Raw genomic sequence first — 72089 nt, 5'->3', positions numbered from 1 at the left:
TTAAGATTTATGGAATTAAAGTTTATGTAAGGTCCTAATTTTTATTTTATTTTTAATTTAATTTTATTATTTTTTTTTTAAAGGATTTATGCAAGGGAGAAAGTAGAAGTATGCAAATACGACCTACTCATACAATACTAGATGCAGTAGCATGTGAAGATACTCTACTCATACATATAGCAATACAAATAGGCAAGGTTGTATCATCAATAAATACTTCGATACGTACAGGCAAATACACATCAGTAATACGTACATGTAGGCAAATAGGTAGATATATATTTTGTATACGTATATCTACACTAACAGGCAAATTGTAATCACTCATATGTATCTAGATACATTAGCATGCGAAGATACTATACGGACGCGGATAAATACGACTATACAAAAACGTAAACTAAACATGCAACGTATTATACCTAAACTAAAATACGACTCTTGTATTGCATAATAATTCGATTTCCTCAATACTCATTGAGATTGCGAGTCTCATATAGAGAGCAGCTTCACCCCGTGGGTTTATAAACAACTTACCCAACTCAAATTTTAACCCTCGTTGGAATATTCTCCTCTTTCTTGACAAAATCGACTTATTAAACAAGGCCGTGTACTTATACGTAGAGAAATACTAAACATGCAACAATAGACACTTATATGTATAGATAGAGATAACCATGCAAAACAGTACCATTTGTATGTATATATACATTAATATGCAATTCATACCCAGTTAATCACATATATATATTTACAGTCGTATTAACATGATTCATGCATATTTCTAGCCTACTACATAAATAATAATCCATAAACTAGTACATAGTAACTATATACATGGTATTCATGCCAAAACAGTATAAAATTTGGAACCTGTAACGCCCCGCAAGTCCGCCACAGAAATGAAACAGACGTTTCAACCCGTCGACGTCCTTAATCCCAGAAGATATTTGAAGTATTTGTTACAGTTCCAGAGAGTTAGGCCTGGTAATGGAACAAGATTTCACAGTGGATGCTGGAGATGAAACAGGAGTACCAACAAAGAGTAAACACTGCGGCACGCTGAAGTTCAAACCATGGACCGGTGTCGTCCAAAGATCGCCAAGACGCGACGGTAGTCTTTCGCAGTCAGCCCAAATTTTCACAACAATCTTATATTAGTGTATAGATTCTGTTCTAGGTCCTAACTTTTTGTTCCTGTAAATGCAACCAAAAATTCAAACTCGGATCAGTAGCGAAACGCGGGAATTTTTTTTTTTTTTTTTAAATGATGAAAACGAAAAAAAATGATGGATAGGAATGAGAGTGGGGGTTTACCCTTGGAGCAATTCCAGCTTGTAATGGAATGTCTTTTGGTCCTTAGGATGGCAGCAGCACCATTTTGGTGTTCACCTTTTGCGTATGTTAGAGATTTGATTCTCTAATTTGACAAAGTGCGAATAAAAAGATTTTTCATTACTCACAATATTCGTGTGTATAGCTTTGACTAGGGATTTCGAACCATCCTAAGTCTAAGACAACTTACAATTTGTTTTTGCTCTTTTAGGAAACTAGTGAGTAAGTTTTAAGCTATGGTTTAATTGATACTAACTACTTGGTTTCTTTTAATGCAAAAACTAAAAACTTTAAGTTACGTAAACATGCAACTAAACAAAGATAAAAATTGACTTCTAGATAGGTGTAGAGAGTTAGTTCTCCTTATGTGAAGATAACCTCTATTGTATGATTTTAGGTTCTTGCATCTTAACCTTCCTAGAACTCATAGACAAGTCCTAAATAAAATTAACTTGATCCCTAACACTATGACTCATCTCTAAGCTCATATTGCTAGCATATAGAACCAAAGCAATGACTTATCTCTAAGATCATCACCTTAATTCCTAACTAGACTCTACACCAACTACCATTTTGGGATAGGATGTAAGTCTAGTTGTTCTTCCTAAAGAACTTACTAAAATCACATCACAATGGTTATCCCTCACATGAACATCATTAACCCCACAAAGGGAAGGTTTTAGCTCATGATCCTAGGGATATAAATGAAAGAAGCAAATAGATATGTAAAATGAGAAAGAAGAAGAATAATAATAATAAAGTAACTCACTTGCATTAAGAAGTTTATATTTTTATTTAGAACAAGAGCACAAAAAGTTCTACCATTAAAACTATTACAACCTTTTTCATAAAAACTCCAAAACTAAACTAAACTAAGAAGTTCTACTACTCCTACTCCTACTACTACTAAGGAACTAAAAAAAATAATGCATGATAAAGGAAAAGAAGTCAAGCGAGTAAATGGAGTGCATCCCCCCTTGTTTTGTTTTTTTTCCTTCCTTTTAGAATTCTCCCCCTCATCCCACGTGAAAACACACACACACATTTAATTCACTTTTATCCACCACATTAAAACAAAGTGACACCTTGCTTTTTTTCACTATTAATACCTAATATTATTAATTACATGCAAGGTGTCAACTTTGCACCAATAATTTGGCACTTTTATCTTGACATGCTCCATGATTGATGACTCATCTCTTCTTGTGAGCCCGAAAGGTGGGTCCATGTGCTATCTCCATTGGTGGGTTCGGACGTCGATTTCTGTAATTTTTGGCCTAAAGTAACGCTAGTCGTGCTAATCATCAGGGCAGCTTACTTGCCGAAATCGGAGTCTAGGTTAACGAGATATGAGCTCCGAAAGTTAACGCTTTTCTTTACATAGTCCCGTTCTTACTCGATTCTATCATGTTTGAGTCCCCGGCTTTGATCCGTCTTTGTTTAGCTTCACATGGCTGATTTGGAATAATTCATATATACATCGTTCCCCGTGCTTTAACGCAGATTTAACCAATATTTTCATGTTTACTGCGAAGACCTGCAAAAGTATAAAAATGTACTTATTTCATGATTATTAAACACATAATTAACCAAATTTACATATCTCAATGGGGTTTAATATTACAGTTTTGGGTGCTTATCAGTATGCTCCAGTTCAAACCTTCCTCCACAGCTTTAGTTCGGGTTGTGGATGCCACCATTTTCGACGGAATCACTGCCTCTATGTTGTAAGCTAGTGAGAAAGGGGTTTGTCGGGTGGATGTCCACGGTGTACTATGGTATGCCTAGAGGAGATGATTCAGCTCATCTACGCACACCCCTTTCATGTCTTCTAGCTTTCTCTTGACATTGTTCATTATGGTCTTGTTAGATGACACAACCTCTCAGTTGCCCTCTAGATTGTATGGGGCGGAGAATCCTTGTATGCCTACAAGAAAGCTTTCACTTTTGATCCTGTGAAATGCATTCCATTGTCGAATTGTCCACTATGATAGAATGAGGCAGCCCAAATCTGCATATGATATTTTCCCACAAGAATTTAATCACTTGCTTCTCCTTCACCTACTGCAATGACACGGCTTCTATTAACTTGGTGAAATAATCGGTGGCCGCTAACATGAATCTCCTCTTGCCACTTCCCACAGGCAGCGGACCTACTATATCCATGGCCCACATGGCAAAAGCCCATTGACTTGACATGTTATGCAACGGCTCGAGCGCGAATATCAATTGGGAGAACCTCTGACATTTTTCGCATTTCTTAGCAAACTCCACCGCATCCCTTTTCATATGAGGCCAAAAGTACCCCTGAATCAAAAGTTAGTGTGTGGTGGTTCTTCCTGCTGAATGGTTCCCGCAGTCTCCCTCATATAGTTCTACCAATACCTCTTGTGCCAACTTCGGCCCGAGGCACTTAAGTAATGGCCCATTGAAATTCTTTGGGTATAACTCTCCACCTAGCAAGGTGTATCTCTGGGAAGTTTATTCCAACCTTCGCTTCTCTTTTTTATCAGCCACCTCTCTCCCGGATAAAAAGTGCTTGATAGGGTCTATCCACCCCCCTTCTCTCTCCACAGTTTGGAATACCTGTAACACCCGTATTTTTAAATACGTATTTTTCTATTTATTAATTATTTATTTATTTATTTTCAAAATTCGTCGGATTGGACTCGGGATACGTGGGCCTGATTTTTGGGCCCGAGTCGGTGTTGGGCTTGGGTTTCGGACCCAAGTATATAAACACTTTTTTCTAGAAAATAGGGTTCATAAAAAGAATAAAATAATGAAAATGGAGGCAGAGTTTAAAGCTGGATTTCTGGAGGGTGGAGCGCGACGGCTCGGACTCGGAGAAATTCGTAGGAGCTGTTCATACAGGTGAGTAGCTATTTTGCTATTTCACCTGAATACCGAAACCGTTTTATTGTCCTATGATTTCACTAATTTTACTGTTCATTATACTGTTGTGTTGGACTTGGTGTCTTTTTGTTTTATTAAACCTTGTTATAGTTCGGATTGTAATTAAACTGTTGGAAGCTTTGAACAATGTGTTAATGGCGGCCAGTACTGTTTATGTTAACTGTTGTGCGTGAGTAGTTTATTTTCCTGTTTTTCCCGTATACAAACACACAGTTAACTGTACTTCCCAAAACTAAGTTCTGTTCATCGTCCATTTTCTGTTTGTTTTCTCTTCAAAGACTATCATTACTTGTGAATGTTTAAAACCTTAGTAGATTGTTAGTACTGTCTACACCAGTAGGTGGTGGTGAAGGGAGGCGCGAGCCCCTAACCTCCTCCTCTGTCAAAAAACGCCATTTCGGCCATTACTGCGTTACTGAGAAATTTTTGGTTGTGAATTTATTTGTGCGGGTTTGAGCTGTTTTTGTATGGTGGGTTGGTCTATGGATGGGTGTGGATGTTGGAGTTGGGGAGTCAGTGGGAGGTGGTTGGCGCCATCAATGCATGCACGCTTGGCGATCCTCGATAAATCGATTTTTAATGTTTTTGATTGTTTTGTTGATTGTTTTGGTTGGTTGAGTGATGATGGATTGAAGGGGGTGTGTTTGAGTGCGTGGGGGCTATCGAGTGGAGGTGGAATAACCATTAATGGTGGCCGAAATGATTTTTAGATCTAGAATTGATGAAGTTAGGATTGTATGAATTAGAGTTTTGGTTTTATTAAAGTGGTGGGGGTTTGTACCCTCTCCATTTTCGGTTTGTTGGAATTGGTGGTTGTGTGGAGGTGTGTGGTGGCTGGTTTTGGTGGAGGAGAGAAGGGAAGAAGATGAACAGTGATTTCGGTTTGGGCCTTGGGCCAAAACCTGTTGGTTTTGTTTGGGCCTAGCTTGTTTAGTTGGTTGGGCCGGAATTTAATTTGTTTCTATGGGCCGATTTTTATTAGTTGATGGGGCGGCCACTTTAGTTTTGATTGGGCGGTTTTCAGTTTAATTTTCGGGCCGAACTCAGTTGTGTTTTGGGCCAGTTCAGTATTCGTTTTTGGGGCCCGTTTCTAGTCTTGCTTGGGGCCAGTCCATAGGACTTAAAATAGATCCAATTGGGTCAGGTAGAATAAATAAGTGGACTTTTAGACTTTCGGGTTCTAAGGTTTGGGCTAGGCCAGTTGGGTCCGAACCATGACCTTAGCCATGAGCCCATGAACCATGAACCTTTGACCTTAGCCATGAACTATAGCTATGACCCTGAACCTGTCGAACACAGAAACAACAGTTTGACTTTGACCATCGACCGTTGACTTTGACGGTTGACTTTGACCTTTGACCATGGCGGTTGACTTTGACCAGGACATGTTGACTTTGACTTTGACCATGACATGTTGAGTTTGACCTTGACCATGATGTGTTGACCTTTGACCGTTGACCTTGACTGTTGACCTTTGACCGTTGACTTTGACTGTGGAATGTTGACTTTTCTAGTTTTTCACATATTTGATTATATAAAATATTGTCGATATTATATAACTTGGTTGGTCATTATCTAATTTAGATTTGACGTGAGTAGTGTGTAAAGCATATATATATTGGGCTTTGATTGTGGATTGGATTTGTTTATTTGTGCTCACGTTTTATATGTATATTATATGGACACATATAGTAATAAAATCTTTGTGGAAGCTTGTATAATTTGGTGGTCATTATCTAAGAAAGATTTGACCTTGATGTTGTGTATTTTTGACGTGGCGATATTGAGATATTATGAGATATTATATTCCTAATACGTTATAATAAAATGTATGTGATACGTTGAAGCATTGTGACATGAGATAATATCTTTGGGATATTTATATTAATGCAATATCTTGGAGAAATGTATATACACTCCATTATTTTATATGTGAGATGCTAATATAGTATTGGTGAATATTTGCCCACGGGAGTGTGGTGTAATGCAATAAATATATTGGCACGTGAAAGAATGAAAGTGACTATGAGATATAATTGAGATGTTTCTAGATATTATGGCTTAGTGCAATAAGGTAATTGACCACGCGTGATATAGTAGAAATGTTTATGAGTCATTAATGTATGACACTGAATAAATTACGTAACGAAAATCCTAGAACGACTACCACAACTCATGTGATTGGCCCTCCCGGCATTTGAGTTAATCTGAATGGCCTTCGGTGCCCTTCCGGCGTTCATAAAAAAGTGAATGGCCCTCCTAAGCGAATAATAGTGGGTTTGATTATTCCGTTCGCAAAAATAGAACGATGATGCGCGCAATATTTTTATGCCGAATAGTGGCGATTATTTACATAATTGCTTCCGTGTGAGGATTTACGGTGTCGCGGCATCCGCATCCCGCCGTGGTGGTTACGCACGGAGTGGTTCATTATGTAAGGGAGGCATGTGGATGTACATGTTGGTTGGGTAGCGATTGTGGTAGCCGGAAACTAGGTAAGACATAGATCTGACGTGATTTTAGGGACACGCAAAGAAAGTCTGAAATAATCTAATTATGGTAATGTGTTGGGTAATGATGTATCTTTAGATAGATGATGGTAATATACTTGGTTGGTTATTTGTTTAGTTAGAACCTAAGGCGCCTCGATGGAGGAACTACATGCCTTATTTATGATGCGTATAGTTTGTGGTGGGGTTAGTGGGAAGTTAAGGCGCCTCAGTGGAGGAACTACCTGCCTAGATTATTGTACTTAAGGATGTTGTATTAGTCGTTAAAAGTTAAGGCGCCTCGGTGGAGGAACTAACTGCCGTATGGAGTATGTATATATTTGTATAAGTATATGTTATTTTTAGAGCTACTCACACCAGCATTTTTATAATGCTGACCCGATTTGCATGTTTGCTTATCGGGTGTGTTCATTCAATGAACATAGTTGATAAGTTTTGACAGGTTTAGTGTTGAAGAAAAGTTGGGTCTGCTTGTGGTTTTGCGTTATCGTTGCATCTCGGGGATTTGTTTTGTTTTCCCTTGAGGTGATATAGAATTTCAGTCTAGACAATGTTTTTGTATTTTCATTTGTAAATTTTATTAAAGAGTTATTGAAAGGAGAGTTGTAACCTAATTTTATTTGTGAATCTTTGTCATGAAGAAGACTTTTGTTTAAGTTAAAATTTTTATTGGTTTTTATTATCCGCATATTTAAACTGTTTATGGGTTTTTGGGAGTTGAGAGTGCGTCACACCTCGGAGATCGAAGAGTCGGGGACAAATAATGTTTTTCCGAATTCTGTCGAAATTCGGGGTGTGACAATACCCCTTTCGACTCCTCGGTGCTTGGTTTTTCCAACCTCCCTACTTTTATTATTCTTTCCTCGGATCCTGGGATCACTGCCGCTACATAAGCCAAGGCATCTGCGTGTCGGTTTTCTTCACGACCCAAGTGTATGAACTTGATCTTTACAAACTTCACAGCCTTTTTATGCAAAACCTCCAAATATTTCGCCATCCGCAGGCATTGATACGTAAAACCTCCGTTTGCTTGGCACACGACTAAGTTTGAGTCGGAGTATACCGTCAACTCCTCTATTCCCAAATCCTCTGCCATTCTCAATTCTATTATCATAGCCTTATATTCTGATTCATTATTCAATGGCGCGAACCCCAGCTTCATCGTTTGTTCCATTCTTGCATTATCAGGGGTGACCAACACGACCCCTATTCCACTGCATGCATCCATTGCAAATCCATTCGTGAACACTCTCCATCTGTTCCTCTTATCCCATGGGTTTAGAAGATCCTGATCAGTATCATGCTTGGGCTTCATGACCATCTCTCCCCCCCCCCCCTTCACGTGGGATCCTCAGTCGGGAATTCCGCCAAAAACTCCACCATATATAGCTTGGGCCTTTTCTGCTGTCCTGATCTGATATTGGATTTCATAAGAACTGAGCATCACGACCCATTTTAGCATTCTCCTAGACTTCTCCACCTTCAGTGCTTGTTTGAGAGGCAAATTCGTTACAACCACTACCGAATTGATTGTGATTCAAAGTATGGTTTCAGCTTTAGTGCAGAGAATATCAGCGCTAAAGCGTACTTCTTAATTCTACTGTATCGGGTCTCTACATCCAGCAAGGTTTTACTTTGAAAATACACTGGCTTTTCTATTATGTCGACAACTTGGACAAGGATTGAGCTAACCGTGTACTCTATGACCCCCAAATACAAATACAACTTCTCCCCCTGCTCCAGTCGTGACAATAAATGAGCCTTTCCTAAATAACTCTTCAGTTCTTGAAACGCACTCTCACATTCCACGGTCTATAGGAAATCTGGTGTACTCCTCAGCAATCGATATATACTGCACGGTCTGCACTTGTATGAAGACTTCGAAATGAATCTGTTCAATGTCGCGACTCTTCCTACTAAACGGTATACCTCTTAGGTATTTTGAGGGGATGGCATCTCTACCAAGGATCTTATTTGTTTGGGATTCCCTTCTATTCCGCAATGAGTAACAATGTAACCCAGAAACTTCTTTGTGGTCACCCCGAATGTGCACTTCTCCGGATTGAACTTTAGATTATGGGTTCGCAGTATGCTAAATGTCTCAGACCTTCTAGGTGTTCTTCCTCAGGCATGCTCTTTTCCACCATGTCGTCAATGTAGATTTTGATTCATTTTCAAATCTAGCCCTCAAACATCTTTTCTCCCAATCACTGGAAGGTGGCCCTAGCGTTCTTTAAGCCAAAAGGCATCCTCGTGTAACAGTACGTACCGCTTTCCACCACAAAGGTTGTCTTCTCCTGATCCGGTCCGTACATCCCATAGATGCGTCCATGAAAGAAAATATTTTGAAACCGGCAGTTATATCCACTAACTTGTCTACTTGCAGCATGGGATAACTGTCTTTACGACACTCTAGGTTGACATCTGTGAAATCGACAAACATGCGAACCTTGCTGTTTTTCTTTGGCACTGCGATAGCATTGGACAACCAGTTTGTGAATTCCACCTCCCTTATTATTCCCGCCCTTTTAGTCTTACCACCTCTTCATGAATCCCGTCCGCATACTTCGGCCTAATGCTTCTCATCTTTTGCCTCATAGGCTTTGCATCATCATTCATGTGTAGGTGGTGACATGCAAAACCTAGATCTAAACCTGTGACATCCTCAATTACCCATGCAAAGACATCTTTATTTTCTAACAAAAATTGTACCAGCTTGCTCTTCCATTCATCCGGTAAGTTGGACCCTACTAATGTAAATTTCTCTTCCTCCTCCTTCCCCAAGTTCACTATTTCGATCTCATTGAGGGTCTTCGGCCCCATTGAAGGCTCCTCCTCCTCCTCTATGGCGGCACTCTGTAATTGCTATGCGGACCTCTTCCCGGTGTCTAAAGCATCTCATTGTGTGTCGCGGACCATACATTTCACCATCCCTTGATGGCTATTCTTAGTCGCCACTTGGTCACCGCGGACTTCGTACATTCCCATTGCTGTGGGGAATCGAATCACTTGATAATACGTCGACGCGGTACTGCTTTCATCCCATGTGTCCAACACCTCGATCCCCATAATTGCATTGTACTGTGACTTTGAATCCACCACCATGAACCGGGTGAATACAATCACCGGTCCCATTGCCACGGGTAGCAAAAGCTCTCCCATAAGCTCAATCATACTTCCGTTGAATCCATACAAGTTGGTTTGTGAAGGTTTTAGTTGTTTTGCATCAATCTTCATTTCCTCCATGGCCCCTCTAAATAACAATTCTACTACACTACCGCAATCAATTAACACCTTCTTGACCATGTAATTGCCTATCGCTACTGTAATGACCAACACGTCTTTGATAAGAGCCCAAAACTGTAGTTTTAACCCCTTTAACAATATTGCTTTAGACCAATTATGTGATTAATAAGTAAGAGTTAGTACTGTTATCGTGTTTTTGTGTATTTCAGGCATTGGAGTCGAATATGTGCAGAAATGTGTCCCTTTTGCGAAATAAAGGAGCAAGGGTTGGTTGCTAAGAAGTTCTATGATAAAAGGCCAAGATTCAAGGAGAAAAAGCCTTTTTAAAGCCCGGTCAAAGTTGAAAAGTCAAAGTCAACACAGGTAGAAACAGCGCATAAAAGTCAGCAGAACTTCCGAAAGCCGTATCTTTGGACCCATACCTCGGGCCTATCTTATGTCAAAACGACCGTCTTGGAAAGAGCTTTCCAATGGTCAAAGCCTTGACCCAATCAGAGGAGCAAAAGTGGGTGGAAAGTCTGTGGAAGTCAAATCCAACTAAAAAGGCCTCTGTGGACTAAAGAAATTGGGTTTTGGGCTCGATTTTCCGGCCCAAAACATGGCTCCTCATCCCATACATGAAAAAGTGGATATGGTCTCCTCCATTTGTATGGAGAAGACTTAACTCTTAAGATAACCTGGATCTAGATTAGAAAAGGAGGTTAGACTCCATTAATTAGTTAGAATAGCTTGTTTTAGATCTAGTTTTTACCTTCAATTAATTAGTGTTAGAACAAAGTAGATTATTATTTTAGAATCACAATTATTTTTAGAATTCAAGTAATTAGTTATATTACCTTGTTTTAATTTAGATTTAGCTTTGTAGCCTCCATTAGAACCATTTAATAAAAGCTTAATTATTATTCAATTCAATTGCTTCTCTTTCTATTATGTATTATTTTCATTATTTTGTTCATGATAGTCCCATGAATCAAAGCTAAAGTTCCATTAAAGGGAGTTGAATGAAGCTTTGAGAGGACTTGATTTGTTAGTATAGATTTGTTGTTTAGGATTTTATGTTTATGTTTTTCTTGACTTAGAGATAAGAAGAGTTTAACCTAAACTAGATAATAGTGAGTTTGCCATGAGAATGGGAACAAGCTTTCTCTCATGCTAATTATTTTATGACTAGAGATAGTATAAAGTAATTAGGGATCATTAAATGTCTAGTCTTTATATTTTAATCTTGTGTGAGAATATCTAGACTAGGGTTTTCTATACAAATCTATGCTAACATGTTAAGAACTTAAAAAGTGGATTTCAATCTCTCTCTAGCTTTCTCCATATTTGATTCATCTATATTTTTATTAGTTTAGTTAATTTAGAGTTATTTGAATCCATTGTATAATCGTAGAATAGAAATTTCATATCACATATTACTCTCACCATTGTTCTTTGTATTTGATTAATTGAATTCGTTTAAGTCTAGAGAGTTAGGAGTAGAACGATTCCGTACTCTATATATTGAATGAATATATATGTGAGAGTAGGAAATAAATAATTGATACTGTAAGAATTAAGTTAGAGTAATCTAGTTTAGTTTTTACGGGTTGTCAGGCTTCATGGGGGGATCAACAGCTTTGAGATCCGCGTTGGTGAATACAATCTGATCCCTTCCCTTTGCCGACCGTGAACTTGGCAGTGAGGATCCTGTTACCTCATTGACCTGCTGAATACTCGCGGTTCACCTTATTTTCTCTCTATGGGCATTGTGACTCAAAACCTCTCTGCTGAAAATCACATTAATTGTTCCCAGTATCCTACCCTAAGCCGGTACCTGCTAATCTTTCCGCGCTTTCCGTTATAAACTCTCTCAACATTCCCTTCTCTCTCAGCCTCTGAATCAACCATTTCAATGAGTATCAATCATTAGTCTCATGATTCCGTATCTGGTGATATGCATAATATGGCTTACTCGACATCTCCATTGGTGTGCTTCGCGATCCCTCATTTCCCTGAAGACTTTTGATCAAAGGCAAGATCTCACTCAATGGCCTATTCAGTGGTGTCTGTTCCAATTTGCGGTATGACTTTCTCTCCCTATTCTCCCTCTTGACTCCCTCTCTACTTTTTTCGGGCCGCGATGAGTACCCGCGATGCCCACTATTCCCCCTATCTGATGTCTCAGTTTTCCGGTGATCTTCGCTTTTCTCTAAGGATAGTATTGCCTTCCCCGACCTTCTGGATTCCTTCTGCATTATATCCCCATACCTTATGTACTTTTCCACACCGGGATACTAATCATGCAAGGTCGCGATCTCATTCTTAGCCACAGACTGATGTACTCCCGTTCCTGGTCTTAGACATCTTTCAAACGCTATTACTGCGGTCATTTCATCCATGTTCTCCACCTTCAATGTCTCGACCTTGAATCGGCACAAGAAATCCCTCACTAATTCCGCGGATCTTTGCCTAACGTTGAACAAAGCGGCGATGTCAACCACCCGCCTTTTCTGATGTATGAAATGGTCTACGAATGCCTGCTCTAACTGAAAACTATTTATGCTCCTTGACGGCAACCGGTAGTACCAGTCTGGCGCCCTTCCCGCCGGCGGGAACATCATGCACTGCAACCCATCATATTGAGCTTCCTGCCACAAAGGCATCTGTTGCCGAAAATGGTGAATGTGATCCGTGGGATCTCCTTTTCCATTGTATCTTTTGAATCGTGGTTAATTGAAACGCTTCGGAACCTCTGAAGCCCAGATGGTGTCTGCCAACGGGTTATAGTTCAGTGCGGCCACCACCTGGCTAGTCACTCCTACTTGAACCCTCGTCTGCTGAAGGTTCGCCTCACAGTCGTTGGTTATCATCTCCTAAACTTGTTGTGAGGCCAATCACCAGATTTTCGACCAGATCTGGCCTTTCTTCCTCATTATCAGACCCCTCGCTTGAGTCCTTTCTCGCTTCCTCCTCCTTTATTTCTCTTTCTCTTCTGAGTGCGTCATTTTCCTCTCTCAATCTCATGATCACTTCTTGCATAAGTCGTGTCTCCTCTGATGCCGAACCCGCGACTGTTTCCTCTACTCGATCTCCCTCTTCATCACTCACCAACTCCTCGTCTAACTTCTGCACTACTACCTTTTTGGTCTACCTCTTCCTCTTTTTACTACTGTTTCCATCTCTCCGGTCCCTTCTTATTTCTCGGTCCCCACAAACGGCGCCAAATGTTGTATCCCTTTCCCTTCTCTTAGTCTTCTAGGTTTTTCTTCTTCTCTCCCTCTGTTTCTGCCTCCCTCCTTCCTCCTATTATATTCTTTCCTTTTCTCTTTTCTCTTTATACCCTCGCCCCCTCTCCCATCCATACACCTGTCCTTTCATCCATGGTCTCCTTTTCTCCACATACGTATTCCACGTCCGCGGTTTAGGTATCCGCAGCCATGCTACCCTACTCTTTGACTTCCTTTGTTGTCTTGCTTCCAGTACAACTCACCGCTGACCTATTCCACTTCTCCATATTGGGCCACTACAAAGTACACGTCTTATTTCAAATGGTAAGTGAAACAACTTTGTTACTGAATTACAACCTGAAGGAAAGCTAAGGAGTTCAATTATGGCTACTGATGAGATCAACACATACATGTCGGGAGATAAGATTAGGTACATGGACTCCATAAAAAATTGGTTGTTTCTCAACTAAAATCTACATATGAAGCACTGAGGATTGGAAGAACACTACAACATAAAATAGCTCACTACTGCACAAAAGATAATAGATAGCGCTCAACAATGCTATCAAATATTCTCACCACTGTAGATTTGCCATTTTTCAACAAGAAGAAAAACATATGACACTCACCACTGCTATGGTAGCACAACCTGAAGCACTATCGGTTGTAGTCATGGTGAGCAAGTCCTATATGAAGCAACTGCTTTGGAAGAGGGAAACATTGAAGATGATCTCTCTGAACCTGAAAATGAACTCTTTGACGATGAGCATAACCAACAGGATAGCCCTCCAAATCCTCTGCCTTTGCAAGTGATTACTAGGTCCCAGTCTAAGCAGCAACATCATCACAACTCCAATAAAGCAAGATATTTGAATAAGTTTAGAAAAGAGAATAATTTATGTCTTTTTAGTATGTTGGAGACTAAAGTAAGGATTGATAAATTTCAACTCATCAGCAATATCTGCTGCCCTTCATGACCTTTTGTTAATAACTACAGCAGTAATCACAGTGGTCGAGTATAGTTAGCATGGGACCCTGGAGTTATCTCTCTTGTCAAACTCAAGGAAACAGATCAATTTATTCGCTGTCAAATTGAGCTCCTTCCTATATCGAAATCCTTTTGCTTAACGGTGGTTTATGCAAGTAACTCAAGTGCTTCTAGGCTCAGTCTATGGAATGATATATATAATATTCACAATGGCATACAAGGGGAGTGGTGTGTAGTAGGGGACTTTAACAATGTCTTATATTCCTTTGAACAAATTGGAGGAGAAACAGTGCATCTTAGGGAGGCTACTCCTTTCTCTGACTGTCTTGTTACATCTGAACTTTATGATCTTTAAGCTATTGGAGCTTTCTTTACGTGGACCAACTTTGTGAGAAGATGGTCTAAAATTGATTGAGGCTTAGTCAATTGCCATTGGAGCTCTACATTCTCTTATTCATTTTTTGAATTTATGCCTTTTGGTACTTCTGATCACTCTCCCCTTGTCATTACTATTTTGAATAAAGTTGTTGTTAGTCCCCCTTTCAGGTTCTGTAACTTCTGGATTCTCCACCCTGATTTCTTGGCAACTTTCATTTCCTGCTGGAATGTGCAAGTATATGGCAGTTCTATGTTCATCTTGACTCAGAAGCTAAAACTTTTAAAGAACAAACTGAGAAGTTAGGCAAATTCTTTTGTTCAGACTTAACTAACACTACACCATAATAGGATATTTGCAACACGCACCTTTTTTGTTTTGCAACGGTTTTTTACCGTTAGAAAATTGCCAACGCTATATAAGCGTTGGTAATGTTGTTAAGTGTTACTTTAATTCGGATGAATTTCTGGAATTAATTTCTACCGCTTAAAAACCGTTTGAGAAGTGTTACAAATACAAAATTTGAAAATTTTTGAAATAAGCGAAACCAAAATATCAGCTCTATTATTTCGGTCTAAATATAAAACATAACCTTAACTTTATTCTCTCTCCTCTCTCTCTCACCGCTATATTCTTAGGGTCTCCTCCCCTCTCTCTCACTTCGGTACTTTAACTTCTCTTTGGTAGAAGATATCTTCATGAGTAATTGTTATTGGGACAATAAGCGATTGCTTTTACTATATCTGCTCGAATCTTAAAGTGTTGTTAAACGCTTGGTCGATACTAAGCCCGCACATGAAATCGGATTTTTGCTGCCACCCTTCATCATATTAGTTATATCAGTGATAATCCACCTCATCTTAGTTTAGAGACCCTTTCATCTTTGTTTCATGCGGAGTTTAGATTCGGAGCTCCTCCTACTTCAGAAACACTACTCTCAGATGCTTTTACTTACCGCCTAACTAAGATTTTGATGGGGTTGATTTATGTTGCTCGACTGAGGTTGGGGGTTTCCTATATCGAGGTATGATTCTGTATTCATTTCCTACCATTTGACAATTCTTGTTGGTTTTGTATTTATCTTCGTATACTAATTAAGATCTGTTCTCGGTTTGACCCGGGGTTCTTGATTTCTCTGCGTGTCGGCCTACTTCATTTGTTTGTCTCTCTCACTCACTTGAGTTAATACTATTTAAATTTTGCACGGATTGATCTGCTCCAAATTTTCTTGCTTCAAAGGTCACGATTTTTATTTTTGCCGATGTGTTGGAGCAAGCATTTATAAGTTATACAATGCACTAATTGGTAGTGCGTAATTATAATTCATGAAAAACTTGTCCCTTCAAGTGCTCTGTTAGAAAAAATTAAGCTCCCCACTGCACTAATTTTGATTGTTTACCTGTTATAATCATTTACTACGTGCGGGACCTTAATTCTATTAATCTCAATATACAAATGTATTTGTCATGTAATGTTTTTACGTTAAACTATTAAGAAATTTTTATGACCATACCAAACTTTCAAGCTCAAAAAGTGCTATCTTGAACTTCATGCATATAATGTTGGCGATGATATTATTATTTGTCAGATGGAATCCGTGCATGACAAGTATGGGGTGTCCATTTATCTTTTGCTAGAAAAATATTTTTTTTTTTTGTTTTCTTGAAGAAAACCTTATATACTGCTAAGGTAAAATTGGAGATAAGGATATAACGCGTCATCAAGATATTTTCTTGTATTGAGGGTTATTGCAAAGATCTTGGAGAGAGGTAGAGAGCTCTTGATGATGTATCACACAAGCTGCCTTCGGAACATTAAACATTTAAGTGAGTGGAAAACACATGAAGAGTCTTACTTTGTTGGAGATTACGATTAAGAACTTTTCCTTGGGAAAGTAGATCAATTCCCCATCACATTCCTCCTCAACAAAGTGAGATGTAAAATTAGGTACAATCAAATGGTTTCCACGGAGGAGAATAGGTCACACATGTGGTTGTAATCCGGTTGTAGACATTCTTATTCAATTTTCTTCAAACCAAATTAAATATATCTCACCTTACATTGGGTTGATAATGAATTGGTACTAGTCGGATTGCTTGATTTTATTTACTTTTAATATGCTCTTCTGCGGACCATTAAATATATCTCACCTTACATTGGGTTGATAGTGGATTGGTACTAGTCACTTAGTCGACCGCTTGATGTTATTTACCTTTAATATGCTCTGCGAGAAAATGATACTAAAACTTTTTGGCATATGATTAGTGTTAGTGTTTTAGAATAGGAAACTAATCGATACCTTTCTTCACTCTATGTCCTATCTTTTACCTTTTAATGAAGTTGTGCATGCTTAAGTGTTAACGAATCATGTTGTTTTTGAAGCTAGTTTCTACAGCTGACTCCATTGTCTCTTTGCAGCAGTTTATTGTGCCCGAGAGGTGGTTAATTTTCTTTGCTCATTGTGTTCTTTGAGTTCATAAAAGGGCGAGAGAAAATGCCAATTTTGAGTTTGATTGGTTTGGATATGTGAATCCTCTCACAAAGCTTGGATGGCTCCGATGGATTGAATGCGCCATATGCATCGGGGTTGGATTCATCGGCCACGGTTTGCCATGCGATTCTTGTAGGTTTCGCATCCTGTTATTATCATATTCTTCAGTGGTCTGATTTCCTTGGCCTGCATATTTAATTAGATTACCATTATTATTTTTACTTATTATTATTATTATTATTGGGTCAATCGCCATAGCGGCAGTATCTTGCCCATGAATATTGGGTAGGCTATCTTTTGTTATAAGAAAAGAAAGCATGCCCGCATTTTTTATTATATGTTTTAACTTTTAAGGTCACGTGTATATGATTCGTTGAAGGAGACACTCATGGAGCCCGTATGGAGATTAGTCGAGACCAAGGTTAAGTTGTAACTATTGTGAAGACTGTTTCCTCACCAAGCAGGTCTTCCTCAGAAAAATGTTAACCTTATTTTTAGCACATAAGATGTGAATTTAAGTTATAAATAAAATAATAGTTACTATTTTTCGTCTCTTGACATGTCTAGAAGACTAGAACTATCAAAAACTCAAAAACAAACTCATTTTTCTTTGGCTATTGATTTCACTACTGATGATGTCATTTTCACTAAATGGATCTTTCTCTTCCTTGGGTTTGAATTGACTCATTGAGTTGTTATTCACATCGTTATCAAAAAAAGAGTTATTATTCGATGCATGTGGGAGTGAAAAATGCTCTTTTGGCTCAATGGGGTTTCTTTATTGCGTTTGAAGTGGCTTCTTGAAATGATTGAGAACATATGTGGATGAGTAAGACTCCTTGTCTATGTTGACTTATTCATTCTTATTAAGCTTGAAATACAAGGGGTATGCAAATGAAGATGGCTTTATAAATCAGGAAGGCCAATTTGGTTGTTAAGTGTTTTAGAAAGGGACCGGTATTATCATTTGTCGAATGAAAGAGTTAGGCAAACATACTATATTACTATCTGGCTTTTTGCTTCAAGTTTTATTTAGTGTGGCGTGAGGTAACAGTTTCCCTTGCCTTGTTATATCTCAAGTAGTTTGAGCCTATCGCGGAATCTTTGAAATGAAGTTATTGATGACCTAATTATTATGTGGTTTTTTTTTTTATTAAATTACGAGCGATCTCTTTGTCTTATTGGTATCATTGTCTCACTTTCTTATTATTTCTTGCTTTCCTTTCAAAAATGGTTGTATGTACGGTTGTTTCTTTTTCTCGAAATTTATAGCATACGACATAAAATTTGGATTTGTTGAGCGATTATGTTTATGTTTCAAAGCGAGGAGTTGTTCGTCATTTTGTTTTTTGCAGTTAAGAGTTGCATTTTAACTTCAATAGTCATTTCAAGAATTTCTATCTTCTTGAGCGAGGGTTATTTTGCGGGAACACAAAGAACAAACTGATGGGTATGTAATTCCTCATGGCGACTGGTTCGAAATTGTTTCATGTCCACACTACTTGGCCGAGATTGTAAGACACTCTCTTTCTCTCTCCAAACACCTATTAAAGTTTTACTTACAGACTTGGAAAGTACAAGTTACGAAATTATTCCCTAACATGTACTTTGAGAGTAACAGTGTTCGTTTTATTTGTGCTACTGTTAAATTAAAAGTTTATGGACAAGTGTTGTGGATGCTAGGGTTTAAGTAGGTTGCAGCAGTAAGGTGCATGATGAAACCAAAAGACTTTGCGCCAATAAGTAGAAGATCCATGTTGGGCTAGAATACATCACATAAGGCAACTTTAATTTTGGATTGACAAGGTGAGAGCTTCTATTGTGACATCTCAAACTTCTTTCAAACTGGAAACACATGAGAAACTGCTCCATTCTGTGGGTTCCCCTGAAAAATGGATATTGTTTGTTTGTCCAAATCAATCACCGTTGTACACAGTGTGTAGAGTATTGGACCTGAAATTTTTTTGGCATGTAGAAGAGTTTGTAAGAAGCTTACTCTTAAGTGCTTATGTGGAGAAAGGGTCTTTAGAAAATGATAATCTATGATTAGAGTTAGATTAGAAAGTTAATTTGTTTCATAAATGCACCCATAGCTAGTGGGAAACATTTTACCAGCCATTGTGAGAGTAAAATGTTACCTTCCATGTAGATGGGATATTGCTTGTCGTTTGTATCTCCAAGCAGTGAAAGAAAATTGGCTTCAGATTTTTTTAGGTAGCTGGGCTGCTCTTCTTTGCATGTTCATAGAGTTCTTGTCTTGTGTCTTTCAGGAAACAATACTCGTGGTTAAAATAAAAATTCAATTCTATGTTTGTCCATGATTAATTTTCTACGTATACATGAAAAATATTGCTTACCTGCTGCACTTGAAGGTGGAGATACATGTTTGCATGGTAGTAAGGCCAGATCCTTACTACTAGAGATTGAACTAACTTTACTGTAGAGTCCATTCATTTCGATGGAGGGTTTATATTAAGTAGAGATGTTGATTGTCTAATTACACCAATTTGAAGAAACTTCTAGTTGTTGGTGCCGTTTATAATTGGGTTCTTAGACTCATTAAGCACACGTTAACGTATCAATATTTGAACTGATTTCTATACAAATTGTAGAACGACATATCCTACAAGAGTGACAACAATATACTTTTATGTTTAAGTGTATATTTGTCTTAAAGATTAAAAGCTGAATGCAGATGTCTTTGCATTGTTATAGAAAACCAAGTGAAAAGCACATGCGGAATGCCCATTCATCATGTGCAAACCATAAAACTCCATTTTTCCCGCACCTTCGGACATACATATAGCTCCGTGATACTCTTTATTTTGAATTATCTTTCTGCAGTTTACAGGTTGAAAGGGGATTGCAGTGGGAGGAGAGAGGGAAAGGATGTCAAATCTTTGGAAACACACATTGGTGTTACACAGTGCGGCCCTATCCGACTTTGTGGTCGGGACCACAGAATGCCCATATTGCGGTGGAGGATTTGTGCAAGAACTCAATGAGGTCGAGGGTAATGGAAGCTTTTCTCAGCTTTGATGAGGCAGCGGATGGTAGGGAGAAGCCGTGACCATGATGTAAGAGGGAGATCTGGTGTGGCGGGGAGCACTAGTGCTCCGAAAGTAATCGAAGTTCTAGCAGGAGCACTAGGACTAGCGGTGCAAGTAGTAACACCGGTGCAAGAGTCTCCGGTTGCCTTTACGGATTCACTTCTTCTCGAGAGGTAAAAAAGGGGGTTTTGTTTTTGTTTTGGAGAACGAGTTTTTGAAATTTTGTTAAATGGATTGTTTTTTTTTTTGCAAGTTTTTGAGCTTTTTGTTAAGGGGAGCTGGAGTTTCAAATTTGTGATTCTTATTCTTTGCCATTGCTTATTATAGTTCATTTACAAGAAAAGGTACTACTAAATCTTGTCTCATTGTCAATTCAAAACTAATCTTCCTAGAACATTTTATATCATTTAGTAAAATAAAAGACTAAAAGTAGAAGGGAAGTTTGCAGCGTGTGTTTATATATTTGATACCTAAGGCATTGGGATTTGCTTGATTTTTGTTGGGGGTTTTCGGGTTTCAAGTTGAAGTTAAATGGCCCATTGAATGTCTTCAACTATTTTGAAACGAAATGATTCGGTTGATGATCAAAGTGGAAGCATTGAGTCGAAAGCACCTCTATTGAGTCGACTCAGTTACGCTCGAAGAAAAAGTTGAAATTAGTGCTTCAGGTATACAAACTTTTCAGCACCTCACTTTGAAGAGCTTAAACCGATGTGGCCTTATTTAGCTTCCTCTTATGGCTCTCAACCAAGGTTTGTTCAAGGTTAGAAGAGATAGGACAGCAAAGAATAGATTAGATCGAGCTATCTCTTGTCCTGTCGTTATGGTAGCTAGTCGAATGTAGGATAGAATCTCTTTCTTGCTTTGTAGATGTATCTTGACTTCCTTACTTTACTATTAGTGGTATAAGGACTCCCGGCTTTCTTCTTTGTAGTTGGATGTAGCTATGGTAGGTAGGTTCGGGATCAATTCTTGACTTCCTTCTCTTGAGATTAAGATAAGTGGGTTCAAGCTTGATTTCCGGTTTGATAAAGGGATAAATAACCGGCTCAACCCGGAAGGTGGCAAATTCAATCACGGATTTCATTACATTCAAAGCATTCTAACTTCGACCGGTCTCGCGAGACTTTCTCCAATTGAAACCCTTAACTTACCAAACATCAAACGGGGAACATCACGCCAGAAGTTGCCTTGACAGCCGGAGTTAGCCTAGTTGCTCCTACTTGAGCTTGCTTGACTACATGGAATTCAAGCCCGGCTTGATCGACCCACCCTTCAAACTTCGAGGAACGGATGACAAAGCACTCACGGTGCCGTCTCTATAAAGGCTGCTCCAACTCGACACTTATTCGAGTCTACTTTCTCGGTGGTACATTCGATTATCCTTCCTTGCGAAGAAATCCCCCTTCGGAGGGTTCCTTCCGTACCATTCTTTCCCTACACTAGGGTTTACAGGTGCAGCTTAGCTTCCTTAATTCCCGAAGTTGGGTAGGGCTGGCCAAGTGAAATAGATCGAATCGCGAGAAAAGAAAGTAGTACGAATGTTGAAAGAAAGTGGTCAAACCACATTCCCTGCGGATCGCAGAAAAACCGGCCTCAAAAGGCTGAAATCTATAACCGACCTTCTTATCAATCGGTGTGAAATCTCGCTATTTCGACCCGGTGATATAAAAGCGTAAAGTGTGCTCCTTCCATTTATCGATAGGGGGCCAGAACATGCTTCTTGTGTGGTTCCGAACTAGCCTTTTGTAGTCCCCTTGCTTGTTGAGTGTAGTTACGTCCATCTTATATAGGTGCAATTTGATGAAACAAGGTTTTCACTCAACAAGAAAACGGATGCGCTAACACTATACGGCTTTCGCGGTAGCTCAGTAGTTGCTTTTATGGTCGATTCCGTCCTTTCCTTTGCTCCTTTCTTCTATTGATTGATAGCGAGGAATCCCACCAAGCCCCAAGCAAGGCAAGCGAAGATTGATATAGTTCCTGTGCTCTTTCTTGCTACTTGCCTGTAGGGTCCGGCCGAGAGTGAGCTTCCGATAGTCTCTTCCTTCCTAGAAATAGAACTATAACTATAAAACCCATCCCGTCTCCTTTTTCGAGATATCGAGATAGCTCGTCAACTAATAACTTATATATATGTCAGCAATACTTTTCTCCCAAAAAAAAAAAAAATTTACAATAATAAGTTAATAACACGTTTTCTTTTTCTTTCCAAAACCTTTGCATTATTGTCTCTCTCTCAAGTCTCACCAGCTTTAAAGGCTACACATTCCCGCTCTCTTTGAGCAAAGCAAGCATCATAGGTATGCTACTTTACTAGTCTTTCCACATGCATGTTTCTTTCTTTATAGTTTTAGTTTAGTGAGTTTTTAGTATGTTTTTTTTCAGTGAACTTAGTGCATAATATCGCTTGTAGTATGTTTTCATTCAAGAAAATTTCATTTCTATCTTAAAATCAGTTCGGGGGTGCTAGATTTTAGCTCTTTATTAGCAAGAATGGATCAAAATGAGTTCTTTTTTTGGCTTCTCCAATTACAGTGACTGAGAAGTGACTAGTCCCTGTAAGTTGGAACATCTTTGCTATGCAATTTGAAAACTTTAGAGAGTGGTGGAGGTGGGGCGGTGGCCTCGCAAGTCTCTCTAATTCTCGGTTCTTGAAAGAACTCAGTTTTCCAAAGGATTGGTTAGTGCCGACTCACGGATGACATGGTGATGATGATTAACTAATTAGCCCCTGCTTCAAAATTTTGGACTGGGGGAAATGAAAGACAAAGTGTACTTTGATGGTTTTGTTGCGTTGGCCAAAAGACATAAAATGAACTCTTGTTTGATAATTGGTGTTAAGCAAAGCAACTTTTGGTTTTGTCCAACATTTGGTATTTGAGGGGATTAGGGTGTTGTCATGTCTTTGTATAGGTGTTACAGCGTTAGCTGTTAGCCCAAATTGATTGCTTGAAGGCCAAGTTTGAATGAGTCTTTGTAGCCTGGTAGTCACAATAAAGTTCTCATGGCATCTCCGTTATCTTCAGTGGTGATTTGATAGTAGTCAAAACAATGTTCCCGGCAAACTTTTGCTTTATTCTAGTTATCCATTAGATTAATCATGAATATTGTCTCCACCATCACTTTTCTGCATGACTCGATTTTATTTAGAAGACAATTTAGAGTTTATTAGTTTCATGTGTATCTATATTTATTGACATATTTGAATGAATTGCATTTATTTGCACACAGAAAATCGTTGTTAGCGATGGAACTTCTCTTCTCTGTTATCTTTGAATCTTATCCGTTCGATGCTCAAAACTGGAATTTTTCTTGAGAAAAGCCTACATACAAGTCAATCTAAGTTACGTCTCACAAGTAGTGCTCAAGTTATGTTTGAAGGTAAAAAGTGGTATGTTCTAAATATACAATGAGTCGTTGATATAGGAATCTATTTGCTTTTGTGTCCTTCTCTCTTGATTTGTTTATAAAGTGGCTTGAGAACTAGGGTGTTTTTGATTGTATGAATTTAATTAGTATGATTGTTTTTCTAAGTTCATTATTTGTTTTGTGATTTTTTGGAATTAGATGGGCTTTGTGGAGCGGCACTAGGATTTATATTGAGTGAAGTCATTGTCACTAATGCTTGTTATTGCATTTTGAAGATTTGGAATTGCTTGGAAAATCGTATAGAAATTTGTAACTCTTAGTAAATCTGAATTTGTAACCCTCAAAACTCTTTTGAAGTTATATATATGATTCAATGAATATTATATGTTTTTTCAGGCGTTTGCTTGTGTTTATTTTACTTGTCAAATGGTATGAAAAAGCATTGGTATTTTTCTTTGTTTCTATATGAAACCAGGAGGTGCAGGTTTAGGGCAAGAAAAAAATAAAAATAATTTTTTTTACAATATCAACACATTAGTAACGGTTTTAAACCGTTGCAAAGCAAAAAATAAATATTTTAATCGTTACAAATCAAACTATGCAACGCTTTTTAACTGTTAGTAATAGTCACTCTGCAACGGTTAATAACCGTTGGAAAATTTCTTTTGCAACGCTTTTTAACCGTTAGTAATAGTCACTCTGCAACGGTTAATAACCGTTGGAAAATTTCTTTTGCAACGCTTTTTTACCGTTAGTAATTGGCACTCTGCAACGGTTAATAACCGTTGCAAAATTTCATTTGCAACGCTTTTTAACCGTTGCAAATATTTCCAACACTTTACCGACGCCCTATTTGCAACGCTTAAAAAGCGTTGCGAAAATTATTCGCAACGGTTTTTTGCCGTTGCAAATAGCCTGTTTTGGTGTAGTGTAAGCAGACAGAGGTTGCAAGGAAAGAGCTTAAATATATTCAGAAAGAATAGCAGAGTAACCCAATGGATGTTCTCCTATGCCACAGAGAAAAGAAAGCTAGGAATACCCTTTGTCAGCTTATTATTATGGAAGGTGAGGACCTCAAACATAGAACCAGATGTGATTGGATGAAGTATGGGGACAAATGCAATGAATTCTTCCATAAGATGATCAAAGAGAGAAAGAGCAGAAATCTTTTTTGGGCTTTGAATGACTCTGCTGGTGTTAGAAGGGAAGGTCAAGAAGAAGTCTCAGAAGCTTTTGTTAATTACTACAAAGACCTATTGGGGCAACCTTCTTTAGCTTACTGTGACCCTATTTTTCTTGAGAGTCTTCACTTCCCGAGGGTTCTTACTGCATCTGAAGCTGATTATATGGTTCAAGACTTTAATGAGGCAAAGATTCAACAAGCATTGTTCCATATGGAAGATAGTAGTGCTCCAGGCCCTGATGGTTACAATGCCTTCTTCTTCAAAAAGAATTGACAATGGGTTAAAGATGAGTTTGTACAAGTTATTCTTTCGGTTTTCTCTCTGAATTAAGTGCATCGAGGAGTTAATTCTACTCACCTGTGTCTCATCCCCAAATGTGCAACCCCATCAAAGGTCGAAGAGTTCAGGCCCATTACATGCTACAATGTTATCTATAAGTATGTTTCCAAACTACTCACTAATAGAATGAAACCCTTCATGCCTGAACTTATTTCTATGCAACAATCAGCATTCATTCCAGGCAGATCCATACCGGATAATCTCCTTCTTGCACATGAACTGGTGAGGGGCTATTCTAGAACTCATGGTATTAAAAGATGTTCCATCAAAATAGATATCACCAAAGCTTTTGATATGGTTAGCTGGCAATCTATTGAGATGGTAATGGCAAGGTTCAGATTCCCGGATAAGTTCATTAAGTGGACCAAAATGTGCTATACTACACCTTTCTTCTCCATTTTAGTCAATGGCACGCCTCAAGGTTATTTTGCTAGTCAAAGATGGCTTTGACAAGGTGACCCTATTTCTCCCTATCTTTTTGTCTTAGTCATGGAGATACTAGGAGGCATGTTGAATTGAAATGTGTCAACAAAGGACTTTTCTTATCATTCCAAATGCAATAAGCTGAATATTACTCACCTAAGCTTTGCTGATGACATTTTGTTGTTCTGTAAAGGTGATGCTATGACTATTCAAACTGTTAGGAACACTCTAATGGAGTTCTCTGTCTATACGGGTCTAAAGTTGAATAGTCAGAAAACTACTTTGCTTGGTGGAAGTATGAGTCGACATGAAGCACAAGACCTAGCTGATATCATGGAAGTTAAGCTTATGCAGCCTCTTGTTACTTACTTAGGCCTCCCGCTTTCAGCTACAAGGATGGGTATCAAAGAATGCTTACCTTTGATAGAAATGATCACCATAAGGATATCAAATTGGAAGAACAAGTCCCTCACTTATGCTGGCCATCTTCAGTTAATTCAATCTATCTTATCCTCTTTCCATGTTTATTGGGCTAGAACCTTTATTCTACCCAAAAGAACTTTGAATGACATAGCAAAGATCTGCAATAGATTCCTTTGGTCTGGACCAGATATGATTCCAAAAATGCATCATGCAAGTCACTCCACTTTAAGACTTGGCAAGGATCAAGGTGGTTTGGGCATTGTTGACCCCAAGACATGGAACAAGGCTGCCTACTATGACCTTGTATTCAAGATTGCAAGCTATGAAGACTCTCTATGTGTTAAGTGGTCAATTGAGCATCATGTACGAAATCAACATTTTTGGACCATGAAAGCCCCTACCGACGTTCATGGGTTTGGAGGAATGTCTTAAAGCATCGAAATGTCGCACAAAGATTTGTAAGGCATCAGATAGCTAAGGGAGAGCAAACATATATATGGCATGATCCTTGGTGCCATGACACTCCACTACTCCAATAGCCTGAAGCAGTACAACTTTTATAAATCCCAGTTGATGCCCTGGTAAGTGATCTCATCCTTGATAGGAAATGGAAGTCATGGAACCACTCTATTTCTTCTTTGCCTGAAAGTGAGCTCAAAAGAAAGATTATGGATGCAAAGTTGAACCCTCTTCTACCGCAAGACCAAGTCATTTGGACTCAAACTGTCTCGGGAAGAGTCACTGCAAAATCAGCTTACATGGCATTCAAACAGATACGCAACAAGGACAAATGGTACAAGCTTATCTGGGGTAAGTTTGTTTTACCTAAGCATTCCTTTACAAGCTGGGAATTATTTGCAAATTGTCTTTCCACTCAAGATAGATTAGTGAAAAAGGTGTTACATCATTCAAGTTGCTGCTTATGAAACTCTCCAAGGGAGTTTTCGAAACATCTTTTCTTTGATTGTCCTTACACAAAAAAAATCTGGTCTAATGTGAAGGGATGGATGGGTCTGCGTATTTGTGTTCGACCTTCTACTCCATAATGGTACAACATAATGAGATTATGCAGTTGGAAGCTGAAATTATGAAAGCCACAGTTTGCGCAACTGTTTATGCCATATGGACAGAAAGAAACTCGAGGAGGTTCCAACAAAAACTACACTCTGAGGACCATGTACCATGTATGCAGTAAGCTCATGAAGGAGATGAAAACGTACCTGCAAACAGTGCTAAGAGAAGTACCCGAGACTGTGGCAGCTAAAGTACTTATCGAAAGGAATGATATTCAAGTTTCTTTCACTTGCAAAGTCCCAAACTGGTGTACTTGGCTCAAACCTCAACCAGGTGAGTTCATAGTAAATACTGATGGTTCTGTAACAGAAGACACTAATGGTTTCCGAGGTGTAACAAAAGACACTAATGGCGATTGAAGCTGGGATGAAAGGTGCATTAAGCATTGGCGCTAAAAGATATACGATTGGGTCGGATTCTATGTGTGCTGTTGGTGTATCAATGGCAAAGTGGAGCCCCCTTGGTACTGCCTCAACACTATTGCTTCCATAAACTCCTTAAAACAACAATTTGAATTTGTTGCATTCAAATATGTTTATAGGAAAACCAATCAAGTAGCTGATTACTTGTCTAGATTGTGTAACTCTCTAGAAGATTCTATAATGTACTTCTTGCCTCCAGTTGATGCAACCCTCGCTAAAATTATAAAGGAGGATGCACAAGGAAAAATGTATTTGAGAGCTTAATTTTCTTAATACAAGTTGAGGTCTGCCTAACCTCTAGTTGCTTCAAAAAACAAAAAAAAAATATTTAATAGCATTTTCGCAAACGCTATCTATGACCATCCTATGCTTTTCAAGATAGCGTTTGTGTCAAAAACGTTATTAAAATGATAGTGTTTGAGTCTGAAAACGCTATGAAAATGATAGCATTTGTTAAAACTGCAGTAGATTTCATAGCGTTTCTGCCACAAAACGATCACATTTATTTCATGCTATTAAACTTCTATATTTCATACTATTAAACTTCAATAGCATTAAGAAAATGCCATTGTTTTTGTTAATACAAAATCAGAACATTCAAATGTATATGAAATTTATTAAATACTGAATGAAAAAAAAATTAGATCCAGATTGATTCGAACCATCAACCTCTCAATTATTTAAGCATTCATCCATTTTGAGCTTATGGATCCATTGTGTCACACAATCTCATTAACAAATTAAGGAAGTGGGGGAATGCATAAAATAAATGTACAAGCGGCAAAAATCCTATATATGTGAACTTTAAGGTACCACTAAGTCAATATCTGCCATGTTACTCGTCTTTAAACATACCCATTTCAAAACAATTAAGTATAAAATTTTTAAGAAAAAGAATACTTGAGTTCCTATTTAACTAAACAAAATTCAAAAGGTATAGCCACCATGAAAGTTTATTCTTCATTAGGGAACCCTTTTGCAAATACAGCACAAGTCGGACAAGATCAGGCCAACCATATACTTTTCCCTGGAAATAAAACAAACATATATAACAAACTAAGACTCTTGATAAATATATTTTGCTCAAAAAATAATTTCCGAAGTGAAGATAGAGTTATAAAATTAGAAGTTCAACTACTGAACATCAACCCTTTTAGTCATAGTATAATGTAAAGTGAAACCAAGAGCTGATAGGAGAGCTCAGTTAGGAAGTGTTCTTGACCATCCATTACCATCAACAATCATTTTCAAACAAACTAACCAGTTGAGGTCAATAATATATATGAAAAAATATACCCGAGTCTTTTGGAACATCATCATAAATTCTGTAGAACACCAAACCACGTAAGCTTATCCTTTCTCTGCCCCTTTCACAAATTCCGCAGAAAACCAGTACTAAAAGCGATATAAAATAGTAAATTTCTCCCAAAAATATAACATACATAAATTTCGATACAATATTTTTGCTAAAAAAACAACCACCAATCCAGTCTAACTCCATATTCGTACAATGATTTAATCTTGTACAAATTCGTACCGGTCTAATTACAGATTCGTATAAAAGACTTGTTGAGTATATTGTACATTAATGATTTTCAAATAAAACAAATCACTAGTGATTAATCATGCATTTAGTTAACAAACCGAATAATTGAAAAAATTCAAAGTATTAGGAAAGGAAAAAATAGCACAATAACACTACAAAAAAAAAATGAAAATTGACTACTCTGATTATTTTAATATGGTTGAAATTGCTAGTAGTAGAGATTTATCCAATTCTTAAGTAGGTACTAACCTCTCTTCCATTAACATGAAACCAAATGTTCACACTTACATGAAAAGTTCAAATGGGATGTCTTTCTTCAAATATCACTACTGTAACACAAACAAACTTCCATTATTAAGAGTAACATTCAAGTGGGAGTGCATCCAAACACTTAATCTGAAATGCTAGCTCGCTAGACAATATGTTCCACAACACCATTCAAAAACATGTATATTCAGCAACCCAAGCATTACCTTTCTACTTACTATGATCAAATTCCAAAAGGGGTTAGAGGCACACACAAATCCAAAAAAAATGGTGAGAAGAAATGATCCCCCTGTTGCTTGACAAGATTAAACTATTATATAGATAAACTCATCAACATAATAAAAGTTATAACAAATGCATACATGATGCTTAGAGAGGTGTTATTACCTAAGGACCTAGGCAATGGACAACTCCACTACGTATCTGAAATCATATTAAGCTAACAAAATCTGAATAAGATCAATATACAATGAAATAAACATAAGCAAAAAAAGTGTTACTTACGCAATTTTATGAGGGTCTCCGCGCTACTCTATGCTAGCACATAATTCCCAACTCCCCTTTACCAGATTGCAAGCTTAACTTCCATGTAGCAATAACCTACGAATAATTCAAAAGAGAACCAACTAATACTAATAAATTTTTCATAAATAAAATCTAAGGATTACTTTTGGAATGACAAAGAATAACCTTAACTTTCTTGGTAATATATTGTAAAACAGGTTGTAGCAACTTACAAGTGGAGTGTCTTGAACAATTAATCTATCACATCCTAACAACTTCACATCAAAAAGTAAACAGGGAACGCATTGAAACCTTACTAAAGAATCAAACAAGAAAGATATAATGTGTAAGTGAAAGTTTTTTTCCTTATACAGGGAAAGCTACCCATCCAAATTACAAGAATTTTTTTGAGATTCAAAGAGTTCAAATCACTGACATGCGATGGGTACTAAACATTTGAACAGAGAACAACCATGTACTTTGTGCTCGTACATAGATCCTTTGTACACGAGTTTCGCTACTAGAAAATAACCTATAAGCATCTAAATTTCAACATAAAAAAAAAATCCATAATTTCTGATCGGATTTCTCTTCACCTAATTTTCAGAAAACGGGATCTGGAATTTAAAAGTCAAAATGGAAGATTAGGCGTACTTCAATTTGAAGGAAGATCATAAACATATAATAGATGAACGAATAAAGAGAAAGAGATGAATATTTGAAGATTTTTGACACACAATTTTAACAAATCTGAAATAGACAGAGAAACTTACTTTTATTTTTGCAGCTTCGATGAATCTTGCAAACAATCGAACTGAATCGATTCAATGGTTCTCCATTCTCATATTTTGTTTCTAGGGTTTTTTTTATCAGGGACTAACTCTCAAGGACAAAAATGCCGAAAAAGTAACTCTCAAGGACCGGGTAGATGAAAGGTCAAGTATACCCTTGACGCAAAATAAAAAACGGACCGGGTAGATGAAATGTCAAGTATACCCCTGACGCGAAATAATTAACGGCTCGGCCCAGACGAAACGACCTGGTATATTTAGTATGAACATTGAATGTTCACAGTCATTGGGTATGAATATTGATTGGGTATGAACATTCAATGTTCATAGTCTTTTTGGTATGAACATTCGATGTTCATAGTCCTTGGATATGAACATTCAATGTTCATAGTCCTTTGGGTATGAATATTCAATGTTCACAGTCCTTGGGTATGAATATTGATTGGGTATGAACATTCAATGTTCATAGTCTTTTAGGTATGAACATTCGATGTTCATAGTCCTTGGATATGAACATTCAATGTTCATAGTCCTTGGGTATGAACATTGATTGAGTTCAATCAATGTTCATAGTTCTTTAGGTATGAACATTCAATGTTCACTATGAACATTCAATGTTCATACATCAATATATTGTATAAGGTACATTAACCTATTTGGATATGAACAATCATTGTTCATACACCAGCAGAAAGTATGAACACTCATTGTTCATAGTAAAATGACAGAAAGGGTAAAATTAGAAAATATTTATTTTAAATCCGGACTATTTGTCCTTGAGGGTTATTTTCACGAAAGGGTATAACTGGCATTTAAAAAAAACGGCCAGGCCAACTTATTTTGTCCTTGAGGGTTACTAAATTTGAAATCGTGGGTCCGTGAGTTACTAATTGCTAGAATTTGTCCTTGTGAGTTACTCACCAAAAACTGTGTCCTCTAGACTTCATTTTCTCCAAAATTGGGTGTTAGGCCCAATTTCTTGTTTTTTTATTTTTGGTCTTACCTTTTTAAGTAAATACGTCTTATCTTCAGCTGATTCCCACGCATGTGAGAATTTTAGGTGCCCGCTTTACACACGTGTGAAATTAAGAAAGCGTTTATTATGATTTGGGACAGCGTTGCACTCTCTAAAGGAAATTGAATAGAAAAACGTACTAGTAAAGGATAGCACTAATTTTAGCAAACGCAATACCTATTTTTAGGATAGCGCTTTTTTTTACAAGTGCAATTAAACAAGTGCTATCTATGTACTTTTTTGTAGTAGTGAATTTAAGCCTCTGATAATACCAGACTCACCAGCTAAGCATTTTATCAAATGTCTATGGCCCACAAAACAGAATCCCCATGTGTTGCATTAATTTTAAACAACTACATAAAATCAACCACTTTAGAGAGATATAAAAATCATTTTACATATGCACTATGGAACAACCCACTTTAGTTTCAATAAAAATACAAAATTTTCGATCAAAACGTCCAAATTAAGGATAACTAGATTTGGATTTAAAAACTGGAAAGCTTAATTCACGGGAAGTGAAGAGAGACGATGATACCTGACCGTCAATTGCAAGGTGCTCATGAATTGAAATGAATCGGTGTCGATGTTGCAAGTGCGTTCGAAGTAGAGAAGTTCATCAATCCTTGCTGCTCCATCGTTCAAATTTCGTATCACATAATCGAACCTTCAATGACAGATTTCCTTAAATCAAAAACTAAGAAAAAGATTACTTAAAAATAAATATAATAAAAGAATACAGAGAGAAGAAAATATGGGGAGAATATGGAGATATAGGAGTTATTTTGTCTCTACGAAATTAATTGCTCTGAAGTAATTGCAAGATTACTACTTCCCTTCTCCATTTGCAATAACTCTAGTTGTCAATTGAAAAAATTCAAAAGAAAGATATTTTCTTTTTGTTAAAAATAAAGACAAAATTGTAACAGTTAAAGATGTGGTTTGTTAAGAAGGAGAAGATGAGTACAAATAGGAGTTTTTGTTTTGAGATGAGAGGAAGGAATTTTTTATGGAGCGGTGATTGGAGGTGGTGGAAAGAGGGTAAATCGTGGTGGTGAGGTGATTGGAGGTGGCGGTGGTTTTGGTTAGGATGAGAGAAAATATCAGACGTGGTGGTGAAGAGAGTTTTCTTAAAAAATTTAAAGGGCCAAAAAAAGAAGGGCCTACTTAAAAAGAGTGAATTTGTGGACAGGCTTCTTCTCCGCAACACAAACAGGCAGGGCTTATTAACAGCAGGGTTGGTCCAAACCATTTTGGGGAACATAAACAGCATTTTCGGGCAGAATAAACAGTTTTTTCGGCACCAATTAGTACGTGTTGTCTTGTGGACAGCAAATCTACTATCTATATACTAAAACAGAGACGTTTAAAGGAGGATTTTCTCTTTCCTATGTGGCACTCTAATATGAGAGTTAGATTTTTCTCTATCCTATGTGGCACTATAATATGAAATATAGTATTTTTAATAAAATTTCACAATCCTACCTACATTGAACCTCTTTGGAGAGTTTGAGTGTATTTCTAATTCTTATATTTTGAGTTCTTTGGAGAGTTTGAGTGTATTTCTAATTCTTATATTTGGAGAGTTTGAGTGTATTGTCAATTCTTATATATTTAATAAAATAAAAAAAAAAATTGCTAAAAAATATGTGATTTGTAGAATGTAATTTCATATTACGAATCAAACACTTTTATTGTTCTAATTTTTATATATTTGATCAAATAAAAAAATTGCTAAAAAATAAGTGATTTGTAGAAACTAATTCCATATTACAAATCATACAATTTTAGTGTCTATGAGACTATGATAAAACACCGACTTATTTCGAATATATCTTTAACACGTAACAATTATACTAAAAATAACATCACAAAATATATAATAAAAAAAAAAAAAAAAATAACAACGACAAAGCAATAATGACAAATATTTTAAAATATGTATAATATTGTATGAAACTAACGAAAAAAAAAAAACAATTAATGGGGAACCAAAAACTGGATGCAAATGTATCGAACTAACCTCAAATAATATTTAACGGAAAATCGGAAACTGGATGCAAATACAAGCATTAAACTAATCTTAAAAATTAATTAATAGAAAATCGGAATATGGATACAACTACATTAAACTAACCTCAAAGAATAATTAACAAAAAATCAAAACTTGGATGCAAATACATCAAACTAACATTAAAAAATAATTGTCATAAAATCGGAAACTGGATGCAAATACATTGAGCTAACCCTCAAAGATTAAATTAACAAGAAATCGGAAATTGAATACAACTGCATTGAACTAACCTCAAAGAAAAATTAATTAGAAATTAGAAACATAATGCAAATGCGTGGAACTAATCTTAAAAAATAATTAACGGGAAATCGGAAACTATATGCAAATGCAACTTTATCAAATAATAAACGAGAAATCAGAAACTGGATGCAAATACATTAAATTAATCTCACAGAATAATTAACGGGAAATCAAAAACTGGATGCAAATGCATCGAATCGACCTTAAAGAACAATTAATGTGAAATTGGAAATTGGATGCAAATGTATTAAACTAACCAAAAAATAATTAACGATAAATCAAACTGGATGCAACGGCATTGAATTGATCTCAAAAATAAATAACGAGAATTGGAAATTGGATGCAACCGCATTAAACTAACCTCAAAATATAAATAACGGAAAATCGTAAACCGGATGCAAATGCATTGAACTAACCTCAAAACATAGTTGGGTTATATGTTGTGGGAATGTCTCGATAAATATAGTTTTGTATTTAAAATGGTGTTTATCTTATCTCTTTTCAGATTCAAGTAGCTTCAATATATATGAACTTCGTTTTATTAGGCAATCTCACAAAACATTAATCAAACTTCTATTATTAAACAACAAAATGAAGTTGAAGGATTTTATCAAATGCAAGTTTTTTTTTAATGGAGAGTGAGTTTTTTCACGTTATAAGAAATTTAGTTTAGTGATAAATATAATATTAATATACAATAGTTCCAAGATATTTACAAATATTTCAGAGAATAATTAATATAACAACACCCGTTCGTAGATAATCTTTGAAGATCGATTCCATATAGTGAGTCATGCATAATTTAAAGAATAATTAATTGGAAATCGAAAACTGAATAATCTTCAATGATCCCACATAGTAAATTAAGCATAATTTACTTTTTATGTCATGTTTGCAATGACACTACAGATGGATCAGTAGAACTTGGTATTACACACCACATTAGATAATTATAAGGAAATCGAAAACTGGATTCAAATACATAACTGAGCTCAAAGAGTAATTAACAGGAAATTAGAAACTTTATACAAATTGCATTAAACTAACGACAGAGAATAATTAATGGGAAATTAGAAATAATCTCAAAGACTAATTAACGAAACATTGAAAAATAGATGAAACCGCACTGAACTAACCTTAATGAATAATTAACGGGAAATTATAAATTTGATGTAACTGCATTGAACTAACCTCAAAAAATAATTAATGGGAAATCGGAAACTTGATGCAAATGCATTGAACTAATCTAAAAAAATAATTAACATAAAATCGGAAATCGGATGCAACTGCATTGAACTAACCTCAAAGAATAATTAACGGAAAACCAAAAACTGGATGCAATTGCATTAAACTAAAATCAGAGATTAACTAACATAAAATAAAAAATTGGATGCAAATGCATTGAAATAACCTCAAAAAATAGTTAACTAGAAATCGGAAGTCGGATGTAACTGCATCGCACTGACCTCAAAGCATAAATGTCAACTTTTTTAGCCTTCTCACATGAATAATTACGAGTAATTAGGAACCCAAAACGAAAGTGAATTTATAAAAACAGACCCTTACATATATGTAAAATGTATAGAAATTGTAAACTATCGAACTAACCTAGAAAAACAATTAATAGGAAATCAGAAACTGGATACAGATGTATTAAACTAACCTCAAAGAGTAATTAACGGGAGATTGGAACATGGATGCAAATACAATGAACTAATCTCAAAGACTAATTAACGAAACATCAAAAATTGGATGCAACTGTACTGAATTAACCTTAATGAATAACTAATTGGAAATCATAAAGTGAATACAATTGCACTGAACTAACCTCAAATAATAATTAATGAAAATTGAAAACTTGATGCAACCTGCATTGAACTAGCCTTAAAAAAGAATAATTAATGAAAAATTAGAAACTGGATGCAACGCACTACATTAAACTAATCTCAAAGAATATATAATTAATGAAAAATCAAAAACTTGATGCAAATGCATTGAACTAATAACCCTAAAACATATTTGTATTATATGTAGAGAGAATAAATGTCTCGACAAATATAGTTTTGCATTTTAAATAGTATTTATTATAATTTTTTTATTGTGATTGGGAATGTCTTGCTATTCAAAGAAGCTTCAATATTATTTTGGCCACATTGGACATTCTCACAAAACTTTAATCAAACTTATATTATTAAACCTAACAATAAAAAGAAGTCGATGAGTTTTATCAAAGTTTGGTGCTTCCTTTTTATAGAGAATGGTGCAAGAAATTTAAATGAGTAATTAATATAATTTTTATTTTTTTATAGTTATGCATAGTTGCTAATATTTTTTAGAATAATTTAATATAATGACACCCGTTCATAGGACACGTTCATGTGATAAATCTTTTCAAATGAGAGTAGTGTATTTTTTGATGATATGAAAATAATCAATCTGTTTTAGTGATTTGTACACATTAGTACATAAGCTGAATGGTGATGATTTACAGATAAATCACCATAAATCTAATAAAACTATTATACAAGCTAGATTAAGTTTAAGATAATTCTATTTGAAAATTATGGATTAATATTCTAAACCATAAAGTGAAAAGGTTATCTCAATTTAATTCCTTAGTTTCCAAGTACTTATACACCATAATCGCTGCTCATTAACATATTTCGGTTTATTTTCAATAAAAATATATTCTGATTCGAAAATTTGCCGCAAAATCACTATAAATCTAAGAAAACTATTATACAAGCTAGACCGAGTTTAAGATAATTCTATTTAAAAATTACGGATTAATATCCTAAACCACAAAGTGAATATGCTATCTCAATTTGATCCATTATTTTGATTTATTTTTAATAAAAATATATTCTGATTCGAAAATTTGTGTGAGACATTTTGTAAAGCTTTTTCAGCACACAAAATATTTAATAGATCTCGGGCGTATGCCCGGGTCCAAAATCTAGTAGTAGCCTATTTACAAAGTTATTCTGCACTTAAAATTCGGACTTTTGCTTGAGCGGGCCTAAAATTGGGTGTTGAAGTTGCGGGCAATAGCAGTAACCCAAAAACGCAATCAATTTTATTGCGGCTTTTCATATAAACGCCAATAGTAAGTTGCAAATGTATTAAACTAACCAAAAAAAATAATTAACGATAAATCAGAAACTGGATGCAACAGCATTGAATTGATCTCAAAAAATAAATAACGAGAATTGGAAATTGGATGCAACTGCATTAAACTAACCTCAAAATATAAATAACGGAAAATCAGAAACTGGATGCAAATGCATTGAACTAACCTCAAATCATAGTTGGGTTATATGTTGTGGGAATGTCTCGATAAATATAGTTTTGTATTTAAAATGGTGTTTATCTTATCTCTTTTCGTATTCAAGTAGCTTCAATATATATGAACTTCGTTTTATTAGGCAATCTCACAAAACATCAATCAAACTTCTATTATTAAACAACAAAATGAAGTTGAAGGATTTTATCAAATGCAAGTTTTTTTTTTTAATGGAGAGTGAGGTTTTCACGTTATAAGAAATTTGGTTTAGTGATAAATATAATATTAATATACAATAGTTCTGCATATTTGCAAATATTTTTCAGAATAATTAATATAACAACACCCGTTCGTAGATAATCTTTGAATATCGATTCCATATAGTGAGTCATGCATAATTTAAAGAATAATTAATTGGAAATCGAAAACTGAATAATCTTCAATGATCCCACATAGTAAATTAAGCATAATTTACTTTTTATGTCATGTTTGCAATGACACTACAGATGGATCAGTAGAACTTGGTATTACACACCACATTAGATAATTATAAGGAAATCGAAAACTGGATTCAAATACATAACTGAGCTCAAAGAGTAATTAACGGGAAATTAGAAACTTTATACAAATTGCATTAAACTAACGACAGAGAATAATTAATGGGAAATTAGAAATAATCTCAAAGACTAATTAATGAAACATTGAAAAATAGATGAAACCGCACTGAACTAACCTTAATGAATAATTAACGGGAAATTATAAATTTGATGTAACTGCATTGAACTAACCTCAAAAAATAATTAATGGGAAATCGGAAACTTGATGCAAATGCATTGAACTAATCTCAAAAAATAATTAACATAAAATCGGAAATCGGATGCAACTGCATTGAACTAACCTCAAAGAATAATTAACGGAAAACCAAAAACTAGATGCAATTGCATTAAACTAAAATCAGAGATTAACTAACGGAAAATAAAAAATTGGATGCAAATGCATTGAAATAACCTCAAAAAATAGTTAACTAGAAATCGAAGTCGGATGTAATCAAGATCGCGATCGACCTCAAAGCATAAATGTCAACTTTTTAGCCTTCTCACATGAATAATTACGAAAGTAATTAGGAACCCAAAACGAAAGTGAATTTATAAAACAGACCCTTTACATATATGTAAAATGTATAGAAATTGTAAACTATCGAACTAACCTAGAAAAACAATTAATAGGAAATCAGAAACTGGATACAGATGTATTAAACTAACCTCAAAGAGTAATTAACGGGAGATTGGAACATGGATGCAAATACAATGAACTAATCTCAAAGACTAATTAACGAAACATCGAAAATTGGATGCAACTGTACTGAATTAACCTTAATGAATAACTAACTGGAAATCATAAAGTGAATACAATTGCACTGAACTAACCTCAAATAATAATTAACAAAAAATTGAAAACTTGATGCAACTGCATTGAACTAGCCTTAAAGAATAATTAATGAAAAATTAAAAACTGGATGCAACGTACTACATTAAACTAATCTCAAAGAATATATAATTAATGAAAAATCAAAAACTTGATGCAAATGCATTGAACTAATAACCCTAAAACATATTTGTATTATATGTAGAGAGAATAAATGTCTCGACAAATATAGTTTTGCATTTTAAATAGTATTTATTATAATTTTTTTTATTGTGATTGGGAATGTCTTGCTATTCAAGCAGCTTCAATATTATTTTGGCCACATTGGACATTCTCACAAAACTTTAATCAAACTTATATTATTAAACCTAACAATAAAAAGAAGTCGATGAGTTTTATCAAAGTTTGGTGCTTCCTTTTTATAGAGAATGGTGCAAGAAATTTAAATGAGTAATTAATATAATTTTTATTTTTTTATAGTTATGCATAGTTGCTAATATTTTTTAGAATAATTTAATATAATGACACCCGTTCATAGGACACGTTCATGTGATAAATCTTTTCAAATGAGAGTAGTATATTTTTGATGATATGAAAATAATCAATCTGTTTTAGTGATTTGTACACATTAGTACATAAAGTTTGAATGGTGATGATTTACGATAAATCACCATAAATCTAATAAAACTATTATACAAGCTAGATTAAGTTTAAGATAATTCTATTTGAAAATTATGGATTAATATTCTAAACCATAAAGTGAAAAGGTTATCTCAATTTAATTCCTTAGTTTCCAAGTACTTATACACCATAATCATTTGCTTCATTAACATATTTCGGTTTATTTTCAATAAAAATATATTCGATTCAAAATTTGCATAAAAAATCACTATAAATCTAAGAAAACTATTATACAAGCTAGACCGAGTTTAAGATAATTCTATTTAAAAATTACGGATTAATATCCTAAACCACAAAGTGAATATGCTATCTCAATTTGATCCATTATTTTGATTTATTTTTAATAAAAATATATTCTGATTCGAAAATTTGTGTGAGACATTTTGTAAAGCTTTTTCAGCACAAAAATACTCATAAAACCATATCTCTAAGAGAATGACAAACCCTCCAACTCATGCAATTCAAGATTTTCTGGTGCCTCCTAAAGACCCGGCTATCATATATGGTGCTACGCATCAGTGTTTTTTCAAATCTTTAAACCTGTCGCTCTAACATCTCTCTGATAGTATGATTTTTTGAATTCTAGTTATAATCTAAAAAATAATATAAAAACATTAGGAGGGGTTGAATATAATTTGAGTGACGTGAATGAGATTTTCTAAATTATTTTAAATAATATGAAGCTAATTCTAATTTCAAAAAAATGAGAGAGTTTTTGGTAAATTGTTTAAAAAGGAGGGAGCTGATTAGAATAATTAAGGGAGGTAGTTCTAAAATCATAAAATAGAGAGATTACAAATACACAGTTCGGTTGAGAAATTTTCCTCCTAAAGATCCGGCTATTATATATTGTATATATATATATATATATATATATATATATATATATATATATATATATATATATATATATATCCATTCAATATTGGATATGGGTTATCCGGTTATGCATATCCAATATATGACCATGATACTGATATTTTGGGTCCCATTGTCGATAACTCAATATAGTAGGAACCGATATTTCGGTTTCATGTTGTTATTTGGGTTGGTCCATATGGTCCAAAGTAGGTCCGTGTAGCACTACTCGTTTTCTAATGTTCAAGGCAACGAGTATCATGGAAAATAAAGTTGGCAGTTTCAGTATATACTAGATTTTGGACCCGGGCATACGCTCGGGATCTATTAAATATTTTGTGTGCTGAAAAGGCTTTACAAAATGTCTCACACAAATTTTTGAATCAAAATATATTTCTATTGAAAATAAATCGAAATACGTTAATGAGCAACGATTATGGTGCATAAGTATTTGGAAACTAAGGGATCAAATTGAAATAGCCTTTTCACTTTGTGGTTTAGGATATTAATCCATAATTTTCAAATGAAATTATCTTAAACTCGATCTAGCTTGTATAAAAGTTTTCTTAGATTTATGGTTATTTAGCGGTAAATCATCACTGCTCGACTTACGTACTAACGTGTACAAATCACTAAAATATATATCAAATCACTAAAATAGATTGATTGTTTTCATATCCTCAAAGAATACACTACTCTCACTTAAAAAGATTTATCACATGAACGTGTTCTACGATGAATTGATGAATACAAAAAAAAAAATCTCTTTCAAAAAAATGCGTTCACCTACTTAGAATACTCCTCCTTTTGTCTTTTTCTAGGTGATTGTTTGTATACATGCAAAATATACTTATTCAATTCCAACATGAATAACAGAGCAGATCATGTCGATCTATGTCTTTCGTCAATGTGAACATGTCAAAGTGTTAACGTAAAATTGGGTGGGTAAAATAAGTAATGACCATTAATTTTCAGATTTGAATAATCTAATAATCAAATGGATGGAAGAAGAGTATGTCTTTCAAATAACATTCTCTTTCCAAACTTGAAGCTTCTAACACACTTTGAACTTTACAATAAAATGCTCAAATATTCCATCTTATTCCACCTTTTTCCTTATTTATTATAGTAGATTTATCTATTATCAATGTTTCTGCAAGCACATTGCAAAACAAAGTTCAGAAGAAGAAATAGTACGACAAAGTTCTTCCAATATTGCACTAATGTTGAAAGGGTTAAGTTTGATGGTATCAATAAAGTGCCACAAAAATAAGTATAATAATAATTCACACAAACACTCTTCACTCTTTTGGACCAAAGAATTATCATCCATCAATTATCAAGAGAACACTTCAGATGCATTTTTTTAAGCTTCGATATATTTTACTCCAAAATTATGAAAATTTCTACAACCAAAAAAATGTTTATGTAGCTCTTTTTTGCAACCAAAGTTTGCTGCGTATCGAATAAAGATTGTTGAGCTATTCCAAGTTCAATTGTAGTTCCATCGCTTTGAAATGCTCATCATAATGCAAATTCAATAATAGTTTTCTTATGCAATACCAAGAGTACCTCATATAGGACATCATATTATTATACAACTTGGCAAGATCATACTCCATGATGATATAGACATCCTATAAGCATCCACACCCATTTATGAAGTTAGAGAGGTGAAACATACTTGGCGGGGATCCTACTCCATGATATGGACATTCTATAAGCATCTTGATCCATATCTTTTAGCAATATCACATCTTCCTACACTCATAATGAGCAGAAATTTTGAAAATTTATTTTTAGCAATATCCTATCTTCCTGTATTTGGGGAAAAAAAACAAAACTTAGGAAACCAAAGACAGCCACCTCATTCAGTTAATTTAATCCTCGCTCCTGAATGAAGTGATTTCACTCACCGTATCTTGTATTTGTTATAAAAGTCAGTTCCAATTTCTATTCCAGGAGCTGAAATAAAATGTAAGAAGGTTGTATATATTTAGTTCAAAGAAAGCCAATGTATTGTTTATAAATGAAATTAGCTAAGTACATATACTTTAAGGTTTTGCTTACCATTTGGGCCTTAAAGAAAACCGTCCCAAGTGCCAAATACAATTTTGCTTTGAGTTCATTTGTGTTTTCCGATGATACCCGAATACAAAATCTAGAGAAAGTGTTATGAATTGAGCTATCGCAACACTTTAGAAATGCTACAAAGCTGTTTTTGTGGATTACCAAATGGACGTGATCTTACTACATAAATTAGTAAAGAAAAATCTAAAATATAATTAATCATCTTGGAGAATGAACTGTAAAAACATAAAAACAAAAACAAAATCAGAAATTGAGGATGTCATTAACCATCTTGGAGTTTTAGCAAGTATCATTTTAGTCTATTACACATACTGAGTCGATTACAAAATCCCTAAATATAATGTAAAGCAACAAGCAAAGTAGCGACATTGCAATGTTGATTAATCCAACAGGATCAACACTATTCTCTATAAGATGAGCCACAATGCTCAAGTGCCCCTCCAACACATAGAAACCAAAGAAATTTACACATCGGACTACGCAGTATAGTGGATTAAATAGATCAGGACATTCAACTATATATCTGCCAAGGTCTCTTCTTCCGCGTACCACCCAATGCTGAAGTCAAAGTTAATGCACGTTAGCTCACCACCATATATTTCATTATGAGTAAAAGATTAGATGTTTAAGAAAACATATCCACACGCTTACATAGTTTTAACTAATCTAGACTTCATGGCTAGACTTCATTTCTAATGGAGAAATGTTAATAGATAATCTGAGATACTAAACATCCGAGAAAGAATGTCATAGAATGTCACTAACATAAGCGCACCTTCATATACCCGAGTAGCTGTCAAATATTTGCAGAATACGGTATATGTGTAATATGGCTAGTAGTCATGCTTTCACATATCCTGGTATTATTGGATAGCAAACAGTTGTACTTCACAAATAATGGACACAGGTTCACATACGGAATTTGGGGAAAATGTAACAAGTCCAAAGGTTCAAACAAACCAACTAAGAAAAATCAATGACCAATTAAAAAAATCTACATATATAAAGTGAACTAAATTAACAATTTGACAAAATTCAACAAGGTAGAGTTCAAAATCAAGAAAAAACAGAGGCTAACAAATCGATTTGAGAAGAATCAACTTGAGTAGAATAAAAAACAAAAAAAACTTATTGTCAAGTCCACCAAGCTGGGTAACAGCATCAACAAATTGTTCATGAAGTTGTTACACCACTGTCTTGTTGGTATGTTGCGAACTTTTTTTTTTTTTTTTTTTGAAAAGTTAAGTTGGCCTGGGGTTAAGGCTGACCCCCACCTATTTTATTGATAATCAACTTATTACATATGGAGTTCCTAAGGGATCATCCTCATACATACCTTCCCTAAGAGTATAGTCATTAGAAGGAGGTTCGACAAAAACGCAAGTTCTAAGGCCTCAAGCCTAACACCAAATCTATTCAAAGTACACTATTACTAGAAGTACCTCATTCCACCTAACTTTCCTTTCGAGAATTGTTTTGCCAAGGCTGGGTGATCTTTCGAAACATGCTTTTGGGCCTTATCAAACTCTCAGAAGAAGGTTCCACAATGGATGCAAGCAAATGTCTTACCCATTCACTCATCCAAAATCTCGTTAATATAACCATCAAGATGCTTCACCTTTTTCCTAGCCAAAGAGGAAACTTTCTTAATCATGGCGAGAGTGGGATCATTGATTTCATCAAGAGATTGTTGAACGTGCTTCTTAGTTTTCTTTTTCTTCTCAATAGTTCTCCATTCATCTCCATTAATCAGAGGTGTTCCTACCAAAATTTAAGAAGTAACCTCAACAAAATCTTAAGGATGAGTGCCTTCAACTTGGTTTGTAACAAGAATAATGTGGTCATTGAAGAACTCATTCTCTTTCTCTCTACTAACCTCACCATCGATAGTATTTGAGCATTCATCCTCACTTGTATTCACAAATCACAAGAGCTTCATACATTTGGTGGTGCTTGTCTTGGAGAAAATGTAAACTATCTTGTTGAGTTTCTATGCCAATAGCACATTCTCTTATTGTAGTAGCTTGAACAATATCAGAGATAGCAACTAGTGTTCTATCATTTGCAAGGGCAGCAAATTTGTTACCTGCATTCAAATTTCTCACTGATGGATTGCCTATGGTGGCTTCGATGATCGGCTCATCTATGACCTTCTCATGTCTATGTTCGTTTTTTTTCCATGCCCCTTGAGTGCTTTTTACATTCCCATCGTTCTCTCGTGTCTATATTGCGAACTCTTTATCCTTGACTACTTCCAATAGATGCTCTCTGTTTCGACCAAATATGATCAAATCACTAAGTGGTGACGAAAGAGATGAATAACGTAGAAAATTAGTTATAAAAGTGATGGTGATCGGGAGAATGATGAGACTGTACCTTTCGGTTGCCTACGTACGTACCCAAATTATCGATGAGATCAAGTCTCAAGAACGTAGTTCTATATAAAAAATAGTTTGGTATTTATATAGGTAGAGTAGAGACTCATTGTAGCTTAAGTATTCTTGTAGCTTAAGTAATTGTAATTGAATATAACTCTCAATTGATAATTATCTCTTTGATAAGAAACGAATCTGGACATAAATTAATGTACGTTAGTGGCAAGACATGTGGCTAAAGTTCAGCCTTAGACACATGAGTTAATGGGCCTGTACATTGATCCATGGCATTGCAAATTGGGTTTTAGCCCTGTCGATTAAACGAATAAAAATAGAAACCCCTACTAATGGACGTTCACTACGTAGGTGGGGGTCGAAACACCGCCCCCTCTTTAGCATACGAAGAAAGTTCATATGGCAAAAAAGAGAAGAAAATCAACGTGAAAAATTAATGAGAAAAGAGTAAGCGGAATGAATAACCATAAGTGGTATGAATTTAAACGAATAGTTTATATGTGAAAATATAATGTCGATAAATATAATATACGTAAATCAATCTGAACGAAATAATTGGGAGGCCTATTATTATGAATGCAAACAACATAAAATTGTAAAACTTCCACGTAAAACATGTAAACTAGAAATAGAAAAAGGGATTGGAAAAATGGGTGGGTCAATGATTTAGCGTAGTTTGAAGCATGGTCAGACAAAAGATCCAGTGGGCGGCTAAAAGTATCTAGTGACCTAGGTTGGTAATCGAAATAAGACAAAAGAATAAAAAGAGTTAAAGTGGGGAAGTATACGGAATTGGAGTTTAATAATAGAATCAACCTTGACCATACTTGAAGTCTTGAACATGAAAACAACTCAAATTAGAAACAGACAAAGATCTGCGCTGCGTTTCCAAATCCGGTCTGTAGAAAGCACACTACACACCCGGCCCCTATAACCCTGCCCTCCATCTCGTATCAATAAAAACCATCTGTTCTTTTTTTGTTTTAAAGAAGTTTCCATGGCTGTCTCATTAGAAATATATCGTGGTTGTATTCCTTATATGTTTTTAAAGAGGTATGCTGACGAAGATTTCAATCATGGCGCCTCAAAGTGAAAGAAAAGTTATCGAATTAGAGGAAGGATGGGAATTAATGCAGAAGGGGGTCACAAAGCTGAAAAATATTCTTGTAGGGGTTCTTGAATCACAATTCAACTCGGGAGATTATATGACGCTTTACACAACTATCTACAACATGTGCATACAGAGACCTCCTCATGATTACTCTGAGCAACTGCACGACCGGTACAAAACGGTGTTTGAGGACTATATTGCTGAGACAGTTTTACAATCTATACAAGAAAAGCACGATGAATACATGTTGAAAGAACTCGTGCAAAGGTGGAATAATCATAAAGTTATGGTAAGGTGGCTTCGCGTTTTCCATTATCTCGATCGTTTTTTTTTATTACTAGGAGATCGTTACCTTCACTTAAAGATGTTGGCTTTATTTGCTTCCGTGATCTGGTCTTTGACGAAATCAAAGTAAATGCTAAAGATATTGTAATCTCTTTTATTAATCGGGAGAGAGAGGGCGAGCATATTGATCGAGGACTGTTGAAACACAATCTACGTTAACACAGAAGAAAAAAAAAAAAAAAGAATTGGTGGTGGGGCGCGCTATTTAATTGCAAGAAGTTAACAAGGCATTCAATGACGGAACAACTAGAAAAGCAAAGTGAAGTTAATTGAATCCGGAGGAAAAACATAAAGTCTAAAGAATTGGAGCTGACTGTATTGCTATTGATTGATATTGATATATGGCAGGAAAAGAATAATTGGAATGAGGACAAAACAATGATGCTTGCAAAAGATAATGTGGCGAAAAGTATGCGAAAAAAAATTTGAACGCAAAGGTCTCAATGCGTAGAAAAAATGACCAAGTTGTCGGAAAGTTTCAATTTGCTCGAAAAGATTCACTTAAAAAAAACGGCTCAATGCCGTAGAAAAAATAATGAAACTGTTGGAAATGTTCAATTCGCTCGGAAATATTCGCTCAGAAAAATCGGCTCAATGCCTTAGAAAAAATAACGAAACTGTCGAAATTTTTTGCTAGAAAAATTTCTCGTAGAAAGATCGGCACAATGCCTTGGAAAAAATAACGAAATTGTCGAAAATTTTCGCTCGGAAAATTTCTCGTAGAAAGATTGGCACAATGCCTTAGAAAAAATAACGAAACTGTCGAAAATTTTCGCTCTGAAAATTTCTCAGAGAAAGATCGACACAATGTCTTATAAAAAGTAACGAAACTGTCGAAAATTTTCACTCGGAAAATTTCTCGTTGAAAAATCTGCACAATGCCTTAGAAAAAATAACGAAACTGGCAGATATTTTCACTTGAAACGGAAAGAGTTGTACGAGTTGTATAAGCAAAAAACTAATAAGAAACCATTGGATTTTCCCAAACCAATGATTATGTGATTGTGTGAACGTAATACCATAGAGCTAAAAATTCTTGTGATGAAAATAAAAATAAAGTATGGGTTTGCTATTGAATATTGTTGTTGTGTCAGAGAACGTACCTGCGGAAAACTGACAGTGTTGTTGATTTACATAGTTGAAATAGAATAGAACGAGATGCCCCCATGTAGAGAAAAACGCCCCCAATGTTAAGTGAATTTGGCAAAGATTTTATCGTAGCGATAGTAACGAACTAAGCGAGCGTAAAAACGTTCAAACTTAGATTGACGAAGCTAAACGTGGTAATGTCGTCAGATTTTGTCGTAGCGATAGTAACAAACTAAGCGAGCGTAAAAACGTTCAAACTTAGACTGACGAAGCTAAACGTGGTAACTTCGTTAGATTTTTTCGTAGCGATAGTAAAGTACTAAATAAGCGTAAAAGCGTTCAAACTTAGACTGACGAAGCTAAACGTGGTAACTTCGTCAGATATTTTCGTAGCGATAATAACTAACGAACTAAGCAAGCGTAAAAACGTTCAAACTTAGACTGACGAAGCTAAACATGGTAACTTCGTTAGATTTGTCGTAGCAATACTAACGAACTAAGCGAGCGTAAAAGCGTTCAAACTTAGACTGACGAAGCTAAACATGGTAACTTCTTTAGATTTGTCGTAGCAATACTAACGAACTAAGCGAGCGTAAAAGCGTTCAAACTTAGACTGACGAAGCTAAACATGGTAACTTCGTTAGATTTGTCGTAGCAATACTAACGAACTAAGCGAGCGTCAAAGCATTCAATACTTAGACTAACGAAGCTAAACGTGGTAACTTTGCCAGATTCTATTGTAGCGATAGTAACCACTAGTAAAAAAAGGGTTTTAGTGACTGTTTTAAAATATTATTTGTGACTGTTGTGTTCAAAATGGTCACAAATGACATAAATGGGCTTTTGTGACTGTTTTGAAATAGTTTTTGTGACTGTCGACTCTAGAATTATCACAAATATTTTTTTTCTAGAGAAGGCCACATATGTGAAAGATTATTTGTAACTATTCTCCCAACCCCCCCCCCCACCAATAATAAAAAAAGGATTTTAGTGACTGTTTTAAAATGTTATTTGTGACTGTTGTGTTCAAAATGGTCACAAATGGCATAAATGGGCTTTTGTGACTATTTTGAAATAGTTTTTGTGACTGTCGACTCTAGAATTGTCACAAATCTTTTTTTTTCTAGAAAAGGCCACATATGTGAAAGATTATTTGTAATTGCTTAGAAAGTAATTACAAAGTAATTGCTTAGAAAAGGCCACATATGTGAAAGATTATTTGTAATTACATATGTGGCCTTTTTTCTAGAAAAGGCCACATATGTGAAAGATTATTTGTAATTGCTTAGAAAGTTAGAAGATCGATTTAATTTTCGGTACTCCTCGCGACTAAAAATAAGTCCACTAAAAAGTAATTGCTTAGAAAGATAGCCCACTTCCTTCAAACACTTCTAGGTACGAGGTACGTGCTCCTCTTCACACAAAACAAATGTTCAATCTCCCACATGTTTCATTCTCTTCTCTCTCACAGCCGCTTTTCTTTGTAGCTAATTGCTGTTGCCGAGTGTTTCACTCCATTAATTTCGGTGGATAGCTCAAATCCTCTCTTCTTGAAACCAAATTTTGCCCCTCCTCCTCCATGCTCGAAACCAAATCTGAGCCAGTGATGTCATACTCCCCTATTGCAGGTTTATTCTCTGCATATCTCTTCCAAATATCAGGCCACCAAACTAATTTCACTTTCCACGCTTAACTTTTTGGAAAGAAAATAAGCAATAACCCAAAAACTGTTATCCCTCCCTCAAACGAACTGTCCACTAAGTAAGCTTTCCTTCATAACTTTTTTCTGTTGACGACATTTTTATTCATAAGCATTCTCAGTTTTGTATTTTGCTTAGGGCATCTCCAATGGGGGGTGTAAACCGTATAGAGTGGAAATTTTACACCCCAAATATAAAAAAACTCTCTCCAATAGGAGTGTTATACCGTAGGTAATAGTGTATTAGCTAATAGAGAGGGTGGGGAATTCCCCCTCTCGCTATTAGTTAATAAAAAGCCCGAACGTCACTTAAAATAACGTCTGTTTAACTTAAAAACTCGGACGTCACTTCAACACACGTTTGAAGCTTTATTTTTCTGTTTGCGACGGTCTAAGTCCGTCGCTCAGTGATTTAAAATTGTTAAAAACACGGACGTTGCTTTGAGTGACGTTTGAAAGTGGACCACTATTTGTTTTAAGCTTTTGCGACGGACCAAACCGTTATTTTACATTATTTTGAATGGGCTGTGACAGTTTAAGTCCGTTGCTATCTATTTTTACACATTTGCCTCCACCTACCATTGGAAAAGCCACAAATAGTAAATATTCACTTTATGTATTTGGGATTTCTCTAGAGTGTATAATCCTAATGGCGCCTATGTAGAGCCTATGTGGAGGTGGATTTTTCCACTCTCCATTGGAGATGCCCTAAGAAAAGAATTGTTGCAATTTTCTTATTAAGAATCTCATTTTTCGAACTTTGATTTCTCTATAAAAAAAGATGAGTCATGTCACAGCCATTTGTTCGAGGAGTTTCCTTAGAGAATGAAGAGGTGGCATCCATCATTTTTGCATTCCCAAAACAAGTGAGGGGTAATTTCCTTCTATTGCTTACAATCTACATCTTGAAGCTAAGCCTATAAAATATTTCTTTACTTTGTCATTAGTAGCCATGGTCTTCTGCAATACATGAGGTTCTAGGATGCACACTACTAGCACAGACCTATCTATTTCGACCATCCGTGTAGTTGTTCCGCTTTATAGATCCATAGTGTGCACCTCAATCAACAATACAAGTATGAACTAATAAAGTATAGCATTGTTTTATGTACAGCTTTGTAGCCCTACACTGGTGGTATTAACGGAAATTGGAGTGATAACAAAGTCTACTAAAAGTTTGTAGGTGTTGCTCGTGCTTGCACTATTGTTTGGCGTGGTTTGCGTCAATGACCTGAAAGGTATTCTCCAGATCTGAAATTGCGTGTTTGTGTGCTTGCACAGCAGGTTTGTTTTTCTTGATTCTTACTTTCCTATAATGTCTTGGTCTATAGTGGTTAGTACACAATGGTTTGGTCTAATTTATTAATGGTGGTTAAGTACATTTGTGTTCTTCCTTTTTTCCTACTAAGAGTTTTGAGTCCAACTGTATTACTGGAAATTGACAACAAAAATAGTGATACTTATTATACTATTTTTGGTTGTCTGCGTTTCTTTGGATCCTGTATTATTTGTCTATCTTGTTTGTTCTTGTGTGTGTGGGTAACTGACTAAACTAGTTTTTTGGAGGGTGGTTTGGTCTTAAAATGGTATCAGGTTTGATAATTCTGGAAATATAAAATCTCTTTTAATTGAATGCTTAGCAAAGTAAACTCGGCTCGTCTTTTTGGCCTTACGATTTTGATCGAGTAATTGATGTTATCATTGGGTTCAATTTTGTAGTTGCCCCCCCCCCCCCTATCTTAAATTGGTTTGATTTGTCTTGTTCTCGATTAGTCGGTGTTATAAGAATTAATCTAACCACTCCAAACCCTTTGTTGGATATACATTACATTCCCATGTGCACAATTTGAGTGGACCAGTATGTGGTCTTATTCAATAACGCACTTAGTAACGGGAGTCTTACGCAACAACAACTTTGTTGGATATGCATTACATTCCCATGTGCACAATTTGAGTGGACAAAGATGTGGTCTTATTCAGCTACACTTAGTAACGGGAGCCTTGTATGCTAATAAGAACTTTAATGTTATCAAGCAAATTGTAATTAACAACATATCGAAGTCCGAATATAAATCTGATCGACCTCTGTTATACCATTAGCTACTCCCCGAAAGCAAGAGTGTTATTGCTATGCAGTCTTCTCATACTCCCTCGCCCTTATCGGTGATCATTAAGAGCAGTCCATTAGAGATGCTTTCATTGTGGTTGCAATATTCTTTGCGGGCTGTTCCACGCTTTCAATTTTTTTGCCTAGATGCTTTAATTTTAGAACTACTTACTTTCATTCAGGTTAACAAAAGTTTTCTTGGGTTTTGGTTTTACACAGGCTTCTACTTATGAAACCTATAGTAAATCCTCGAGTCGCAGGAGCACTCCATTGGAGATGCTTTACTATGTGTTGCCTTATTCCAAATTTTGATATGCCTAGACTACCGCACTTTTAGAAGTACATACATTTCAGCTAACCAAAGTTTAAGTCTTTGCATTGTAGTGCCTACCTATTGGAATACCACTGACAACTTGATTAGAAAATAAACCTTTTGTTAATAGCTTTAGTTACGGTAACAAAACTGATAGGGAAACTTTATCAACTTAGAAGTGAGGAGGGTAGCATTAGGTTTAGCGAAGGAGCTATTGCAATTTAGTATAATTAGGAAAAACTTATGTTGCTAAGTATGCCAGAACCTCAACGAAATCAGTCTTCTCTATTGCATAGCGTACTTTTTATAGTTTTGACAAGACTCAAGTGCGGCTTTCATTCTCTTATATTTTCTATAGGTTCATAGCTAAGTCCTTATACGAAGGGAAATACACTTATGTATCATGAATTCAAAAGGAGAATTGATTACTTGTTTATCAATGAAACCAGGTTGGTAGACTTGTAGGTTGTCGACTGGTTAGTTTTAGGTTGTCGACTAGTCTTTTACATATATAGCTAGCTTACAAACTCACAATTATTTCAACCATGCAGACTGCCTTGTACAATTTCAAGCCAAAAAGACAGCTCACGTGTTTGCGAATGAGCCACTTTGCTTGTAGTGAATTAAGATAGAACCTTGGGTAACATTTCATTAAAATAGTCAACATCTTGCATCTTAGCTTACACAAAACATGAAGATAGTCTCGCCATTATGGATTCCAATTAGGTCACCATAACCTGTTCCATTTGAGTTAATATATTTGCCTGCATTTATTTTCATAGTGCCTGCAGGTGGTTTGTTCCATATACATTGTGTTGGGAGGTAATAAGGTTTTTTGTAGCACTAGTATGAGTTAGTTCCTGTATAGGTTTTGGTAAGAATGTCAGTACACACTACATCAACACTATGTCCCCCTCCAAACAGTCGGCAGTTCCTTTCATTCCATATGTTATGCACTTTCACACCATATATATATATATATATATATATATATATATATATATATATATATATATATATATATATATATGCTTGAGTTTTCCTTGTTGTCCTAAGTAGCCAAACCGTTAAAGTTAGAGTTCATTACTGCTGCAATGAGTCCCATGGCTCTCTTTATCCCTGACCACACCTGTTTAGTAAATCTTAAGACACCCATTATGATTTCTGGTGTTCGGTTGGTTCTTGCAGCAACACGTTTTCATTATGATTTAGGTGGTGAGTTGATTGTTGCAATATTAAGTTTTATATCTTGTGATAACTAGGCTATGAATGATTTTTTTATTTGTTCCCTTGTTTTTCGCCTCACTAACATGGAGCTTTTTCAGGATGAGAACCGTTATAATGATTGTGGCCGGTGACTTGCTGAAGGTATATTTTCTTTAACCTTTTCTCAGTCCACTGAAATTATTCGTTGTTTTCTCTATATTTTGAAATTCGCACTTGTTAATCTGTTTGATTCAAACAAGAATCTTCTAAAATGGTTCAAGGTATTGCCTTGTAATTTCTACACTATATAGAAGTTTTGACTTGAGCTCACTAATTGTTTTACTTACAGGAGGGATTGAATATCATAAGCAAGTTGTGGAAGGAGCTATACTAAGAGTAGTCCCCACCTTGTGAGTACTCCGGAGTATTATAGTCATGTTAGAAGTGTACTACGCTGAGAAGCAAGGATACGAGTTTGTTGGCTTCATCCAAGAACGTGTTGAGGACTATGCTCAAAACGAACGATAAGTGTGTTTAAATTCATGTGACGACTCCGGCGGGCTAAGATGATTTTTTTTTTTTTTTTTTTTTTTTTTTAAAACTTTTGGGATGTTTCATTTTAATTTTTATTTAAATATATGTAACAATTATCTAAGTCTAGTTTGGATTTGATTGGTTCAATGGAATTAGTGTTTGTGAATGATATTTGGAAATTTAATGGATTATGTATGTTAAGATTTTTTTTAAGGTGTATAAGCATTTAATAGAGATATGAAGTGCATAACCAATTCAGTGAATTTTTGTTTTTTATTTTTTTTTGTAAAAATTTTAGCCATTTGTCACGGTTTTGTGAAAACAGGTATAAAAGGGTTACTTTTGATGACGGTTATGGATAACTTTTATCACTATTCAGTAAAAACCGTCACTAAAAGGTGGTTATATTATGACTGTTTTCAGCTTTTTTGTGACTGTTCTTTAAAGTGTATTTGTGACAGTTTTGGAAAAAAAAATGACCCTCACTCCGTCACGGTTTTGGGGAAAAAAAAAAAACAGTGACAAAAGGCTGGCTTTGTCACTATTTTTAACAGTGATATAAAGCCTTTTTTTCTTGTAGTGAACGTACTAAACGAGTGTAAAAGCGTTCAAACTTAGACTGACGAAGCTAAATGTGGTAATTTCGTCAGATTTTGTCGTAGTGATAGTAACGAACTAAGCGAGCGTAAAAGCGTTCAAACTTAGACTGACAAAGCTAAACGTGATAACTTCGTCAGATTTTTTCATAGCGAAAGTAACATACTAAGCGAGTGTAAAAGCGTTCAAACTTAGACTGACAAAGATAAACGTGATAACTTTGTCAGATTTTTTCGTAGCGATAGTAACGTACTAAGCGAGCGTAAAAGCGTTCAAACTTAGACTGACGAAGCTAAACGTGGTAACTTCGTCTGATTTTGTCGTAGCGATAGTAACAAACTAAACGAACGTAAAAGCGTTCAAACATTAGACTGATGAAGCTAAATGTGGTAACTTCGTCAGATTTTTCGTAGCGATAATAATATTGCGATGGAAACAAAATTATACCATTAGAACTGAAGTGAAAGAAATACTTTATTGATCACCAAATCTCGAAAAGTGTAAAGAAAATAATGGTAAAGAAACTATTGAACTGGAAACAGACTAACAAATTTTTGTCTGGTTTTTCGTTCAACTTGTCTATTTTGTTCGCTCACTTAGTAAATTAATCTGTTGCGACGAGCAAGAAATGAACACTGCCAGGGGATGGCAGAAATAAACCAATAATGTCAAGGCCCCATTTCACAAATGGCCAAGGTTTATGGATTGGATGACGCTTCATCGTGGAAAGTTTGACCCATATCATATATTCTATTTTTGACAAGGCACACACTTTTTGGACAAACGCGTAACACCCTTTGGCATGCATGGCCACCAATACCATTGGGTCATTGCTATGTGAGCGAGACTTCGCCCCCGGGAGTGGTGTTCACATAGTCCTGAATGAATTTCTTCAAGGCCTAGTAAATCGTTCGTTCTGCCCAATTAACGAAGGATAGGATTGAGACTTGTGTCGCTATGATAGAGTTTTTGGTCATCATGAATTCCAAATTGAAGCATCGACAGCTGCATGATCGTCGTCGGTAGATAAAGATACATTATCAGTGCCAAGCTCGTTGGAATCATTTGACATCATAAGTGGTTAATCCAGTGTTGTCTTGGTAGCGATGACTTGATTTTCACAAATAAGTATGCGATAGAATCAGGATGTCTTACATCATAATGTGGATACTCCACAATACTGATAGATGAAAATTTTCATGCAATTCATTGAATTAAGTCCAAATAAATGACCATTCTATCATCGCGAGCCGCATATTATCATTCAAAGTGGCTAGCGACTAACTTAGAATAATCAATCATAAGTTAGTCGCCCCCAGTTGAAGAGTTGTGTGCATACCGCAAATGACCATTTCGTACTCGGCCACATTATTTGAAACAGCAAAACCCAAACATAGAGACCTCTCAATTATGTTTTCATTCAACTTCAAGATGACAAAACCAAGACCGGCGCCAAACTTATTATGCGAACCTTCGGTGTAAATCTAACAATTAGTTGAAATATCCAATAAGTATTGCAAGCCATCGCCCCCAAGAGGTAATGACAATTAGGTATTGACGTTTTTCTTATCGAGTACTGTGTTTGACATAAGAATGATCGATACAGTTTTGATAATGAGAGCAACCATTATTCTGTTTTCCACACGAATTCCTCAGGACTTGCCAAGAATATGTAAGACCGTGGGGTGCGGTCTGATGGGTAGTAGCATTACCTTGCCTACCGACAGCATGATTGTCGGGTCGGCTGTTTCTTGGCAGAGCTGGGGAAATTATGCGCCCATTATTTGGAACTCGGTGATGACTGTTGTGAACATTGTGAATCTCATCCTCACCACTTAAATGATCCCACACATTGTGATGTCGTTGGCGTGTGTTACGTTGTGGTGTGACAGATACAACATCATCTTCGAGAGGAATGGTTTGTTTCAGACGACTTTGTAGTAGTTGTTATGTTTATTGTACACTCTTGAAATTTTGAAGAATTGTTCCTCGAGACATATGATTGACATTATCCACAACAGATGACGGAGAATCGTAAGAGGCAATAACTTCGTGCTGAATAATTTGGCGCATCGGTAGAACGGTAGCCGGGTCGCGTGCAATCGGGTGTTGAAAAGGAATAGGAGGGAGTAGTCCGATACTGCCAGGTTGACCTTGAACCTCACATGCGCGATGATCGTCAGTAAGTGCATCTAGAACTTAGGCTCGTCTAGTATTCATCATAACTTTTGTAGAATGTGATTGTCGGTTTTGAATAAGAACCACAGACGGCGCCAATTACGTTTCGACCAAATATGATCAAACCACTAAGTGGTGACGAAAGAGATGAAGAATGTAGAAAAGTAGTTAGAAAAGTGATAGTGATCGGGAGAATGATGGGACTATACCTTTCGGTTGCCTACGTACGTACCCAAATTATCGATGGGATCAAGTCTCAAGAATGTAGTTCTATATAAAAAATAGTTTGGTATTTATATAGGTAGAGGAGAGACTCCTTGTAGCTTAAGTATTATTGTAGCTTAAGTAATTGTAATTGAATATAACTCTCAACTGATAATTATCTCTTTGATAAGAAATGAATCTGGACATAAATTAATGTACGTTAGTGGCAAGCCATGTGGCTAAGGTTCAGCCTTAGACACATGAGTTAATGGGCCTGTACATTGATCCATGATATTGCAAATTGGGCTTTATCCCTATCGATTAAAAGAATAAAAATAGAGATCCCTACTAATGGACGTTCGCCATGTAGGTGGGGGTCGAAACATTCTCCTCCCTTTTATAGACAACTAACATATCAACAAAGTGGTGCGAACAATATGTAACCTTCTTTGATTGATATTAATAAAATTCTTTACTAATAAAAAAAAACACAGTGGTGCAAACCACCCCTCCATCACTCTCAACCTTTCTTTGTTTACACTCACTAGTGCAAAACAAGTGTCCTTTTCTAGAACTTAAAAAAAAACTAGATAACAACATCAAATATAAACTCCAGAGACTAGATATGATATATAACTTCTATGGGACTTTGGGTTGACCTCTAAATAAGGTTCTTTGGGATTTTTCATGCAGTGGGTCCAACTGTTGCTCATGGATTCTATATAGGTAACTTTAGATGATGACCAAGCATTTATTTTCATGTAAAAAGAGGTTATAGGCAAATGGCAAAAAATGGCATTTTCCATTATAATCAACAAATTGTTCATGAAGTTCAGCAGTTAATCATAAGCAAGCTAGGCCTTGCTATTATCATGAAGCAGAGGACTTGCACTGAATGTGAATGAGAGAACCACCGGATGACACTATCTGTTGTGAATAACTATAAAGCGGAAATAATGTTATCTACTTCAAATAGATCAACCCTACACAATGATTGATCCTTCTATCAAGATAAAACTTCAACACCCTCCAAGTACTATCCCAACACTTCTCAATATCAACTAACAAGCATATAAAGTAAAGAGACTAATGTAAAAAAGAACATACCACAAGACACAGATATAACAAATATAACGTGGTTCAGCAATGTGCCTACGTCCACCGACGAGTTCCAAGCTTTACTAGATGCACAAAGTAACAGATTACAAGAGCTTTCAATTCACTCACAAAGAATGACCACTCAAACACTCACTTAGAATACACTCTTACAATCTCTGTCTCTGTTCTAGTATTGGTTAGGTTATGTTTAATTAGAAAAAAAAACTTGTGTTTTTATACTGGACCGAAAAAGATCAATGTGTTTGAGAATGCGGTGGAGCGTGAGTCGTGCCTTGCCTTAGGCGTAGATGACCGCGAGTCGCGCCTTGCCTTAGGCATAGATGAGCGCGAGTGCGCCTACGAAAGTTTGTACACAAAATTCCACTAACTTCGATACAAAAAATTGGCTAAAGTACAAATCCTCCAAGGGAGCACGCACATACTATGCTATAAGCCAACTAGGGCATAGGTTGCACCTTACAGAAAATGAACAACCCCTTTTTCTCTACATTCTCCACCTTGGTGAGGTTTTAACACATAAGACCAAGCCGAACACATCCATCAAGAAGCACTAGTCTTCAAATCAACATCCCGAAACTCGCCGTCAACCGCCCCGAAGGGCGATGCCCACAAAGGGATCTAATCAAACATGTAGGGTTTGGAGCAAGTCCAAACAGTGTTGGAACTTAACTCCGGTGACAACCTTCGTCAGCATATCAGCAGGATTGTCATGGGTGTCCACTTTCTCAAGTGCTGTATCACCATCCTCAACTACATCCCACACAAAATGATAATAGACATCAATATGCTTGGTCCGAGCATGATGAACCTGGTTCTTCGCCAAATGAATAGCATTTTGACTATCACAATACAAAGTAACATTGTTCTGCTTAATACACATATCATCTAGAAGACCTCGAAGCCATAGAGTCTCTTTCACTGCCATATACTATGTAGCCTATAGGATAGACCTCCAACTAACCGGTACACCATGCATCATAAACACATAACCAGTAGTCGATCGTCGTCTATCTAGATCACCTACATAATTGATAATAGTAAAAACGCTAGTTTTACCTACGAATAAGTAACGAGACTCAAACGCAAGTAAAACTAAAACTTTACGAGGACTAATTTATCAAAGATTATTATACTCTCAAATCTATCGAAATAGAGTGGAGTAAAAGATTCGTTCCACTCCTAGTTCTTTAACATTCAAATTTTTTATATATTATCAGTCCTAGCCAAAGTTAATGAGAGTAATGGTGGGAATTTATACTACGATGCAAATTATACTAACAAGATATGAATAACTCAACTATGAAATGCTAAATTGATACTAGTTAAAGAATTAGGGGGGATTGCTTCCACCATAACTTGACTTAATTACACTACAAAAAGAACGACTTTACCCGACTGACTATGGCTGTCGCAAAAGGTATTACCCGACAGACCAAAACTGCCACAAGGCCGTCAGAAAATGCTCGGTCGGCATAGGCTTCCGACGGTTTTTATTGGTCAAAACAGGCCGTCGGGGTTGAAGATCTTTGCCGACGGACATTCCTACTGTTAATAACCATCGGATATGCCGGCTGTCAAAAACCGTCGGATAGTTGCTGCTGTCAAAGACCGTCGGATATTCCTGCTGCTAAAAACCATCGGATATTCCTACTGTTAAAAACCGTCGGATAGTTCTGCTGTTATGAACCGTCGGTTAGACCAGCTATCACCAGACGTCGGATATGCCAGCTACTAGCCGTCGGGTAGTTTGCTATTAGACAGTTTTTATCCGTCGGGTATTAGTTCTTTATTTAAAAAAAAAAATATTTCTTATAATAATTGTTTCAGGTATCCCAACATTACATTCTTTCCTGCACCAATTACATTCTTGCAAGTTCCTACTGAAATGCTACAAACGCTAATGTATTCATAAAGAAACAATGTGTTCATAAAAAAAAACAAGAATAAGACATGTCGTTCACTAACTATACATATTACTTCCTTCAGAAACCAAAAATCAGCACCACACCATCTGTCTAGCAACCAGTCCTAGTAATCTCTAGTACCCTAGCAATGACTAAGCACCAATTGTTTAGCAACATGCTGAAATTCAAAATTAGGACTGGTCAGCTCTAAAGCACATAGTAACACCACCATTGAATGTCTAACCAGCTTGGATCTCTGACATGGGCCACTAGATCACTTGACTATCACAAGATTACTAGTAACGTCTCTTGGGAGAGGTATTTGATATGCCTCTAATAGAAATCTACCTACTGATCATGGAGGGAAACATAATTTCTTATGAATGAAAGTAAATCGACTAGAAATCGCCTTTCCTGTTGAGCCTTGCCTAATATGACATTTCTCCAATCCATCTGGCAATGCTCAATCTTCAACACATGACACAGGATTGCAATGATGAGCACCATGAAAGGTGGAAAATCAAACTTCCACAAAAGAGCGAGCAACATGAAACCAAACTGTCAAATGAAAATCATGGTGAGAAGGCAAGAACTGTACAACTTGATGATAGAAATCTAAAAAGACTCCTATCTAGTATGCCTACTCTTTTTCCAGATTACAGTACTCAAATGATGCAAGTGAATAACCCTAAGACTACTAGGAAGCTTACCACAATATGAATTGTAATGGAAATTGCATATATCTGCAACCACCAAAAACGTTATCAAGAAAAGAAAACACAAAACATGATCTAGTTTTCATTTCATTTACTATCCAAAAAAACCAAAAACGGCAATCAAATTGCGGTGAAAGGATAAATGTAAAGTATAGCTAATCCATACTAGACCATGAAGCGAATAAAAATTACCGTATAGTTTTTCATCCTCCGAAGATTGCTCTATTGGTCAATACAACACCGATGATGACACTTAGGCGGGGTTCGTCGGACAATGTCGGAAAGCACTACGAGCCGCATCGGTTGAATCGGCGATTGCTATTCCAATGTCGACCTTCTTCTTAAGGCGGGAGCATCATTCACTCCATCACCAGTCATTCCACATATATGTTTCCTCGCTTGCAAGCGTTTCACAATCTCATATTTGTGTTCTAAAACAATAAAACGCAATGAGACGCAAACTTTAAGCCCCATAAGACAATTTGACACCTTATACGATGATAGTGAACCATACCAGGGAAGATACCAGCAAAACCATCAGCTTTCTCTATTAGATCATCAATAGGCAAGGCTGCAATTGATTCATCCTTGTTCTGACCTAGTAGAGCAGATTAAGGGTACATATTTGTTCCCATTCCCAGATGGCGACCTGTTTCCTTTGCTATTGCCAACTGATCACCTGACACAAGTAAAAAAAAGAACAAAAATAAATAAATAAAATCAAGTAATTGATCCAGATAGTGAAGAAAATCACAAAATCAAAGAGTCACAAAATCAAAAAATAACAATATAGAGCCAAAATAAATCGTGGGTAGGCGAATTTACTCGCCAGTGCACCCTTATCGACACGATGCATTTTGCCTTTTGTTAATATAAGTTAAAGCTGTTTGCTTGTCAGTCGGATTGAATGAAAGGAAGTGAATCTCACGAATACCAGCTCGCACCTATTGGCAGGAGGAGAAAGGGACAAGTCAGCCAAAAGAAAATATGGGGAAAAGAACAGAGGTAATAAACTACAAATAAAATTTTAAAATAAAAATAAAAATCTTTTTCACAATAAGATGGTTCGTCCACTTACCTCCTTTGGATCATCCAGCATTCCAACTATAGCAGCATCTATTGCATCCTGATTCTCCACACGAGAAGCTCTGGCTGCCATCAGAACGACGCTATCTGAGTCTACTCCTTTCATGAAAATCTGAACAAAAGAATATCATGCGGATCTATCAGTCTATATTCGAGCGTATGTTAGGTTAGAAAAAGAACAAACCAGAAGCAATATTATCTGTCTAACCTCAATAAGATTTCTGTTCACCGAGAGCTTGTTCGGGGTCAAAGTTCGGTTTTATCACGCAAAGCACATCCATGCCCGCCATTTCCTCTATTCTTTGTCATTCTCTTCGTGATGGCTCCTGCGCATTAGTTAAATTCAGAGGTATCATTGTTATCAAATTTTGTAAACCACACAAAATCAAAATTAAAAACCTTGAAAAGTACTCGACAAACTTGTTGAGCTAGGTGATGGGAACCAATTGCCATTGTGGCCCGACAAAGCTGTCGGCATTGCAATGGGAATTCCTCCAATAAGCGACATCAAGAGGTTGTCAATTCTCGACGATACTTCGGTCTTGTATGGGATACATGACGATGATCTCTATAATCATTCCCATGGCAATGGAACATATGCAGAAGTTCCCAATAGCGGTTAAGACCTAAGAAGTAGTGTATATACATATATAAAACTAGCACGAAGAAAAGTGAATAGGAATATAGATAAATCACTTCAACTAGAAATTTTCTTTTTTCTGTATTACTTACCTTTTGGAAATGGCCAACTTGATTTGTGGAGTCTACAAGATGGGCAGCTTTTCGAAGAAGGTATGAACACCGATGGCGATCACAACAGCTTCAAGCTCACCTTGTTTGCATGTAGAGCCAGAGTAAACACCATCTCCTCGGGCCCTTTGTTACGAGGAAGGACTCCCCTGTTAGAGAAGACTGAAAATTCAAAAGGAGAACGGATCAGAATTTTAAGAGGGTGGAGGGTATTCTCGATTGCATAATGAGTTTTAAAAGGGACGATCATTAGATAGTAGAGTCACTGGTCAATTTTTAACGGGTCTCCCTCGAGGAGGCGAGCATCGGCTGGTACTATGTCTCCAAGTTTTATAATCGATGACATCTCCGGGAACAAGAACTATTGCATCTTCTTCGTTCCACTTTCCATCTCGAAGTACCTATTTTAGTTTCATGAACCCATAACAATTTTAGATACCACATGGAAATGAAACAAATTCAAAAAACGCCACTCAACTTATTATTTTTACTCTTCACTTAGAATATCAGCGACTTACTACTATCAAGCCTAAAATATCATTATTTTCACCTAAATGACCCCATCACTCAAATTCTAGTTTATTATTTATCTAAACCCAACACTCAATTTCTCATCATTAGGCATAATCTTGAAAACTATACCAACTCCAAACAACTAAAGTCGGCTTCCAAAAGCAGATTTCGCTTGAAAAAGCCTTTTAAAACCAATGGTGTTCATAACTTCTTTAAAATAGATTCTAAACAACAGCTATAATTATCGGATCGACTTAAAATTAAAACAGATTAGTGAAGAAAACAACTAAATGCAAACAGAAAACTTGTATAAGCAAAATCTGTTCAATCTAGTACCTTAGCCTTAGGGGCTAGACGCGCCATAAGAGCTACAACGGCATTTTCGGCATTATTTTCCTCAATGAAGCTAATCGTTGAGTTAACAACAAGTAGAGTAATAATCCCCACAAAATCCTACCAGTCAGGAGGCTTTCCCTGCAACACAATTTTTAAAAATCAGAACAAAATCACATAAAACAAACAAACAACTTCATAAAACACATAATTTAAGCTCACCCCTCCATTTGCTAGTGCTATAGACATAATTGCAGCTGCTTCCATGACCCAAGACAAAGGGTTCCACATGAAGCCTAATAACTTCAAAAACTTACTTTCCTATAAACACATAGAAATGAAATAAAGATCAAATTTTGAAGCAAAATGAATAAAACAAATGGCATATAGAAGAGTGTCAATGAAACAAACCTTCTTTTCCTCTAACTTGTTATGACAAAAATGACTAATCTCTCTTCAAAGACTAGCACTTGTTAAACCATCTTTACTACATCTCAAATTCTCAAATACTTCTTCAATGGGTATGTTTTCCTGCACTCAAAACATCACAAAACTTCGTCAAAAACCAAAAATGTACTTTACATGAAAAAGAAGAGATAAACAAGTACCAAATCCACAACTTCCTTTAACACGACTTCAAGAAAATCTGAACAAAAGAATATCATGCAGATCTATCAGTCTATATTCGAGCGTATGTCGGGGTTAGAAAAGAACAAACCACTAGCAAAGATTATCCGCCTAACCTCAATAAGATTTATGTCTCTTGAGAGCTTGTTCGGGGTCAAAGTTCTAGTTTTATCACTGCAAAGCACATCCATGCACGCCATTTCCTCTATTGCTATCATTCTCTTCGTGATGGCTCCCTACATTAGTTAAATTCCAGAGGCATCACTGTTATCAAATTTTGTAAACCACACAAAATCGAAATTAAAAAACCTTGAAAAGTACTCTGACAAACCTGACAAACCTGACAAACCTGTTGAGCTAGGTGATGGGAACCAATTCAGAGGTGAAGTTCCCACTATAAACGCATTACATTGTTTCAAAACTGATAGATCACTGCATCAAATCAATAGCAACTGAAAACCCAAAATACTAAAAACAAATAAAATCAAACAAAACATAAGAAAACCCACAATTGAGGAGTGTAGACATGAACATTAAAAAGCCCCACTCCAACCAATGCCTCGACAAGAACAGTAAGTCCAATAGCACCAATACCATCACCATTAGTAACTAAAACAATCGGTTTGGAACAATCATTCTCAGAATTAACACTAACATCATTTGTAGTAGAAATAATATAAACATTAGGCAATAAAAAATGAAAATAATAACCGTACCAGTTCTTATCTTCAATTTCCTGGACTGAAATCGTGTACCGAGTCTCGTCTTCACAAATGTAAACCATTTTTACAAATTGAAGCTCGAGCGGAAATTTTCAAAATTAGTTTCAATATCGAAATTTCTAAAAAATTTGGATTGAAATGAACGGAAATTACGAAACAAAAATAAAAGGGGTGAAAACCCTAGATTTCTGAAAAATAATGAATCTAATTTCATATGTCGGATGGCCAATTGGAGGGAGGGAGAATTATTGACATTTTGAGATTGGATAGAGTGGGTGTACCTTTTGGAGTGGGAAAGAGAGAGCGATTGAAGCGGCTACAACAACAAGTGTGAGTGAGAGAGGGATAACAATTTTAGGGGTTTTTTTTTTGTTATTTTAGTTTTACCAAATATTTTAGGAAGGAAGTGAAATTAGTTTGGTTGGGCCTGGTATTTGGAAGAGATATGCCAACAGTTAATAACTCTCGTAGAACCGTTGGGTACCCAGGGAGATGCCCAGATTATACCCAACAGATGGCCAAATTATACCCGACAAACAAAATGCGCAGGGAACTTCCTACACACAGAAGCCGTCTGTTATTCTATATGGCGTCTCTCGGGTAAACCCGTTTTTTTGGTAGTGTTAACTAGCGAAGAGTCGTCGTAATCTGAATTGCAATGCTTTCGCATATCAATTGGTTCTTTCTAATCCCTAGTTGTTCATGGTAATCTCTACTAACTAACATCTAGCATGTGAAGCAATCAAACCCATTCTCATGGTGAACTAATTACTTTCTAGATTGGAATGGAAAATTACAACTATTCTACGCTAACAACAATCAAGCTTTCATCAAGGCTTCCTCAAACCCCTCTAATGGAGATTTAGCCTAGAGTCATTAAACTATCATTTCCAATTGAATTTAAACAAGACATAATATAAAGATTCTAAATTTGCTTATTTGAATTAAATGGAAATCTACTCATGCAAGATTTAATTGAAACTAACAATGATAAATAACTAAATCTATGAATTGAAACTACAATGATTTAATGAAATGAAACTAGATTATGAAGAACTAATTAACTTTATTGATCTAATGAATAGCGATAACAATAATTCAATAACTGAATTTAAAACAAGATAAAAAACTAATTAATTAATAGAGTCTAAATCTAGATCTAAAACTATATCTCCAATGGCTACCTAATTTTCTACTTGTTTAAGAGTTAAGTCTCGTGTCTTGAAAAGGAAGAGACAAGATCCACATTTTCGTGCATGGGCTGAGGAGCCATGTTTTGGGCCGGAAAATCTAGCCAAAAACCCTATTTCTTCAGTCCACATAGGTCTTTCCAGTTGGATTTTCCTTCAACAGACTTTTCATCTACTTTTGCTCCTCTGATTGGGTCAAGGCTTTAACCATTGGAAATCTCTTTCCGAGCCGGTCGTTTTGACATAAGGTAGGCCTAATTCCAAGGTCTGATCCCAAAGATACGGTCTTCAGAATTTCTGCTGACTTTTGTGTGCTGTTTCTGCCCGTGTTGACTTTGACTTTTCAGCTTTGACCGGGATTTACAAAGTCTTTTTATCCTTGAATCTTGGCCTTTAATTACAGAACTTCTTAGCAACCAACCCTGGCTCCTTTATCTCGCCAAAGTGACACATTCCTACACATAATTGACTCTAATGCCTGGAATACATAAAAGCACGTAATCAGCATGAACTCTTATTTATTACTCGTATAATTGGTCTAAAAGTATTATTGTTAGGGGGTTTAAACTACAGTTTTGGGCTCTTATCAAACCACCCCCAAATAGTATTTTGCTTGTCCTCAAGCAAATATGAGAAATTAGAATAAGTGACCAAAAATGGAGTTGTAACTACTCTCGTTTCGCCGAGTGCGATTGCATTGACCATATACAACAAGGCCTTAAACCACTAGGAATTCCCTAGCGGACGAGTTATAGCCTCATGAGAGTTTTTCCAGTGAAGGTACTCACAAACTTCATCTATACTACAACGACTAAGAAATAAAACTATTGTTTCTTTATTTATGCCTCAATTAACTATACATCTCACTAACAATGAATACAGAATAATCAAGTCGAAACCTAAGCTAATATGTGCATAATAATTAATCATCTACGAATAAATATATATATAATGAGTAATACTATGAAATACTCTAACATGTCCGTTTATGAAAACTCGGAATAACGTCTTTAAGTAGGTCCTCACATAATATCAAGACAAACCACTCTGATTTTTCCGCTCAAGTTTGGCTACTCCAGTGTGCAGTGGGCACACTTTACCTTACAATCTCAATGATACACAAGGAAGCCGGATTCGATCAAACACATCTGCCACTTACTATCACATTAACCTATTCCTAATTGAGCTAGAGGTCTTTATTAGGTGTTGTAGGGATTAGGAGATGGTTTAAGAAGGAAGGAAATGGATATTCAAAAAGGACAAGTCTGAGTTAATAGGGTCATCATATTACGTAACTAGAGAAACCCTTGTTCTTTTGCTTCTACACTTTGTTTCCATCCTTAGCCTTTTTATTTTGGCCTTTTGACTCCTTTATTCTATTTTTTTGGAGTTTTATTTTGTTTCTATTTTTATTTTTCTTTTCTTTTCTTTGGATGGAAACTTCTTTTCTTTTTCTTTTCTGAAGCAACTAACTAATTTTTTTGTTTACACAGGTTTTTCTCTTCTCTTTTCTTCACTCATCCTATTCTCAGACTCATTCTATAATGGGTAGGTTGATTTTTATTTTGTTTTGTTTTTGTACAAGGTTAAAGGATTTGCAGTTTATGAAATGGTAAAGAAAGGCTCAGAGGGGCGACTAGCGGAAAATAATTTCATAAGGGTTGAATTTCTGGCTATATCGATCCAAAGAGGGCCTAAATTCTCGCTTAGCATATGGTATAATGATCAAGCAAGTGGACGTGTGATTTCTCTTTCCGGATTTTACTTCTCCCTTATGTCATTTCTCAAATATTTCACTCATATAAGGCTTTAGGCTATATTCTCACAGAATTTGTAGAATAAGTACTGTAGCCTAGATTTCAGAAACTTACTACCAACAATCATAGATACTCAAGTAACATATTTATAGATAGCTGCAAGGATTATTACCTACATATTAACTTAAGTTTCTAAAAACTATTCTAATGCAAAAGTTTCGTGGGATTTCTAAATTATCAAGGGCCTAGAGAAGGAAAACAATACCAATATTCCTAAGTGTACAACATAAACTTTTTATTAATATTTTTAAATTTTTTGATTTTTTTAACTAGAAAACAAGTGCATACTGTACATATCTATATCCTAACAGATGCCTTAATTACACGTGTTTCTATGCCACCCCAAACAAGAAGCATGTTTTGTCCTCAAAATATTTAAATAAATAGGGTAGAGAAATACCATGGAAATGTGTGAAATTCTGGAACATTTGCAAAACAAGGTTAAACATACTACTATAGAAAATAAAAACTGACGCAACTCTATAAGAGTTCCACCCGTTATAGGGTTAACAAGAATCAAATTGCTTAGGACATAAGCCGACACTAACTGAAATAAAAAATAACCTTAACTCCCGTTTAAGCGTCATCCTCCTCATCCTCCTCTCCAAAGAGATTAGGTTCCTTCGCATCCTACCATGCCATGATAACTTGCCAAGCCAGTCGCCGTGTGTCATCAACTTGTGCTAACCTGTCGAGTGTTACTATGTCTGATGAGGTGTAAGGAGCAACCGAATGAGGTTGCACCTGCCATCCTGATAAACGTAAAAAGAATAGTTTACTACGAAATGAACGTTGAAACTCAAAACGCAAGAAAACTAAACTAAATTACGCGTTGCTATCAAAGATTTCTATACTCTCAATTCTATCGAAATAAAGTGGAGTAAAAAGTTCGTTCCACTCTCAGTTCCCTAGTATTGAAGTTTTCTACAATTGACTAGTAATCCAAAGTTTAATGAGAGCAATGGTGGAGGTTTTATACTACGACGTGAATTCGAACGACAAGATCTTAATAACTAAAGCGACATATATAAAGATGTGAACTTTACTACTTTTAATTAACCAATACTTCAAATCTAATTAATGACTAAGAATTGAATAACAACAATTGAAATTAGATCTAATAAATTGAAATGACAAAAATTGAGATGACAAGAATAACTATTTTATTTATCTAACTTAAATGAAGGATAATGATTCAAAGGATTAATCTAAAACAATGAATTGAAACTAATTAATTTAACTAATTGAATTCAAATAAAACTAGATCTAGAAGCTATTTTAATGGATACATTTTACTCTAACCTATCTACCTCCCATAACTTAAGAGCTAAGTCTTATTTTATACAAAGGAGGAGACCAGATCCACAATTTCGTGCATGGGCTGAGGAGCCATGTTTTGGGCTGGAAAATCGAGTCCAAAGTCCAATTTCTTCAGTCCACAGAGCCCATTTCAGCTGGCTTCGACTTTAGCAGAATTTTTGTCCACTTCTGCTCCTTTGATTAGGTCAAGGCTTAGACCATTGGAAAGCTCTTTCTGAGCCAGTCGTTTTGACGTAAGGTAGGCCCAAATCTGAGGCCTGAGTCCCAAGATATGGTCTTCGGAAGTTCTGTTGACTTGTGCTCTGTTTCTGCCCGTGTTGACTTTTCAGCTTTTGATCGGGTTTTACAAAGGCTTTGTCTCCTTGGATCTTGGCCTTTATCTCAGAACTTCTTAGCAGCTAACCCTTGCTCCTTTATCTCGCCAAAGTGGCACATTTCTGCACATAAATAAAACACGTAATCAGCATTAACTCTTATTTATTACTCGCAAAATTGGTCTAAAAGTATGATTATTGAGGGGTTAAAACTACAGTTTTGGGCTCTTATCACATCCCGGCCAAGTCATTACTTGAAATGAGTGAACCACCCAATTGGTGGGTCTCATGACTTCAACCCTTTTCCAATCCGTGAACTGGGTACAAAATTCAGGTAGACAACTGAGCATGATGTGGCAAACCAAAACATGCATAAGAAGATACTTATGCCTCATGCCTTGGGCTCTCTTAAGACTAGCCACTAATACTCAAGAAATGTCATATCGGCGACGTCCCTCAGCTAAAGCAAGGAAAACGTCACCAGCGGTACTATTTGCAGAGGTAAACTACCAATCCCCTAAAATATTCATCATGATGAATAACATGGTGGTGCCTACATTGAGAGACAGGATACCAAGGGTTATGTTATGACCCCCTTGGTCCATTATATGAAACACCCCTCCCCCATAATACTCATGGAAATATGTATAGTTATAGAGGTATGCATTATCGGTCATATATCCCCACGTGTGAATATGATCAGGTATTAGTATTCCCAAAACTAACGCTACCACATACTTATTGAATTCTAGTGGTGTGTCATCAACCGTGACAGAGAATTCTTGTTCTCCATCCTGGTTACAATAGAACTTAATATTATTGTAAAAAAATTTAGTAAGCTTAAGTGAATACGAGTCGTCTTCACTTACCAGAAGATGCCTCCATCCTAACTTCATGATCCTTTTGCGGAACCAATGTCCATAAGTTTCGCTCCCCAACAAGTGTTCAAAAGAGTGCTCCGGTATCACTATAGGAGAATTCATCACAAAACTACTCTCTAGAACAGCTGTAACGATCCTGGAACAACCCACAAAAAATTGGAATTTTTCGTGCCCACGGGGGTCAGGGCGCGGGATGCGCTCAGGATGAAAAATGGAATTCCAGTGTTTTGGGTGGTGTCGCTCAGGTTTGAGGTTTCAGAGGGGCAGTTACGCTCTGAAGAAATTTTATCGGTAGTGCCTAGAGAGAAAAGTGCCTCGAGGTCTTGAAATGCAGAAGTGAGAAGGAAAAGTTGGGAGTGAAAGGTGAGAGATGAATGTGAGAGATGTGAGTTTTATGTGGAGAATGAATGAAGTTTATATAGGTTTGAGTTTCCAAAATGAATCGGGAAGTTTCCAAAAAGTTTTAAGGCAATTGTCGGAAACAAAAATTTTCAAAATTGGAAACGGAAACAACCCATATTCTTGATCCTATTACAAACCTAATATCTCTTAGACTGAATCTAAAATAGTAACTTCTAAACTCTTATAGATTTCATCCTACCACCACATCTAATCCTAGGCATGCCAATATCAGCAATATTCTCAACCATCACTCCAAAACAACTTCTAAAATGGAGGATCTTATAACAAATCATGCTATAGTAAATAATACCACCCCCAAACAATTCAGAAAGGTGGGATTAACAATAAAAACAACGCATAATTTGAAAAGAACCACATTATATTAAAATTGAAATTCGTACAACATATAACTATCGAATACAAATTTAACTACGGAATTCAAAAACTTTAACATTCGAATTAATAAAAACAATAAAACAATAAATGCATAATTCACACCATAGAGAAACATGACTCAAAAATTGAGAAAACATGCACGAGTGGAAAACGTGAATTATGTTAACCGTGGACTTAGGATCCGGTACTTACAGCCACACACTCCCTAGGGAGGGACCGATTACTTGAATGGTGCACTTATCAATATATGGAAGTGAAATGTAGCACACTGAAGAATAAAATGAGTCTTTTATAGTCAGATACTCAAGACTTTATCTAACACATATATATAATGAACATGTAGTTTACCATATATCAATAACCTAAAGAGTTGTGGGTCTTTCCATAAATAAATAACATGAAATGCACCCCTAAACAGAATCAACCACCAAGATTTTTGACGATGCAACTTAGTGAAATGAAAGCGAGTCTGATATATCTAGAACGTAACCGAGCATGCACCTTCTTTTTCCTCCAACGAAAAGGTGGCCAAGTGAATGAGTGTGAAAAAATGGATGGCTGTGGAAGATATGGTGGATATGGATGAATTTTAGAAGTAAGGAATTGAAAAAAATGAGAATGTGGGTTTAGCATAAAACTCATTTGTGGCATGGGTTGGTATTATCATACAACTGAAAATGAAAGTGCCAGGTGGCTCTTTATGTAGTATTTTCTTAACAGGGGAGTTTAGAAAATCATGAAGCACAGGAGAAACAAGAGGATCAAGTGCAAACTCTAAGTTCCTTTGAAAGGGTGGAAGGAGGGGAATCGAGGCGGATGGTGCGCAAGGTAGTTCTTGATAGGGTGAATCATCACCTGCTCTAAGAAACTCGTCAAATTCCTCATCAAGCTTGGTTACATCCACATTACTATGGTATTCCTCTGTATCCTTGAGAAAGTCATCAATCTCGTCCTCATCCATAAGATGGGTATCGACTAGTGTAGGGACGAAAACGTCGGAGTCTGAACTTCCATAGGAAAGAAATTTGGGCATCGGATTATTAGGAAACATGTTGTAGAAATAATCTCGAGTGAAGCTCTCGATCATGCTAACCTCTCCATCGACAGTCGTATCTGGGTACTATTGAATCGTCTTAAAAACATTTACCTCAATAGAAAGATGGCCAAAGGATAAGGACATCAAACCATCGCGGTAGTTTATGAACGCGTTGGCAGTAGCCAAGAAGGGACGCCCTAAAATGATAGGAACAGAGTCGTTAGCAACTTCTGTGTCAAGGATAATGAAGTCGGCTGGGTAGTAAAAATTTTGAACTTTAACTAGCACGTTTTCAACCACACCCTTAGGATACTTAATAGAACGATCCGCTAATTGCAACGTCATTTTCGTTGGTTGCATATCTTGTAGACCGTTTTGTTTATATAAATAATAAGGGAGTAAGTTAACACTCGCCCCCAGGTCTAATAGAGCAGTTGTCATGTGATTATCCCCCAAGGTGCATTATTATACAGTAGGATGACCAGGGTCCTTGTACTTAACGATTCCATTATTTTCCGATAGAGTTGGGAACTATTCAGTTAAAAAGGCGTCTTTAGGAGTATTTGTCTTGCGCCTAGTGGTGCACAACTCTTTAAGAAACTTAGCATGGTGAGGTAACTTTTTTATCGCTTCAAGAAAAGGAAGGTTTATCGTTAGATTTTTGAAAACTTCCCTAATCTCATCGAAATTCGTATCCTTGGTTAACATTGCTAATCTCTTGGGAAACGGTGGTTTCTCTCTATATTTGGCATAAGGGTCAACAGGATGTTTAACCTTGGATTTTTGTTTCTTAGGTTGTTGTTTAACTGGTACCTCTACAGGGGTAGGATCTTCAGTTTCCAGTTTGGTATCTAGTAGAATATCAGGTGTAGGAACCACTGGTGGGGTAACCACAGGCATACTTACGGCGTTATCAACCACTCTGCCAGAATGAAGAGTGGTGATAACATTTAACTCACCTACATTTCTATTTTCATTACTAGTATTATCGATTACCTCAAAGGTTGTGTTTGGTGTTTTAGGATTAGGTAACGCTTGACCTGGAAACACGACTTTT

General features: G+C 36.1%; 2 protein-coding genes, 3 long non-coding RNA genes and 2 pseudogenes across 8 annotated transcripts; 5 read left to right on the top strand and 2 right to left on the bottom strand.

Annotated features, from left to right (window-relative positions):
• The first annotated feature begins 23472 nt into the window (after positions 1-23472).
• Positions 23473-23888, top strand: LOC147503872 (uncharacterized). Its single transcript, XR_015220282.1, has 2 exons — positions 23473-23505; positions 23692-23888. It is a non-coding gene; the product is annotated as an uncharacterized LOC147503872 (long non-coding RNA).
• Positions 23889-24488: 600 nt separating this feature from the next.
• LOC147503871 (uncharacterized) lies at positions 24489-24950 on the top strand. Its single transcript, XM_086604990.1, has one exon. It carries the CDS (start codon positions 24489-24491, stop codon positions 24948-24950), a length of 462 nt encoding a protein of 153 aa, XP_086461116.1.
• A 192-nt stretch (positions 24951-25142) lies between these two features.
• On the top strand, positions 25143-26294 carry LOC147503870 (uncharacterized). The gene is made up of 2 exons (XM_086604989.1): positions 25143-25263; positions 25633-26294. Exons 1-2 carry the CDS (start codon positions 25143-25145, stop codon positions 26292-26294), a joined length of 783 nt encoding a protein of 260 aa, XP_086461115.1.
• A 1830-nt stretch (positions 26295-28124) lies between these two features.
• LOC147503869 (uncharacterized) lies at positions 28125-32756 on the bottom strand. Of its 4 annotated transcripts, none has more exons than XR_015192852.1 (3): positions 32020-32672; positions 29909-29991; positions 28125-29771 (listed from the first exon to the last, which is right to left on the bottom strand). It is a non-coding gene; the product is annotated as an uncharacterized LOC147503869 (long non-coding RNA). The 4 variants fall into 4 exon arrangements; XR_015192853.1 differs by lacking the exon at positions 29909-29991 and having other exon boundaries at positions 28125-28385; positions 28655-29771; positions 32020-32671; XR_015192851.1 differs by having other exon boundaries at positions 28125-29991; positions 32020-32756.
• Positions 32757-45599: 12843 nt separating this feature from the next.
• Positions 45600-46408, top strand: LOC147503868 (cullin-1 pseudogene; annotated as a pseudogene).
• Positions 46409-48463: 2055 nt separating this feature from the next.
• LOC147503867 (uncharacterized) lies at positions 48464-53096 on the top strand. The gene is made up of 4 exons (XR_015220281.1): positions 48464-48829; positions 49882-50005; positions 52513-52555; positions 52743-53096. It is a non-coding gene; the product is annotated as an uncharacterized LOC147503867 (long non-coding RNA).
• A 5832-nt stretch (positions 53097-58928) lies between these two features.
• Positions 58929-63738, bottom strand: LOC147503866 (ATPase 11, plasma membrane-type-like; annotated as a pseudogene).
• Positions 63739-72089: the final 8351 nt, after the last annotated feature.

This window comes from Coptis chinensis, chromosome 4 (genome assembly GCF_015680905.1).
Source record: "Coptis chinensis isolate HL-2020 chromosome 4, ASM1568090v1, whole genome shotgun sequence".
Classification (NCBI taxonomy): Eukaryota; Viridiplantae; Streptophyta; class Magnoliopsida; order Ranunculales; family Ranunculaceae; genus Coptis; species Coptis chinensis.
The sequence above is the reverse complement of the archived record's forward strand: the minus strand, read 5'-3'. Positions and strand labels throughout refer to the sequence as shown.

Excerpts from the sequence above, each read along its gene's own strand:
- LOC147503870 (XM_086604989.1), top strand. The coding sequence starts at position 25,143 with ATGAAACCCTTCATGCCTGAACTTATTTCTATGCAACAATCAGCATTC. Across the intron at positions 25,264-25,632 it reads GGGCTATTCTAGAACTCATG|GTGATGCTATGACTATTCAA; the intron begins GTATTAAAAGAT and ends TGTTCTGTAAAG.
- LOC147503871 (XM_086604990.1), top strand. The coding sequence starts at position 24,489 with ATGGATGTTCTCCTATGCCACAGAGAAAAGAAAGCTAGGAATACCCTT.